The following is a 72,089-nucleotide window of genomic DNA, read 5'->3' on the forward strand; positions in this document are numbered from 1 at the left end:
ACTAAACACCACCGATCCATTCATCCCTTGTAGTAGCTCATCCACAGTGGGTATTGGATACCTCTCTCTGATGATGGCAAGGTTTGCCTGTCGCATGTCTAAACAGTCTTATTTCTGAGTTTGCCTTGGGCACGATGACCACTGGATTTACCCATGGTGTTGGTCCATCGACCGGTTCTATTATGTCTAGATCTAGGAGCTCTTTTATCTTGGCCTCCACAGGCGCCCGTAGGTTGAAGGGTATACGCCTGAGTGGCTGTGCTACTGGTGTCACCTCTGGGTCTATGTGTAGCTTTATCTGTTTTGTTTTCAGCTTCCCTACCCCCTGAAATACAGTCGGGTACTGCTGCTGAAGTGATTGGTTCATGTCTCTGACGGCTGATATGTTGGCACCTATTTTCAGTACACCTAGTTTCATGGCCAACTCTTTTCCTAGTAGTGGTTCTCCATCACCTCTGATTACTATGAATTCTGCTTGTTCACAGCGTTCTCCTATTTTTACTTTGCATGTGAACGCCCCTTTAATGGGTAGAGGTTGGTTAGATGAATAAGAAAATAGTTTCCTTTCCGGCTTTGGGACATATGAGTGGCACCTAATTTTCTCTGACTTTAAACCCTCCCAGGTCTTTTCGTCTATCACATTGCAAGTAGCCCCGGAGTCGACAAGCATCTTCAAGCTAACTCCTCCCACACTTATGTTGAGCCTATCTGACTTGTTTGTATCACTCAATACAAAGGCATAATCGTGTTCTTCTATCTCTATTTTATGCACTTTTTCCTTTCCTGTTGCACCTTTTGTTTTGCATTGCTTTGCGAAATGGTCTCTACCATTGCATTTGCGACACGTTTGGACGCGCGCGGGACAATTGGGGTCTTTCCCAAAGTGGTCTGAATGTCCACATCTAAAACACGTTTTGTCCGTTTTTCCTCTATCCGCGCCCGGTCTCCCTTGTCCTCTCTTCTGATATTTCCCTCCTTTCTGTGAGACACGACTCACAGTTGCCTCTGCTTTCCCCTCCCTCACAGACATCTCCGCCATTTGTTCTGCAATTTGTTCACACTGTGCTGCCAACTCGAGAGCGCGAGCAAGCACCAAACCACGCTCAAGGAGTCTACGGCGAGTATAACTTGACGTGCATTTGCTTACAATTGCATCTCTAATCTGATCGTCTGTGTCTCCACCAAAACAGCAGTCTTTTGCCGCACGTCTCAAGCGTGTAGCGAATTGTTGTACTGTCTCCCCTTGATTCTGAGAGATTTTCTGAAATGTCTGGCGGGCGAATGTAGCATTTACTTGAGGCACGAAATATCTGTTCAAAGCTGCAATAGCGGCATCATAATCAGTCACCTCTCCGGTGTAGTCCAAAGTTGAAAAGATGTCCTGTGTGTCTGGACCTGCGTGATGCAAAAGAAGTGCTCTCCGGCGCTGCTTCACTGCATCCTCGGTGTTATCATCGATGATCAGACCTTTCCCATCAGCAAACAGTTCAAATGACATTAGCCATCTTGTCCACCGCGGCCCCAAAGTCGCCGGGTCGGAGTAGCAATCAAACGCCGGTACGCATGCTGTCTTTTCCATGCTGCCGCGCTAGCTAGCTACAACTGTTAGCTACACTTCAGATCTAACTAAACGTTACGAACTTTAGCTCATCACTTAGCTTAGGCTCGGTACATCACTCGTCGCCATTGTTCTGATCCGTTATTCCCACCTATATGCTTATTTAGATGTCATTGATTATAAATGATTGGGCACACCGTTATTACACAATGCCTAACGTGGCTTGCTTTATTCCACCGTATTGCAAGACTGCCCGAACAATATTCCTCGCGCTTCTCCCCACGTCAACAGGTGACGTCACATACATACGGGTGCCCTTACATGCCAAACCGGTACATGACAGACCCCAAGTATTTAAACTCATATGCCTTCATCTCCTCTACTCCCTGCATCCTCACCATTCCACTGTCCTCCCTCTCATTCACGCATATGTATTCCGTATTCCATATATTATGATCTACTGGAAGATGTATTAAGATCATCTGGAAGAATCACCCTGATAAAACTAATGACCCAAAGCCAATTTTCTCCAGAAGCAAGTAATTCTCCCCCAGCAAAACATGGAGTTGAGACTAATCGTCTCTTAATTTACCGCCTAACCATGACCTCCATGCTTTTCAGCTGAGCAGGGCACGGTCTTCTGGGAAAGGCAAGGCGGAAGTGTGAAATGGCGTTCGGGAAATCTGAGCTTGCGAATTAATCAAGAGATGGACGAATGTAGAAAGTCATTGTGAATATGTTGGACTAGAAATTATCTTCCACAGCACCAAAGAACAATTAACATCTTCGGAAAAACAGCTGTTTATAAATAGGTTTTAATGGTTGCGCGGTTTCTCATAAATATTGGGCTGAAAAATAGCTGAAGAGTTCTGGGAAGCCTTTATAAATATCTATCAAAGGCTTTCTACCAGGGTGGCATACAATGTTTTCTGCAAATGAAAGAAATGTCAAATAGTTGGTGAATTTGAAATCTTACAATTCCACACAAAGCAAATGACATGAAATTAATGTAATGTCACGAAGATAAATGACGGTTTTTTCATAAAAGACTCAAGTCCACGAAAACACTGATAACAATTTATTGTGACATTTGGATCATATAAAATACCGCATATAAAAATACATTTGTAAACGTTTGAGACACTTTGGTACCGTAGCTTGTGACACAGTTTGTAATCTTCTGCCCTCTAAATTGTATAACAACAATAACAAGTAAGCATAACATTGTTTTTTGTAAATGGTAGTGTAAGAAATGAAAACAGTACCATGGTGAGTGAATATTAAACAATGCAAGTGACGTCGAAATGCAAATGTACACATACACAACTGAGACATGAGGATACTAACATACTAGCCCTTCATACCCTTTCCTCAGCAAGCAAAAATACCCGATAGCTGAAAGACAAATTCATTCACACCTGTTCAATACAAAGGTACAGTTTTGATGCATCTTGTGATAAGGCAGTGATATGCTGGAATATTTATTTCTAAGGTCAGTAAATGTCATCATAAAAGAACTTAGTGTCAGTATTAATTTTGCCTACATATCTAAATCAGGACCCCCCCTGATGACTGTTTTATCATTCTGTCTCTATACAAAGTACCTTTTGTGTTTTTGTTTTTTTTTGGATTTTCCCCCCTTTTTCTCCCCAATTGGACCTGTCCAATTACCCCACTCTTCCGAGCCGTACCGGTCAATGCTCCACCCCCTCTGCCGATCCGGGGAGGGCTGCAGACTACCACATGCTTCCTCCAATACATGTGGCATCGCCAGCCGCTTCTTTTCATCTGACAGTGAGAAGTTTCATCGGGGAGACGTAGCACATGGGAGGATCATGGTATTCCCCCAGCAGCCCCCCCAAACAGGTGCCCTGACCGGCCAAAGGAGGCGCTAGTGCACTGACCAGGACACATACCCACATCCAGCTTCCCACCCACAGACATGGCCAATTGTGTCTGTAGGGACGCCTGACCAAGCTGGATGTAACACAGGGATTCAAACCAGCCATCCCCCCGTATTGGTAGGAAATGGAATAGACCGCTATGCCACCCGGATGCCTACGTTTTGTGTTTTTAATGCAAATGTTTGTTTTCCTAAACCTAATAAAGTGCAAAACGGGTTCAAATCTATGTGAATTACTCCACACAAAACATTCAGTCTGTATGTGTAATTCAAATGAAAGCTAAACCTCAAACATAACAGTGCATCTAGAATTTTTCCATATTGTCATATTCCGAATATAATGCATAAAGGACAACGCTTGATGAAAATAACACTGAATGAAGAAACACTATGCTGAATGCAACTGCCGGCAACTTCGAATGTATGGAACTATCTATTTAAAACTGCAGACATCAACAGTTGTGGAAAGTTACAATATCTACAAAAAAGAAGGCGATAAGATGAAATTCATGTTTAAGCATTTCTACATAAAGCACTGATAAACAAAAATGATATAGTTTGCCTAAATCAGAGCAATTTTAAATCAAAGATCTCTAATCCCATAGGTTTCAACAAATTCAGCTAGTATTATGAGAGCAACATATTTACACAAGGTCTAGCCAAGAACAAATTGAGCTTTGACGCTGTATTCTCGATTTCTAGTGATGCTGTAGCGCCAGAAGTACTATCTGTAATACTCAAGCTCAAAAGAGGGGTATACACCATTAATGATGAGCGCTTACTGAAGTTTATAAAGCTGGCTACATTCTCTTTTTCTGTTGCACTCCCTCTGTGAGGAATTCTAAAAACCAGCAGGAATTATTTCCCAGAAATATGATCTATTTTCTCAGTCTTGCAACATCAGGCTACAGAAAGCTGTCCTCTATCTCAGGAGACCCGGAGGAGCCCAGAAGTGCATCTCTTTCGCTGGCTTCCTCCAGCCGGTCCTCCTCTGGAAGGGTCTCAGCTGTGTCCTCAGACATGGAGTCAGTCTCTTCCTCCAGAGCCAGAGAGCTGAGGGCAGCAGAGAAAAACATAAAAGTACTGCCTTTCTCTAACTGGAGACTCACACATGGACAGGCCATGGCTAATATTCATTAGACAGCCTGAAGTAGAAGCACGCACCTTGAGATTAATTCTACTTTTAACAACATTCGGTGTGAGACCAACAGCCCTTTACCCCCTACAGGCCCAGGCAAAAAAATAAAAGCTCAAGAAAAGCTAAAACAAAAACTGGTTCCACCCCAGGCCTTCAGCAGCTTCCCCCTTCCAAGTAGGCCATGTCACAATGAGTTAAAGACTATCATTTTGTAATGTAATGTAACACAACCACACTTGTGCCAAAGGGAAAAAGTAATGTTACTGAATTTTACAGTCAATCAATGATTGATGGTTTTTATATCCTAAACTTGTGTCAAGCGGGAAAAAACTGGAGCAGATCAGACAGTGACTACTATGGCTAACTGCAGCCACACACACACACACACACACACACACACACACACACACACACACACACACACACACACACACACACACACACACACACAAACACACACACACACACACACTGCTGCAACCCCAGGCAGCCTTGAAGTACCCCTCCACACTCCCCCTCTCTCTCCCCCTCTCTCTCTCTCGCTCCCTCTCTCTCTCTCAAATAAGTCTGTCAACAGTGACTTTCTTTGTTTACAGTGGACAACTAATCTTCATAGAATACCAGGCACTGGGTGTAAATAGTGTGGAAGTTCAGACCAACGCCATATCTTTTCAGTATAACATGTTTAGAGGACTGCAGAATTAACGTAAAACCTCACGTAGTCAGTCTACTTTTAAGATTGTATGCTGCTTCATGTTTGCAGTGCTCTGGGATATACTGCAGGCCCACTCCCGGGGGTTCACTAGGGGGCACTGTGAAACCCCGTTTGCAGGAGAAGCCAAGGATGTTTCAGACCTTTGAAACAACTACAACGTTACAACCGACCTGGCTTGACTGTTTAAATTTGCTGCAAACACACTTCCTCTGTAGCCACAGTAACATAATAGAGCTATTGTCTCAACTCAACATCTGGCTGAGTGGGTGTGGGTCAGCGAAAAAAAGCTGGTCTTGTTAAACAAATATGCCTCATCTTTCTTGCAAATGTTGTATTTAGCACACATCTGCAGGTCTTTTGGGTCAGCCTAGATGTTGGGCAGGCGTACCTTGTGGGGCTTTCTGATGGCATGTCTGCATCTGTGAGCACTTCCTCAGGCCTGGGGTCCGGGATGGGAATGATGTACTCGTTGTACGAAGTAATAACTTCCTCTCTTTCTTCTTCTTGTCTGAAGTCTTCATTGACAGGGTCATGGTTATATGGATCAGGGGGGATGGAGAGAGCAGAGGGGGAGGAAGGACCAAAGGCTGGGTTGACCATGGGAAAGGGAGAGGACATTCTGGGTTTGGTGCGGGCAACTGCCGGGTGGTCACTCTTCAGGAAGCTGTCATTGACCTGACTGTAGCTCTGTTGTCAAGAAAGAATATAGTTCAGCGATTATACTGTGCAAGCAATGTCCACACTCTAAATAACCATTTATTTATTTATTTATTTTTAGAACTCATTTGACTCAAACATGGATGGTCACACTGTACCGTAACACACCTGGTGACAGGCTATCAGTGGCGACAATATCATGAGAATAAACATAGATATATACCTTTTAGATACAGAATAGATACAGAATAGATATAATACCTTTTTATAGCTTTCCGTCAGCAGGTTCCCCATGGTGTGGACCAGAAAGGAGAACTCAGGTCTCTTTTCAAACTTCTCATCCCAACATTTTTTCATGATTTCATAACTGCAACACCGAACGTAATAACATTGATCAAAAAAAAGTTCTCCCTTTTTTTCATTATATTTCCCCACGATAAAATTTTATCCTAATCATATAATGTTAGTGAAAGACACCCCTCCCCCCCACCCCCACCACCTTTAGACCTCCATCAACATACATCCTGAGTGAACAGATTGGAAACATAAAATCCAGGCGTAGCTATATTTGGTCTAAGTGAAGATTAAAAACCACCACAGGATATCCAGCCAACAAAGTATGACAAACATGTGACTGAAAATAGGCACAATTGCACAGATATAATGGGGAAATTACCATAATTTAACCATGTTACGGACATCTTGAAGCACGAAGGACTACTTGTCACAAAATATGGCTATAGGACAGTCATGGATAGAGGATAAGCAATACTAGGTGCTTACTAACAAACAAAAAGCAAATAATATGAGAGGAGGGAATGAAGGCTGCAATCTACAAGCAATGGGAGGAGGAATTCAATTTTAATGTTTGCAAAAGCATTGTATTTTAAGGATTTATAAAAATCTACCTAAAGCTTATCTAGAGACAGTTTCAGTGCAAGGCATATTCTACAAATAGGTATAAGTGGAACTCATTCAAAGGCAAAGGTTAAAAAACAATAAGGATAGGATTTTAAATGATTTGAGAATTATTCAATGATTGCAGTTATTTGATGAATTGGTGATTATGACACTTACACCTCATCAGATGCATGATTGGGTTTGGCCATTCGGTAGCCTCTTTTCAAGGCACTGTAGAACAGCTCATTCATGGGCAGGTCAGGGTAGGGAGTTCCTCCTGCAAAAACAATTTGAAGATAACTTAAAATCTAACTATGCTATGAAACCTGAAGCATGCATAGCCTTAACAGTTCTTAAATTAAACATTTTTTAGGGAGTTGTTCCTTATCCGATGTGAGGGTTTAAGGACAGGATGTTGTATTGCTGCCAAGCGCACTGTGTCATGGTTGTGTTCCTGCCCCTGCTTTACTCACCTGTTCCCATTCCCTGATTGGCTTGCCATTTCTGCCCCTGCCCTGCCTTGCTCACCTGATCCCCATTCCCTGATTGGCTCCCCAGCAGTTATATTCCCCCAGGTTATGTTTAACTTTTGGTAGCTGGAGGCTTCATCCCTTGTCTCGAGCCTTCCTTGCTGCCTGTACCAACCTCTCCTGTTTTTTTGAAAGTTTGTTTACTTTATTAAAGCACAGTTCTAGCCCAGCCCGTCTCCACTGTCTGCATTTGGGCCCTCAATTCCTGCTCCCGGCCTGACACACTGAGGCAAATTTGGCATTTGTAATAATGAGCTATTCAAATAAAATTGACTTGACTTGAAATTGACAAAGTGGTTTGTCAGCTGACAATTTCTCTCCTAAACCAAATAAATAAATTACATTACAAATGTGGGGAAACGTCATTTGCCAAAATATATCGACTTTTGAAACACAAGTGGCTGTGTGCACGCAAAGAAAGCACCACAAGCCATGTCATCTATGAACACTGAGAGATACGAATAAGGACAGAAAATGGAACTGAGAGTAAATTGAAAGTCAAATGCAGACTGAGAACAAAACAAGAATCTTCCCCTAAAGACAAAGTAGGTATTGATGCTATTTCATTTTCTATCAAAATTCACTAAACAGTCTTACATTAAATAGAAGGTACCCGTGTTACCGTGGGGAGTGCAAAATATCTTGAGAGGTGGATTGAAGACAGTTTTAAAAGTGCTTATTTACAAAACTACCAGTGAGAAAAGCATCGGTTTCAAAACCTTGACAGTAGCTAACAATAGGAAGAGCTCATATGAGCCTTCAAAAAACCAAAAGGATTGGCAATCAGATACGCAGCTCGCAATAGTCTGAAAAGCCCCTGCTTGACGTCATTTTTTTCTTTACTATAGATAATTGCACTAAAGTATACCAATTACATGCATTAAACAGACTATATGGAATGAAGGAAATGTCAGTTCAGAGACATTTTTATTTATTTGTGTCCACACAACATACAGAGCTCCATTTAACTTAAATATTTCCCCCCGGATTTGAGCTTAAACAATGTTATCTTGCCTTAACTGCTTGTGTGTGTGTGTGTGTGTGTGTGTGTGTGTGTGTGTGTGTGTGTGTGTGTGTGTGTGTGTGTGTGTGTGTGTGTGTGTGTGTGTGTGTGTGGACTGACCCAAGGTAAAGATCTCCCAGAGGAGGATGCCATATGACCACACATCACTCAAAGTGGTGTAGAGGTTATGGAAGATACTTTCTGGTGCCATCCACTTCAGCGGCAGAAAGGTCTAAGAGAAAAAAACAAAAACAAAAACAGATAAACTCAGCAATGCATCATGAAATGAGAAGCGTTTTGAGAGGTGAGCTTGCTACCAGCTGTCGCACAAACCCCCATTTGACATTGACCCTGCCAGATCCACATTTTGTATCGTGTATCGTGTTTATTGAAACTGATCCATGTGTGATAAGTCTACCACTTACACTGCCCTTTGAGATGTAGTTGGAGTCATGCATGATGTCTCTTGCCAGGCCAAAGTCGCAGATTTTCACCAGTTTACCCTCACAGATCAACACGTTCCTGGCTGCAAGATCGCGATGGACGCACTGGGGTGGAATGAATTAAATTCAGATGCGATGAATTACATTAGATAATACATTTAGCAAAATGCATGCATGCTATACACAATATAAGGCTTGAATCAAACATATCCAACCAATTAGTATGTAATATCTTTCATATCGCACATTCTTAGAGGCGAGGAACTCCATGCCCTTTGCCACTTGGTAGCTAAAGCCCAGAAGATCATCGTAGCTGAGAATTGGGGAGTCACTGATGACCATAGCTGACTCCACCCTGACTCCACCTAGGCATGCCGACAAGATGGCAAGTCAAGTAAAGGCAGAAGAAAAGAGGAAAAGAGGATGATATAACAAATTGTTATTCCCCCCCCCCTTTTTCTTCCCAATTGTGTCCGGCCAATTACCCTACTCTTCCAAGCCATCCCGGTCACTGCTCCACCCCCTCTGCCAATCTAGGGAGGGTTGCAGACTACCACATGTCTCCTCTGATATATCTGGAGTCGCCAGCTGCTTCTTTGAACCTAAAAGTGAAGAGTTTCACCAGGGGGATGTAGCGTGTGGGAGGATCACGCTACCCCCCCCCCCCAAACAGGCGCCCTGACTGACCAGAGGAGGTGCTAGTGCAGTGACCAGGACACACCCACATCCAGCTTCCCACCCACAGACATGGTCAATTGTGTCTGTAGGGACACCTGACCAAGCCAGAGGTAATACCCCATGTTGGTAGGCAAAGGAATAGACCGCTATGCCACCCAGACACCCCACAAATAATTTTTTTACTGAGGTAAAGTATACTTGTTCTGGGGATCCCCCACCCCCTTCCCCCACCCCCTTTCTACTATACTGGTACTGCTGACTGCATGGGTTAAAATGAGAGCAAACAAACAAACAAAGGCCCATGTATCATAAAGTACGTTTTGTCAATATTCACTTCCCTGACTGCCTTCACTGACCTGTGCAATATCTCTTCAATATGCATTGCTGCATATTTTACCATTTAGAGTTTATTAATCAAAAAGACAAGTTTCAGGGGAGAAAAATGTCTTGTTGTAGGCCAGTGTCTCTTTCCAAGCTTAACATGCTTTCAGTTTATCTAGCAGACAGACAGATACTTTTCTGACCTACATTATATGGCGCTTTAACATAATGTGTTATTCTCTCATTTCCTTTGCACATGGTGTGGCCACCTTAATCACTGTTTTCTTTACCCAAGTTGGAAAATTCTGTATGATCTAACGTGACACTGAATACACAGCTAACCATAATGATACAGAAACACTAATACACGTGCTCACACAGACATTCCTAAACGCACACACGTGCAGTCGTGTGTGTGTGTGTGTGTGTGTGTGTGTGTGTGTGTGTGTGTGTGTGTGTGTGTGTGTGTGTGAGTGTGTGTGTGTGTGTGTGTGTGTGTGTGTGTGTGTGAGTGTGTGTGTGTGTGTGCAGAGCCTAAAACCTTGCTCCTGGTAGAGGTCCTGCTGGTAAGGAGACTCATAGGGGGATGGCTGGAGGTCTGCATATTTGATGGAGTCTTTCTGCTCCTGCATGGGTACGTAGACTGAGGGCTCATCTTTACTCATATCCATGTAGCCTCCATCGGACTCACTGCCGAAAGACACGTAGCTGAGGAAAGGGAGACAATTTAGAAAAACAGAATTCAGCCAAGGGAGCCAAGATCGACATTCCTTTCGTTGTGCCTTGACCGTGTCGAACTTCATGTGGAAAACGATGTCTATAACAGAGAGGTTTCACAAATGACACAGCCCTGTACCCAGCAGTACTTTGTACAGCTCTGAATGGCATAATCTGTGTGTTGTGCTCACCCTTTCCTTTGGCTGAGAGGGGTGCTCCCTCCAGAGATGCGGCAGCCCGAGTCCTCTTGGGTCTTCTCAGCGTAGTACTGCAGGAAGGTGTACTTGTTTCTGTGCAGGTAGTCCACCAGGTCACCATAGCGGCAGTACTCCGTCACCAGGTACAGAGGACCTGAACGGCAGAAGAGAAATTAACACTTTACACATCAAATCAGATATTTGGGATTTACCATACCCGGACTGAACCTTGCATGGCACGGACATTTTTTCTTTTTTTTTTTTTTGCTAACTTCGAGTGCAACTCTGACTGTGTATCTCTGGTGTACAGGGGACCACACAAAAGATGGGACACTCACCCTGTTTAGTGCAGGCACCTAGAAGGTTTACAATGTTGAGGTGAGGACCCAGGTGACTCATGATCTTCAACTCAGACATCAGAGCCTGCGTCTCACTCCTCCTGGCGGTGGCTGAAAGAGGAGAGAGCGGCAGACAGAGAGATAAAGAGAGAGACAAAGAGAAAGAGAGATAGAGTGCAAGAGAGAGAGCGAGATAGAGACAAACAGACACAGAGAGAGAAAGTGGGAGGGACAGAGAACGAGTGAGACAAAGACAAAGAGAGAGAGACAAAGAGAAAAAGAGGGAGAGAGAGAGAGCGAGAGTGAGCAAGAAAGAGATAAAGAGAAAGAGCGAGAGAGACAAAGAGGGAGAGAGAGAGAGAGAGAGAGAGAGAGAGAGAGAGAGAGAGAGAGAGAGAGAGAGAGAGAGAGAGAGAGAGAGAGAGAGAGAGATACTATGTGTGAAAGAAAACCAGTGGGGGGGATAGGAGTGAGAACAGGGGAACCACACATGGCAGCCAGACCAGGATACATTGCTGCCTTGCCAAACTACACAATGACATGTTGGCTGAAAGTACAGCCTGATTGGCAACCCAACTTAAAGCACACCAGGGTGCTGGATGAAATCTATGCTCCCATATCGTAAGAACATGTCAGCTGCGTCACAGTGTTTGACATCGATGCAGGGTTCTCTGTGCCGTTATCTCTCTGTTGTCGTACATGTTGAATACTAAATGAAATGGCTTTGTGCAGTGTCGTTACATGTTATGGCTTACATTTCAGCATTTTCACTGCCACTTTTATGCTAGACTGAGAATGACTGAGACCATGCGCAGTTGCCTCGACCACCCTGCCAAAGGCTCCTGATCCAAGAGTACGACCTGGAATACAAAGAAGAATTCAATAGAGGAGAGTTAGAATGAAACACTCACCACCCATTGCACCTAAATAAGAGGAAAGAAAACCTGATGGTAGTTAAAATGACAGATAGGCTGGAGTTTGGTTTGCACTATATACTGCACGCTTTTGACAATGGCAGATCATCTGTCAATGAATGGGGAATACATGAAACAACCTTAAACTAAGGGGGTCATTCAGTTAAATCATTAAGTGCATGGACAGTGAAACATCCATTACCACGCTATCACTCACCACCCCCTTTTCCCAGATGACTCACCCAGCACCAGGTTGTCTCGGGGCATTTCCCAGGCCAAGTCATAAGGCAGATGAATGGGGTCCACATAGATGTACTCATGACCATCCAGGCTCACCGACTCAATAACCTTCCATCTGATTTCATAGCGAGGCTTCTGAAAACACGCAACAAGCTCGTTCCTTCAAAATTGCACCAAAATTGGGTTTCTGTTTTGGGCTGTTGAGTAAGGGAAATTGGGAATATTCAGAGTCCAGTTCCCTAACTCTCACCTTCCTCCATACAGCGATGAGGATGATGATGGAAATAATGATGATGACAACCAGCGCTAGAACAGCAGCCAATACTGCCACCTGGGAGAATAGCGCTGCAACAGAAGAAAGAAATTGACCAGGATATTTACACTTTTTGAGAGTTTGCTGTTTGATTTCACATTCATAAGTGCACCACAAAACGTTGAATCAGTTCATCTGGACACAACGTTTATTTGGAGAAATGTTTCATCACCCATTTAAGTGACTTCTTCAGTCTCATTCATTGCATAGTTGCAACTATAACAGAAGTCACTTAGATGAGTGATGAAATGTTTCTCCCAATAAACATGTCCAGATGAACTGATTCAACTTTCTGTGATTTCCTTACCTGGATTACTGAGCATGCATCAATACATTCATAGTGCACATACTCCACTGCTGCTTATGATATTCAGTCAGAACATTTTACCCAAGTGTCAACATTCACACCCAAAATGAAGCTACTATTTCCAATAAAACTAAACAGATTAACTGGTTATGAGGTAAAAAAAAAAGTGCAAGTGTGAACAATAATGAGGATGTAAACAGAAATGGTATATGTATAGTAGGATGCTTTCAAAGTTAACAAGGAGATACTGTTCCCTGCAAGTGTGAGCCAAGTCAACAAAAACACTTCTGCTGGCCTGTCTCCATTCAGCAACCCCTGCTGATATTCAACATACACATCCAGTCCTGCATGCACAAGCGGCACAGCTTCTCATGACACTTACTGTGGGACACCAGTTTGACATCTCGTCTGTCAAAACCTCCCTGATTGCTGCTCTCACAACGGACTGTGACCTGCTGGGGCTTGTGGAAGGTCACTTGGCTCCGAACCTGGTTAATTTTACGGGTCGCATTGTAGCTAATGTTGGTGTGGATGCTGAGGGTTTCTGGGTCCAGTATGAGGGGCTGCCAAAGGGTGGTCCCGTTGCTACACCTTGGATGGGATATATAATCAGAGTACAGCTTTGTATCATTATGCCTGAATGCTGAATGCTGTCTTTTTTAACAGGTGTCACTTGCAGTTGGTCTGCACTGCGGTGCCAGATGCAGAGGACGTAACCCACTGGTCACACCTATTATAGGTTACAGTTGTGTAATAGGACTGATGCTTATTTATCTACAGCAGTATCAGTATGCAGGGTTTCAGAACGAGTGATGCATCGCTGTTGGCAGAAAGCAAAAACAAACTTTTGTATGGTCAGCCCCCTAGTGTTCAATGTGTGACAGATCACCATTAGTGATAAATTGGCAGACAGGACTCACTTGAGCATGCTGTCACAGCTGTACCACTGAATGACTGGGGATGGGACCCCTTCAGCTTCACAGGTCACCAAGTGTTTCTTCCCTGGGAGGTGGTGGTCAGTCAGGTCTTTAATCTGGGAGGGAACTACACACAAGGGGACAAAACAGCTATCAATCATTGGAGACATGGATAAACAATGAGCTCTGGCGAGATATTACAAGAGCAGTGGTGTTACACAATAGTCTCTTCCTGACGCCCCCACATGCATAGTTCATCCTGAACTTCAGTTTCTTTTAGAGTTTTGATTTTGATACGGGTAATGAGGACTGAGGACAAAACGAAATGAGGACGATTAGCCTTCGCAGCGCAAAAATTTAAACTTTATCAGAAAGGGCTTCCACCTTGAACCTCCAGGTCAAAGGTCACGTTCTTTGTGTCATCTCCGTTGGTGACAAGAATAGTGTAGAGGCCCTTCTGGTCCATCCTCACCCTCACCAAGGTCAGAATACTGACGTACCTAAGGGGGCAGAGGTAAGAAGGCGGTGGGTGTAATGAATTGAGGAGAAACATGGAGACATGGAATAAACAACGTGAAATACTATCTTCTAATGTTTTGCTCTGCAGAACGTTGACAAGAAATCTTATGTTTATGGTTCCTGTGGGGTGCTGACTGATGCTGGTTTGCTCTCTAGAGAGTATCACATTACTCTGTCTGCCCTTATCTTTTGTTGACTGACAGAGACTAGATGAGTCCAGAGGTTGTGAAACTAACCTCGGATCCATGCTGATTTCTGACTGCCATTCACTTAAGATCAACTGCACTGCTGTGTAAAGGTATGATAACAGTATGCTGGGGTCTTTGATTAGGTAATAAAAAAAACTACACTGCTATTTGAGAATTTTGAACCCCAGGCCAGTCCCACATCCCACCTGGTCTCATGCTCCTGCCTCATGGTGATGGTTTTCTCTCCTTTAATGGTGGCGCCATCTTTGCTCCAGTGGACCTGAGGTGATGGGTAAGCCTCAATCTCGACTCTTAGCTCCACATTTTCATGCAGTTGTGCAGAAACACTCGGCTTCTGAACAGGTCTCAGATCCACAAAGCCTCGTTCTGAGGAGGGAGAGGTGATACCGTCAACCAAACAACACCCTCTTGTTATATGACATGTCCAATGGAAATTGGAAAAAACTAAAATTAAACATCTTCCTTAACTCAGCTTTATTACTTTAATTCAATAAAACTTAATTTTGCTTTTGTCATCAATAGATAACAATCTATCTATTGATGACAAAAAGGGTCGGAATAATTATATTAGAGGGACAGCTCAAGTTGGACGGTTTGGAGACAAAGCAAGAGAGGCAAGATTTAGATGGCTTGGACATGTGTGGAGGAGAGATGCTGGGTCTCTTGGGAGAAGGATGCTGAATATGGAGCTGCCAGGGAAGAGGAAAAGAGGAAGGCCAAAGAGGAGGTTTATGGATGTGGTGAGGGAAGACATGCAGGTGGCTGGTGTGACAGAGGAAGATGCAGAGGACAGGAAGAGATGGAAACGGATGATCCGCTGTGGCGATCCCTAATGTGAGCAGCCAAAAGTAGTGGTAGTAGTCATCAATACATAACAATAACACATTTTTAGAATATAAAACTCAAAATCACTGTTACATAGTACAAAATAACATATAGAATAGTAGACTGAGGGGTGTCCAGGTAGTGTAGCAGTCTATTCCATTGCCTACCAACACGGGAATCGCCGGTTTGAATCCCCATGTTACCTCCGGCTTGGTCAGGTGTCCCTACAGACACAACTGGCTGTGTCTGCAGGTGTTCGGGGGGGGGGGGGGTAATAGCGCGATCCTGCCACGCGCTACGTCCTCCTCGGCGAAACGCCTCACTGTCAGGTGAAAAGAAACGGTTGGCGACTCCACATGTATTGGAGGAGGCATGTGGTAGTCTGCAGCCCTCTCCGGCTTCGTAGAGGGGGTGGAGCAGCGACCGGGATGACTCGGAAAATAGGGTAATTGGCCAGGTATAATTGGGGAGAAAAAGGAGGAAACTCCAAAAAAAAAAGACTAGTATACTAAGGAATAAAACGAGCAAAAGACCAACAAATGAGGACAGTTAGTATTGTTTTTGGCTTACAAAACCTTTGATCAAAATACAGATTCAGTGGATCAACAGCTGACTCACTGATTAGGTATTGGAGTCATTTAGATTACTTATGTAGACGTCAGCATAAGGTCAGTGTGTCGTCCTATTGCTGCACTCACAGGAATTTTTGTGTCCCAGACAGAGTTTGTATTTTCCACTGGGATGTCCAGAGCCATCCACAAAACTGTCCTAGCCCGTTTTTATGAAGCACGGCAGTTAAGGCATATTTGGTTTTGTGAGGTTTGCATAAACATAACACACCTCACTGGAAGCAGGATAAGCATTCACAGACACACACGTCTGCACCGAATAACTTGCATAGACGGAGAGAAGCTCAGGCATTTATCATGAATCCCACTTTTTGTTGAACTCTCAATTTAGTTGGTGGTAAGTTGTCCATTTGTTTTTGACGCTCAAGCTTAGCTTATGTCAACGGTTGAAGACATGAATCTCAGTTAAAGAAGCATATTTTGTTTGCCATGACTATCTGATCTCAGAACAATTCTCACAAACGTTTAAAGAGTTCACCAGGGTCAAGTCAGTGTTATTAAAGGTCTTTCCACATCTCAGTGCCATAGCAGAGGTCAATTTCACACCAAAGCCCCCCAAAAAATTCCAAAGCACCAGTTTATATTCATAGTAACATCGGCCTCAACAGAAATAAATCCAGTTAAACGTTCATTGCTCTCTTTCTAACTTGGACTTGCAAAGATTTATAAAAGGAGCATCGAGACAGAGAAACCCGGGAGAGCTTGATCAAAAATAAACTACATAATAATAATCTAACCAGAGTAGGTTTGTTTTCACTGTACGAGTGTGTGTGCGTGTGTGCGTGCGTGCGTGCGTGCGTGCGTGCGTGCGTGCGTGCGTGCGTGCGTGCGTGCGTGTGTGTGTGTGTGTGTGCATGTGCGTCCGTCTCACCAAGGACGGTGATGTTGATGTTGGCAGAGGCACTCTGGTCCTGGACGTCCTCATGGACATGACAGATGTAGTTGCCGCTGTGGGCCAGCGTGGCGCGGGGGAAGATCAGGCAGGAGCGCATGCTCATGGTGGACAGGACGTCTGTCAGTGGCTCAATCTTGCTCTCCTTGGACTAGAGGGGAGCAGGTAGGAGATGATATGGCTGTCACATTGGTAGCCCTTTACAGTAAGGCATTCTTTATGAAGGGTTTGTAAGTGGTTACTAATTACTTTATCAATGGTTAATAAATCATTTAATGATACGTTAGAAATCAGTCATGACACGTTAAAATGCATTAATAAGAAGACTTTTTGGGTTGCCAGGTTGGGAGACAACATGGGAAGAGCCTCCACAGACTTGGAAACCGTGTGATTAGACCAAGATAGCCAGACTTCACTCACCATTACCTCATTTTGACCCTAAACTCAATCGCTAACCAAGCCAATGTGAATGTAGTTGCCATCACTACTGAGCAAAAATCGACTTTTGTGAATGCATCTTTCATTTTCAAGTGAATCAGCAGTCCTTGTCGGTGATGTGGTTTCCAAGTGAATGCCAATAGAGAATTTCTCTTATTGATAAAATGTAGACTCCCAGCCTGACAACTCAACAAGGTTTTGTGTTGTAAAAGCTTGTTACGGATTTATGACACATTAATAAATTAGCTATTAACAACTAATAAAGCCATAATCTCTTTATAAAGTATGGCTTGTTGTAAAGTGGTACTGTTACATTTACCTATTACATTGAGTAGGATCCCAAATAGGGTTCAACTTGTGTTCACTGAAGTTTCAAGGAAATGATGTGTCACAGGGATGACTTTTTCGATTTAGGAAATTCCTAACTTTATCTGATAGCAAATACTGGGGAGTATTGAGAAAAAAAAATGACAGAGAGCAAATAATACACTGCAAAGATCATGAACTTCAAAACAAGTCACAAAATAGTCAAAACGTGTGCCTCGGTAGAGAGATATCAGTCTGAGCCTGATGATGAGTCACCAAGTCGCTTCCATATTATTCCAACACATCTGAGAGATAATTTTTTTTCAACATCTTCTCTACTTATCTACTGAGAACACCTCCGTCAGTATCCAAAACTAATCAGATTCCTTAATTTCCAAATTAGAAGTCGATGCTGATATCAGGACCACGTGTGGTGTGTAGGATTTCGACGGGGGATAGAAAAATGTAGGTGTGTCTATACATCTTGATGCAATTAGGGCTTGGTTATGAGGCCTTGGGGTGATTAGAACAAGCAGAGTTAAACAGGAAGCCTTGTTCGGTTCTCTTCCCACTCACTTCTTTATTGGGGTACTCCCAGGAGAAGAACACTAACTCCACTCCGTGGACTGTACAGTTGACCGTCAAAGGCTCCCCCTGCTTCAACACCGTCTTTGACGCATTAATGTAGGCGTCAATAGCATCGGGGACTGGGACGGGAAGAAAGGGAGTGAGGGTGAAGAGGAAGGGGTGGGGGGGTGCACTGTCAGTTAATTTGTTAAGTATGATTGAGACAGAATAACATTCCTTGGTCCACACTGTTGTTTAACAAGTGCTAAACTGTGCAGAAAACATTGTTACTACAGCAAGCGTGTCCCAACCCAGACACCTACCAACAATACTGAAGACGTAGAAGGCCTGGGACTCTTTCACCTCCCCGTTTAGCTCCCCACGGCACACATAGGTCCTGTCCTCCAGCAGTGCCTTGTACCCCTCGCTTGGGACATAGATCCCCTTAAGAGGCATATCAGTGTCCTTCTCATACAGGGTAATGTTGATGCCGGGGTTGGTGACCACACAGGGGATGGTGCCTACCTCGCTGGTCTTGGTTACCATACCATGGGCGCTCTCGATGAACCACATCTCAGGATCTGGCAACAGGATGGGACAAAGGGGGGAGAGCAGACTATCTTATTTTTGGATTACATGAGTTTGGTATCCATCCATCCAATATCCAAGCCGTTTATCCCAATCGGGGTCATGGATATGCTGAAGCCTATCCCAGCAGTCATTGGGCGGCAGGCAGGGAGACACACTGAACAGACTGCCAGTCCATCACAGGAGTTTGGTATTTTTGCCAGCATAATCAATCAAATCAAAGTCAGCTATTTATATTTTATGAATGGAATCTTCTACAAATCAATGCAAGCCAACAGTGTAAAGTAAAGCAGACCTTACCTGGTACAAAGACAGCCACCTCCTTGGTTTTTTCAGTGTGTATGTTTTCAATGCATTCATACACCCCCGTATGTTTCCAGCTTACATTGCTTAGGGTCAAAACACTGGACATGTCACTGGTCTTCACAGTTTGGGCGTTCTGACCCCAGGTAGGGTCTCTCTTCTGAGCATGCTCCATTTGGAAGTAAGGCACATCTTCCCTCTTAAACCCCCAGCTCACATTCCCTGAGCCGGAGCAGGTGAGAGTGAGCGAGGAGCCTGAAACCAGGATTATCTCCGGGTTGCTGGGTGTGATCTCCAGGCAGCATACTTGAGGACAGATTTGCAGCAGAGCTGCAGTTGACACAACAATGGAAAAGGTCAGAGTTGGAGGTCAAATTGACAGAGGCATGGGGTCAAAGGTTAAAATAACACTACAAGACAGATCCTGTTCTATCACGAAAGGATGAGTGATATGAGTTGTCTGGTATTAGTAAAAAGGGAAGTTAATGAGACCTTGTCATTGATAGATGTATTCAAAATGACAGAGGTCACTTGTCTTTTGCATCAAAGAAGAAGAGGCCAATTAGTTAACAAATAACTCTAAAGGGCAGTTCTGTGTCTTCATTCAAGATTCGGTATGCTTAACCTCACTTGAAGAGGTGTTTTAATCTTTATAGGACACTAACTAACACAAACTAAACATGGAGCGTTTTAGAAATAACTGTGTCATTGAATGTTCTTTTGTGACTGAAGACCTCACTGAAAGTGTTTAAGCATGAAATGCCCCACCAAAACTCAGCGTCACTCTTTTCGCTTCCTTGCATTACCACATGTGATCTTTTTACATATGTGTATTTTCATTCTTGTCGGTGTTTAGAGATTGGCTTCTCACCTGTGACTATTAATGTCAGATAGAGCGTGGACACCTTCACACTCCCCATGGTGGACATCTCCAAAGCGCCTTTGTTCTATAAACAGACAACAACACTGAACTGGATCATCTGTGTTGAGAGGGGTGGCATGGTGGCTTACTGGTTTGCAATGTGGCCTCGTAACAACAGGATCCTGTATTTTTTTATTTTTGTTCTGGATTTTCCTCCATTTTTCTCCCCAGTTGTACTTGGCCAATTACCCCACTCTTCCAAGCCATCCCTGTTGCTGCTCCTCCCCCTCTGCCAATCCGGGGAGGGCTGCAGACTACCACATGCCTCCTCCGATACAAGTGGAGTCGCCAGCCGCTTCCTTTCACCTGACAATGAAGAGTTTCACCAGGGGGACGTAGTGTGTGAGAGGATCACGCTATTCCCCCCAGTTCCCCCTCCCCCCTGAACTGGTGCCCCAACTGACCAGAGGAGGCGCTAGTGCAGCCAGCGACCAGGACACATACCCACATCCGGCTTCCCACTTGCAGACACAGCCTATTGTGTCTGGAGAGACGCCCGACCAAGCCGGAGGCAACACGGGGATTTGAACCGGCGATCCCCATGTTGGTAGGCAATGGAATAGACCACTACGCTATCCGGATGAGGATCCTGGATTTTAACTCAGCCCTACTATGTAAAATTTGCATTTTTGTATGGATTTCCTCCGAGTTCTCCTAATTCCTTCCGCAGGCCAAAGACATACACGTTAAGCGATCTGAAGAGTCTAAATTGTCAGTAGGTATAAATATGATGTGAGTGATTCTATGTCTTCTTGCCTATTCCCAAAGCCAATTAGGGTAGGGTACAGCCACCTGCTGTACCCTACCCGAATCCCAGCTTGGCTCTGGCACGTATAGAGAATGAATGAATGAATGAATGGGTTTGAATCACTTTTGTCATCAATCAAATCAAGAATAATAGAATGTGAAGTACTTGTCAGATCATCCTTTGCTATTTTTGCACATTCTCTTTGGTTGCAAAATTTGCTGAAAAGATAAGTATTTCTCACTTGTTTCCAAAACATTATTCAAAACCTTTACTTGTAGACATCCACTTGGAAAAACCATGGTTGACTGAAGGCTGAACATTCAGGATTCTGATCATGTCGTAAATGTTTTTCTGTTAGCCCAGCATCATGATGAATAAGACACTTGGCCTCGTTTGACCCATGGTTGAGTCATTCGGGAGTTTACATGATAAATCACAACTTACATCAGCACAATTTGTTTGCAACAGAGAAAATGAGATAAACTATATCCTGTTACTAAAAATAAAAATAAAAACGTAAAAAAACAAAAAACAAAAAATAATCTTGCTGCCTGACTTTGGTTATGCTACCTAGTCTCCTGACTGAGCTTTTTAGGTGCAGATTAGGTTTACTCAGGAGGTTTGTGATGCCTCGTTGCACCCGGACAGAGTAACAATGTCTAGCAGGTTGTCTTTGTGCTCGGTTCATCACCATTCTGTCCACTAACAAACGGGTCTCTGTGTGCTGCTTTGCGACACACTCGGGCCAACAATTCTGCTGCGCGCAAAGTATTCCTGTGTCTCGCTGTGCCATTAATTGGTTTTGCTGTAAACAAAAGCGAAAATGAGGACAAGTGGGACTCGAACCCAGTGATGGGGGAACTGTATTTCATGTTTTGACAGAAAATTGATGCAAATAAATTCGTGTTTATTCATGTATCAGACCAGTCTGACACAAGAACTCCAGAATGAAGTCAACGTCTGGATCATAGGTGACTTCATACTCATCTGCTACGCTGACCGCTATCACTCGTCAGGGGAGCGGCAAATAATTACTGATCCCTCTGTATAATAAAACAGGAGTGTGGAAGGAGAGATCCAGAATGAATAGGGAAGGGGTGGTTTGTTGTTATGTTTGGGGGTGGGGGTGATGGGGGAGGAAGGGGTGTAGCACATAGGCGTCTGGAAACAGTTAAGGATAGATCACAGGCCTGCTTGCAAGAGGGTGGGAAAAGGAGCGAGGGCGGAAGCGGGGTGCCTTGGGAAGAGAGCGGGTGGAGGAGAAAGAGAAAGAGGGATCATTCGATGGAGCCAGTGGAAAAATTGTGAAATCTATCTTGAGAGTATTTTGGCCCCCTCCTTAATAGTTTTATTTGATGATGCATTCCAATGGTGTAATTTCTATTTTAAGAAACTGCACCATACTTATTATCTTCAGAAGGTGGGCTATAGCTTGAACATTGTCCGGACACTTATTCAGCATGTGGTTTGAAATCAACCGAGAGGATTCTCATTAGGATGAAAGCTGATTAACCGAAAGTATTCAACAACGCCACAATGATATCTTCAGCTCAACTGATTATAAAACTTATTTTTTCACTTGATACACAGACAAAGATGTTCGTACACACAACAAACACACACACAAACACAGTCATACCGCCACACACTCCTGCCTACATGCCAGCAGACACACACACACACACACACACACACACACACACACACACACACACACACACACACACACACACACACACACACACACACACACAAACAAAGATAGCCTCCCCCTTGTTCGTCATTGGTGTCTGTGTACAGTTCACGTTCCCACAGTGTTTCTCTGAAACTTTCCCAGGACCGCTGATACACTGGGGACCGCACTGGTGACGATGGCGGGAGCAAGGGGGCCGTTGGAGGGTCACCTCATCCTCGAGGGGTCACAGCACAGTCAGAACGAGGCTGTCACGCGGGGAAGCTGTACATCAACATTTATGATTACGAGTCACCTCGGTGTCAAAGATTACAATTTTGCGTGACAACTGACAAATACGGTGACACCAGAGGCATGTTTCACTTGGCGGCACTAAAACGAAGCAACACGTCTCATTCTCGCCGTCAGTGCAGTTTCAGTAATTCGGCAATTTTAAAAAAATTTTTTATACAACTTCTAGTGTGGGAGTTATTGCACAGCGATGTGTTTTTACAGAACACACCTTTGCGATTCCTCACACCACACGACTGACTGACAGGAAACAGAAACGTTTGATGTTGAACAAGAATTTAGGTGTGTTCAAATCCTGTTTCATGTTAAAGCTCAGAGAGGAGGCGAAAGTGAGGGAAAAATAATGTTTGGGTAATGCAATATGATGAGGCTGTCTGTTGACCACTGGACAGCGGGGACTTTGAATAGCGGCCTTTGAGAAGGAGTCTGACCCTCAAAAATGGGATAGACCGTCTTGGATGAAAGGGCCACAGGGACGCAATGGACCATTTCAAAAAGAGTTCTGTTTTCATATTAGAAACCAAGCCAAGACAACATTTCACCGCTGGTCTACTTAAAAAAAACAAAACAAAAAAAAACTTTTTTTTGCCCCTCTTTTTCTCCCCAATTGTACCCGTCCAATTACCCCATTCTTCCAAGCCATCCCGGTCGCTGCTCCACCCAGACTACCACATGCCTCCTCTGATACATGTGGAGTCACCAGCTACTTCTTTTCATCTGACAGTGAGGAGTTTCACCAGGGGGATGTAGCACATGGGAGGATCACACTGTTCTCCCCAGTCCCCCCTCCCCCCTGAACAGGTGCCCCGACCGACCAGAGGAGGTGCTAGTGCAGCGACCAGGACACACACCCACATCCAGCTTCCCACCCGCAGACACGGCCAATTGTGTCTGTAGGGCTGCCCGACCAAGCCGGAGGTGACACGGGGATTCAAACTGGCGATGCCTGTGTTGGTAGGCAATGGAATAGACCGTCACACCAACCAGACACCTCTGAAATCATTTTTAAAAGCAGTGCAACCTCGGAAAAATCTGCTGGGACTTAACATGCTTCTTTTGGCAATCTAGGCCCTGGTCAAATCTTTGTGCAAGAAAAGAACAGACTATTTTATGCAGGAGTAAGAGGGTCAGAGGGTTGGCAGGACACTCCCCAACAATGAACCCCTGCAGAATCTGCCAAGAAGGTTTGGCAGCAGTTCAGTAACTCTACACTGCCAACTTCATAAAAACACTTAGTAGCAGTTTGATCCCGGGGGGACAGGACTATTCTCTGTTGGAACCACACAGTGACAAGACACAAATCAATACGATAATATCTGAGACAATGGGTTCATGTAATGCAGCCACCACCCTCCTAACCACGATAGCCATCATTTACATGTTTGTTTAACGGGGACAGGAAAAGGGCAATGGATGTCAAGATCAGGGTGAAGACTGTTCCACAGCTTTCAAGGAGGACTTACAATTTAGTCAATGGTAAGAAAACGTCCATGATGCAAACATTTGTATGTACTTGCTCTATATCAGCCAATCTGTGCTTCAGATACAAACAGACTACAATAATTTCCCTTTAAATAAGAACCGGATGGGTCAAATGCAACGGCCACATAGCAAAAAGGAAATACTTCTCTTGTGGTCAGTTTGCTATCGCATCACCATGTTTGAATGATGATGGCAGGAAGAGCACAGCTGGCTCTTCATAGTGAAAGAGTGACGAATCATTCCCGTTATACTCACAAGTTTTTAACTTGAAGAGTGCGTGTCCAACATAATCTAATGCTATAGAAAAATAAATAAATAATAGAAATCCGAAAGCCAGACTGTTTTTACTTCAGTTTTGTAAATTAATATTTTAGAGACTCTTCTCCAAAATGTCCCAAATAATGTTTTCAGGGTTGAGCCGTTGTTCATCAAAATCAACATCTGTCAGTGTTTTGAGATTTGATTCATTGCTAAGACACCACAGTTATGGCAGTTTGCTGGTTCCATTACTTATTGGACATATCGATTGCTTCAGGCTTCTCGCTGAAAAATATAACTGCTGTTTATCCCAGTAGGGCACTTCATTTTACAGATTAGCCATGGAGGTTGGAAAAAAAAAAAGGAGCTGGTGTTTATTTTTGGGATGTCCCAGTAATCACCATCGGGGATGAACCAAAATCCCTGAGCATGAGTTTTCCCATAGATGCTGGGAAACCGGTGGCTGATTGACCCTTCCCAGTGTTCATACTCAACCTCGCTACACCCCTAAGTGTCACCCGCTTACATGCAAGAACCCTCGAGCCAACCTCAGCAGGACGCACACAGCCCACGCACAGACCCGGGAAACAGCACGAGTATGTGTAAACTCACTTCCCTCGGCAGCCTGTATGATGGAAATGCCCCTCCTGGGATTATCTATATGCGATACGGCTGGCTGAATTTATATGTAAGCATCTGGCAACGATGAAGCGGCCCATGATGAGGTGGGAACCACTTTTCGAGCATTTGCAGCCAAGTGCTTGCCTTTCTGAGTGTTTCCAAAATGGAAATGTTGTTCTTTGCAAAAAAGAAAAATGGAAAAAAAAGAAAGAAAAAAAATGCATTTAATAACAAAAAGAAGGAAGATGTCCAAAAAGCCTCCCCGCAGTACAGCTGAAGAGCCCTGACTTCCTGTATGGGGAAACTTTCCGGCCTCGTGTGGGTGTGAGTCAGTGATGCATCAGTCCACCACCGCCACCAGCTACACACTTGGAGACATGGAGGGAATGACTATAGTATCAATCGCATGGAAGGATGCTCCATTGAAAGACGAGCGGGAGAAAGAAAGAATACAGCACCGAGATTAAAAGAAGGTAAACAAAGTCAAATAAATGTAGAGAAGAAAAAAGTTTCAAAAATTGCCCAGGGAAAAACCACACACGACAAAAGCAAACAACATTCGAGCGTACTAGAATGAGACCAGTGACAAAGGATGACAAACCAACTACACACCACAAGAAAACTGCAGACAACACCAGACAGTGGAAAAACAGCCAGAGGGCATCCAGACACAGAGCAAGAATAAGGAGAATACAATTTATGGTGCCGACCACATCAAGGAATTGAGTGGGGACGGCAGAAGGAGCACAATCACAGCCCAACATCAGAGACAATCGTTTACGTGATCTGCAGAACAAACATTTCCAATTTTGCGGTCATCTCTTTCCATCACACACAGCTCGAGGGCCGATAACAAGGCAAAAGTCACACTGCCTTTGCCAGTGGATATTTTACTTTATTAGGACATTTTTAAAAGGATATCACTTTAATAGGTACATCGCAGAATAAATGCACATGTCACATTAATCATCTTTGTTATATTTTTTTTTCCTGGATCCCTCTTCTTTAGAAGGAAGTCAGGGTCTCCGAATGTGCCTCTCTGGAGTGGGACTTTGGCATGCCATCTGGGAAAAAAATGACCCTGTGTCTTTGTTAAAACAAACCTCCATTTTTATCACTCCTCCCGAGCAGAAGAACCCCCCTGAGAGCAACCTTCTGGTCCCTGAGCAGCAGAGCCATGATGCACCGCTGCAACCCCAGGCGGCCTTGAAGTACCCCTACACACGCGTGCGCGCACACACGCACGCACGCACGCACACACACACACACACACACACACACACACACACACACACACACACACACACACACACACACACACACCCATCTGTACCAAATAGATATAGGTGTCAGAGCTGGAATTCTAATTGATGAACAACAGGCTTACGAGGAAAAAAAAAATAAGTGATCTCATTTGAGATTGCATGCATGTCATCAACACCCCTGCCTCAAAATCTGATTTATTATAAGCAGGAAATGCTCAAGTGTGCACTTGTGAGTGTGGGGTTTGGTCAGGGGGCCCCCATCTTTGCTTTATAATCAATCATCCATCGTTTGATTGGCAAAAGAAGGGAGAAGGGCTGCACACACAGTTATTCTCCCAGCTTATCTTCAACCGAGGTGTGGCAATAAATTGCGGCAACACAGAAGTCCTTTCGAATTATGTCTTCCCTGGAATTTTGCATGCACACTGAATTACTCTGTGTCCTCCTTCTAGACGGAAACATTGGACAGCAGAGGACACATTTCACTGCCATTGCTGTTGTATAAACAGTGCCCAAAAGCGCTAGACAAATAGAATATCTTTCACCATCACAAAGATGTATTTTTGGCAAAAGCACTTGACCCAGCTCTAAGGCCCCAAAGAGGTCTTCACTACTGTATAGCAAAAAAAAAAAAAATCCTTTGGACAACAGTGACCCGTCCAACCCATCTACTTGACTCCCATCCTCTGATAACTTACTTTGTCTCTCTTGTAGAAGCTACATGTAAGGCAGTGTCTGCAGGCACACGGGGACTTGCAAAGAGCTGTTGTCATTATCAGAAAATGTCTGTTCTCTTACTGTAACTTGAGACATCAAGGCTGGTGTTTGCGCCAGTAAAAGCTGTTGTTTCGACAAAAAGCCCTGTGTCTTGTTTTTACTTGTCTCAAAATTGGTGTGGCAGCTTCATTGATATCATGTGACTATGGGCGTTGGGAGTTCTTGCCTCAAAAACGAGGCATCTTTTGTCATGGAGAGCGACGGATATTTGGCTTGCTCCCTCTCAAATAGAGCCATAAATGTGGGTTACAGCGTTGGTGGGATGGGGTTGGGGGCGCCGGGATGCATGGGGCTTCTGGGTAAAACCAGTGATTGTAGACTAACGGCTTCAGATGTGGCTAGCGTTTGATATCAGTTTAATGATCTAATTTTGTGCACATTTGGGATCCTCAGTGACGGAAGAAGGGATTAAGATATAAAAGAGGACTATTTTACCAGAGTAGCTGCAACTTAATGTGTGATTAAACCCAGCAGAATTCTCTACTTTACTCAAGTAGGGTGCATTAAATATTCGGATAACCCATAGTTAGTGTCTAATTTATTGTCCGGTCCTAACTTCACAGAGTCAAGTGTGCACTGTATGCCTCCCGAAAAACTGCATTCAACCCAGAAAGGCACAGGCACCTTAAAAATAAGGCAAATAATAGAAAGAAAACAATCCTTGAGGGGGTTCAGGTGAACATCCGCTACTCAGAGGAACCAGAGAGGAACCAGATATAAAATCCCTAAAGGCTCAGACAGTCTCCCATTCCTGCAAGCCCGTCAGCTAAGCCCTCCCCATCTGGACAGCAAAAAACAGCAACTCCCCTCCCTCCTTCTTCCTGCACACCGCCTCACAAACACTTCAGGGTACAAGCCCCCCCCCCCCACACACCCCCACCCTGTCCCGTGAGAAATAGAGGACGCCTACACATCACTTCACCCCCCCCCCGCCTCCCCAAATAAAGAAAGAAAAAGAAACAGCTGAATACAATTAGGACAGACTGGCTTTAAATTCCACTCGTTTTCCATGGCGGCTTCCCAAAACACAACAGAGCGCATGAAAGGGAGAGAGCGAGAAAGGAGGGATAAGAGAGAGAGAGAGTGAGATTGAGAGAGAGAAAGGAAACTTGGGTGAGCGTGAATACGTTTTTTGTCAACTTCACCATCACAGAAGATTTCCTGTTAACTCATGTCATGTCCCGTCAGATGTTTGTCAAGGTGACGTGAAGGAAATGGCTGTCTCTCATAGTCCCCTAATGTCTCAGCGGTTTTCTTCTCCAATCTGCTGAGTCCATGCCCAATCACAGTCACAAATCAAACGATGCGCAAGAAATAGATCATAAAATAGGATAAAACCCAATCAGCTTTGAAGACGGGTAATATCAGAGACTGAGGCAGGGAAGCCATAGAGGAATTTTCAACTTTTATTTTCCACCCTGTGAAATATTCTTATCATCTTCAGGATGTTTTCTTTTGCTAGACAGTTCCCTTTGCCAATCTTAGCATGTTATAACTGGACTTGAGCCCATTGGGAACTCCAGAAAAAGAGCGATGTTTTTGATGGACACGACCGAGACGCGTTGACTCTTCCAGACCAATGTACCCCATTCACAGCCTGGGCCTCATCACATCTGGGTGTACATGATTTGATTCAAATTAGCATGTTCCAAATCGAAATGCAACGTCTTCTGCCCAATTAGTGTGTTACCCCTTTACGACCATACTATGCTTCTTAAACTTTTTGTTATTAATGTTATATTATTATTGCAAATAGTTCAAAGTGTTTTTTTTTGCTTGCTTGCTCTTGGGTCGGTCCAATAGGAGTCGTTGTATGGGTCCACTCTCCCAAGATGGGAGGCAGCTGCCTGTCAACCCCATGCGAGGGGGAGGAGGGGGAGAATGAGAGGAGAGCTAAAGAGTAAGGCGTACAGGACACTTCTAGCTCGGCCCTCCGTAATGCTCTTCATTAAAAGCGGTGTATCTATATATAACCCCAGTAAGAGTGTGAGTATAATGGTCAGCAATAAAAAAAGTAATGCTCCTCAGAAGGATAAAAGACTGCTGGCTGGGCAAAGGGAGAGAGTCTAACAGTATGAATGTTGAACTATTAATCATCATATGGTTCATGCATTGCTACCTTTATGGAGTTTTTTTTTTAGTCAACATATGTTCTATTCCCCAATTTTCTGCAGAACTAGAGTCACACTACGAAAATCTTTGTATTCCATTCATACCTAAAGAGCTTCGTGTTAGTCTTCAAGCCCCAGTTGCTGGATAACAGCTGTGCGTCAGGCTTTCATCAGATAAATCACAAGAGGATGGAATCAATGTGTTTCAAAACTCACTGGTTATTAGAGAGCCATACCATACTGACGTACCGGGAGAACATGAGGTTTCGGCTGTACAGTCAGAACCACGGCATGTTTTCTGCATGGTCATAATGTGAAGCATATTTTCCCAGAGCGGTTGGCATGCAGGACGCAGGGAGAGCCAGGAAACAGCTGATGACGAAGGATTAGACTGGGGCTGGGGGAACGGAGCCGACAGGGTAGGACTCCATCAAGGTCCGGGGGGGAAGGAGGCTAAGAGGGCCCTACTACACTACATACCAGCTCCCTGACACACAGGAGGGAAAAATCCCCTGTGTTAAGAAAGAAAAATAAAACCCTCTCAGTGTTTTATTTTTATCCAACCATGTACGATACATTTGTCAGAAAATTAACATATGCTACTGGTTGCGAGCTGGATGAAATGTATGGTGAAATGTTTAAATTAAAAAAAAAAGTACGGTATGAACGCACATGAAACAACCACACTAGAGGATGCGAAACCTGGCCCGAATTAACTACAGATCCATCTACAAGCAAGATAGCCATGGTGGATCTAAAGAACTCACTGTATGCCACGAAGCAAAGACGTATTGCAAAGCACATGCGACACTGTTTCCATCACATCTGTCTAGGAGATGTTGACTCTCATCCTCTCCATTCAAAACGGTCTTCTTTTTTTTTTATGAACAGATGACTGTGCTCAATATACAGCTAGCTAACCATCAAAACCAGAGGAGGGCTAGCATACAAGGCCCTGTGCAAACTGGGGAAGGCTTTCAGGTGCAGAACATCTGCTAGATAAGGGCAAAAGAAAAATGTCCTCCACACGTGTCCCCGTAAACAAACAACAACCAAAAAAAAAATTGACAACTCACTGTCTAGATGCAACTCATGCCATGTATGTTTCCCTGTAATGACTGCTAGGACGTGACTCACATAGTTGTATATGTCTGTCTTGCATTGCACAGACAACATTGACGCACAGGTTTAAAAGGGATTTGTTTTTACGAACCGTGACCTAGGCTATAACTCAGGGTTACATGAGCTCACATGTGTTCCTGTATGGTTATCGTTAACAACACATCCATCCGTGAGTAAAGTGGATGCTGGTGACAGTGACCGATACGGAGCTTGTTGCACTGTGAAACCACGACCTCTGGATGAGCTTCCTCATGTAGCTATGCAAAGAAGATTGATTCTGTAAGGGTCATTCAACAAGCAGACAAGACACTGATGGTTCACGGGTTAGGACCAGCCCAGGGTGACTAAAGAGGGCTGCACAAATAACCTCTTTAGTAGCGAAACACAATGTTGAGAGAATACAAACAGCTTGTTCTATAGAGATGTGTGTGTGTGTGGGTGTGTGTGTGTGTGTTGTGTCCAGGACGCCTTGTCAAACGTATTCTCTTGAGGAGAAGATAAACATTGTTAGAGTTGCCCTGCAGAGTCGTGCATGTGCAGGGATACCCCACCGGTGTGGGCTGATGTTGTGGGGCTATAAAGGAAAACCTCAACTCATCAACGTGCTGATGTTTGAACAGGTTGCTCACGCCCATTCACATTGTAATGGGCAATGTGTACACATTTCAAGTATGCGTGTTAACAAACACCACACACACACACACACACACACACACACACACACACACACACACACACACACACACACACACACACACACACACACACGTATGCACACACACATGGTCACCTGAATTCAGTTGTCAGGCAGCACTTAATACAACAAAAACAGCAACAACATTAGATTTATCTTTCAACGGTTTTATGCAAAAACATGTTCTGTTCGGTAGTGTTTTTAAGGCGTTGTGATAATAAGAGTTGATCAGCAGCTTTAAACGTATTGCCTTGTTCCAGTTCAAATCGAGGAAACCTCTAGGGCACTGCCCCAGGGCTCTGGGATTAAGGTGCACCCATTCTGTTGCAGAAAGCTATGAAACTGAATTAGTTACAGTAGGTTCTCTGTGCAGACTAAGTGAATTTTCATAGCCTTTGACAGTGCATCCTTACTTCTGCAAACAGCTGCCAAGAAGCTGGACCTCAAAGTTAAAAACCTTGAAACTGAAACAGAAAAAAAAATAAAGTGTAAGTGCGTTCAGATTCTTACCTTCAGCATTATCAGTATCACATCAATGTCTTGGCTCCTAAAGCATAGTCAGGTTTCCCAGCATGAGAGTGTGTGTCTTCCCTCTACCTCTCTCCTTTACCCTTTCACTGGGGCAACTTCGTGTGTACTTGCCGGTCTCCCCCTGAAATCAGAGGATCGGTCTCCAGCCAGTGGTCTCTGCAAAGGGGGATGCTGGCTGAGATGTAGGGACGCCTCAGATGTTCGGGGTCTGAGGGCTGGAAGGTTAACTTCTGGTGTCCTGGGAGTCTGCCAGAGGAGGTATCTCTGTGAACCCCGGCTGTTTGTTTAGTCAAATCACAGCACCGTGGGGGTCTCCCTCTCCTCTGTCTCACATAGCAGATAAAGCCCACTGCTCCTGAAAAGAGTTCTGTGAGTTCAAAAACAGGGAAAAAAGTTCTCCAGTGACGAGAGATTTATATGCATATACATACGTATACATATGTATATGCATATATGAGCAAGCTCAAAACATATGCATACACACACACGCACACACACACACTCCTGCACTGACGCTCTCAGAGCAGAGTGTCGGCGGTGAGGCTTTGCTGCAACTCTAACATACGAGGAGCCTGGAGACAGGAGGGAGGGAGAGGAGAAGGTGGAAGGGAGGGAGGGAGTAGTGAGGAGGAGGCAAAAAAAAAGTGAGAGAGGGAAGTTTCAAAGGGAGTGTGAATTCAAAAAGTGAAAGAGGACAGAAAAGAAAAAAGCAGAAAAGAAAAAAAAGACAAGGATCAAATTGTGTTTGTTGTCCGTCATTAGCGTCAGAGGCTCGAATGGCAGCGGCAATCTGGATGGTATCTAATCCAAGAAAAGAACAGAAAAGAAAAGAAAAGAAAAGAATAAAAAAAAAAGAAGAGAAAGAGTGAGAGACTGGGTGAGAGGTCCTGGAGGAAAACACTCTGGCAGGGCTCACGATGGCCCGCTTTGGAGACAAACATGAAAGTCTCTTTTTCAGGAAAAATAAAAGAAGAAGAAGTTCACCCTCCCTCACATCGCCACCCATTTCTCTTCCCCTTCTCTCTCTTTCCAAATCAGCTGTAAAATGGGAGGTGTGTGTGTGTGTGTGTGTGTGTGTGTAGGGGGGCACATAGGACACAAACAGGAGCCTTTCAAATTTTTTTTTCTCACACTCTGTCTCTCCTTTCCCCCCTTCACTGCCTCTTTTTCTATTTAATACAGATTTGAATAACACAACTTCCTCTCTAATGCCTCCTGTCTTTCTTTTTCTCTCGCTCTTCTCTCTGCTGCTGCCATCCACCCATCTATAGTCTGTCTGTCTGTCTGTCTGTCTGTCTGTCTGTCTGTCTGTCTGTCTGTCTGTCTCTCTCTCTCTCTCACACACACACACACACACACACACACACACACACACACACACACACACACACACACACACACACACACACACACACACCACAAAAGAGTGCCCATTTTCAATCTTGGCATGCTTCCTAATTTCGTCCTTTCCCAGGACACGAGTGGCTAGCTTGAAATTCATAACCTATCCCAGCAGCTGATGAGGGCCTTTTCTCTCTGCGAGGGGGACGTTGGGGCGGAGGGTGCTGAGGGACACAGACAGGGAGGGGGGCAAGGGGTAAATTGGACAGTAAGCATGTTCCTCTCCTCTAATTGCAATGAGGAAAATCTGAGGGCCCCGCTAGCAGTAATTAGAGAGCTGGTAAAGGCCTGCTTATTAGATAGGAGGGGAACGGCAGCACACAGGACAATATTCTGAAGAAAAGCCGTTCAACCATGACCCCACCATTATCCCTTGCTGCTACGCTTGTTTTGGTTTTTTTTTGCCACTATGTTTCTACAACTACTCACCCATGTCAATGCATTTCGCCCACTCATATCTCTTTATCTAACACTAACAATGGTATGCCGCTTTCTGATTGACATCTGGGAAAAGCAGCCACAAAAGTTACTGTAATAGTGCCATGCGCACATGCACATGTGGGCACACTCATGCACACTTTTCGCAGCATGCAAGCATCCAACAGCACACAGGCCCAAACGTGTGCGCGCGCACACACACACACACACACACACACACACACACACACACACACACACACACACACACGTACACACACACACACACACACACACACACACACACGCACACACACATTCCTTTATCAGTAATATGAAGAGGGGCTAGGATGCAAATGCTCTGTCTAAACATCCTCCAAAGCAACCCACTGCTCCCCTGGGACACGCTGTGTGGAAATATTTAATGTTTGAGCCCTGTGAAGCGCCAATTCAAGAATGAAGAGAAGGAGAGACAGAGACAGAGACAGAGACAGAGACAGAGACAGAGAGAGAGAGAGAGAGAGAGAGAGATGAGCCAGACGGGTACACATCTGGTATTTTGTTCATTATTTGTAATCACATTATGTTGCCAAAGATAAGAACAGTTGATGTTTTTGCAAAAGCAATGAATCTAAGAGCTGCAGAAAGAAAGAGAGAGAAGGGGGACAGAAATGGGTGTCTATTGGTCTATATTTGGCAACTGTCCTTTTGCCCACTCATGAAGCCTGACAGAGTAACAAACCATCTTAATGAACTGGTCTCCAAACCACTGCTCTACTACAATAGGCTATTCCAGTTTATTTGAGCAGAAAAGGGGTGTATGCTCTCTCTCTCTCTCTCTCTCTCTCTCTCTCTCTCTCTCTCTCTCTCTCTCTCTCTCTCTCTCTCTCTCTCTCTCTCTCTCTCTCTCTCTCTCTCTCTCTCTCTCTCTCTCTCTCTCTCTCTCTCTCTCGCTCTCTCGCACACACACACACACACACACACACGATTTGGCCAGTGCCCAGTTCCAGACATGTGCAGTGCGTTTGTGTTTGTGTTTTGCTGGGTCTTAGATGGAGCTAGAGCTTCTCTCTCTCTCTCTCTCTCTCTCTCTCTCTCTCTCTCTCTCTCTCTCTCTCTCTCTCTCTCTCTCTCTCTCTCTCTCTCTCTCTCTCTCTCTCTCTCTCTCTCTCTCTCTCTCTCTCTCTCTCTCTCTCTCACTCTCACCTCTCTCTCTCGCTCTGTCTGACAACCAGGGGCACCGACAGCCCATGAGGAAAGATAGAGGCAGGAAACACTGGGGGTGAGGACTGGTCCTTGAACTGACCCCGCCATTTCCAATGACAGATGGAGACAGACGAAGGCAGAGAATGGCTGACGTAGGATCAAATCGATTACAAGCCCTAGTCATAGGACAAGGTGAAGAGTTTGAGGCTCTACCATACTTAAATCATCCTATAGGCATAGATCTAACACTGAAGTATGCGAAATACTAGGATACTATTCAAAGCTCTGCTTCTGGTGATAGTAGCCTGTTCACCAGTCATGTCTTTTATCCTGAAAAGGCGTTCCCTTTACATGCTTGCTACTATTCAAAAGGAGCTGCTTTAAACAGACAACACAATGTTCAGTGATACTTGAGGATCTTAAGTATCACTCGATTTGATATCATGATACTTTTTGTGATTGGAGGACAGTGTAGCCCTTGTTTAACACCTCTTGCAGGCAGCTTGAAGATGAAAGCACTGGGTCTGCCTGGGGACCTATAGCAGCTCCTTACACAATTTCTGACACATGTGAGCACTTTGAAGTGGTCAAAAGGGGGATGCAGCCCTTTCATTAGTTCTCCTGAGCCACACTTCACTGTCTTGACAGCTGTAAGGAGGCATACAGGAACAATGTTTATGCTACAGTGTTTACGTAGGATCTTCATATTTTTTCGCCATGTATGATTCAACATAGCAACCTGCTCATTCAGATAAATACCAAAAGATTTATGGCAGTCAGGGAAAAGGTTATGTTTTCCCTTTTGGCACACAGCAAAAAAGGGAAGTTCCTTAAACTAAGACGCAGCTATTTTAAGCTTTCTGTGATTTGAATGTTTTCTGCAGATGTTTGAAGACTTTTTTTTTTTTTTAGGTGAGAGGGTTGGCAGATCTTTCATGGTGAGGTATATGTATATAGGGGTGAAGCAATATTCAAATTTTTTGCATAACTTATAATGTTCTCCAAACAAAATGATGTTATGTTGTATCATATCTAACTTTGATAATTTCCCATACAGTAAATAACAGTTATAACATTAGCAGTTGGTGAAAAAATATGAAACTTGAGCTCCAAGTGCTTACACCGCTTTAAAATTTACTTCCTCCCACAGTCTCTATCTTTCCTCCCATTTACACAGACAAACACACCATGTAAACCCTCTAAGCATGACTTCGACATGAATTCGTGGCATTGTTCGGTAGTTTATGAAATCCCCTATTACTTGCGTCACTATTGGCGAGCTACCTGTTAGACTGATGGCACTTGATATTCACTCTTGGCGATATTATTACTACTCAGTACACTAAGATGCCCATAGGTTGAGGGACGAATACAGTATCTCTGTTCATTTCTGACTCTATGGAAGGTGCTTTGAAAAAACGTGTCCGCTAAATGACAGAGTAAAAACTGTAAATGGGAACACAAATAACACACAAACAAAAAGAACAAAGGGAAGGGTCATGTCACAACATAGAATACATTTCCATTGCTATGCGGATGATACTCAGCTGTATGCGCCTATGAAGGCTGATGATCATACTCAAATGATTAATCTAGAAGCCTGCTTGGCTGCTGTGAAAAACTGGATGTCATCAAATTTCCTGTTTTTAAATCCAGATAAAACAGATGCTGGTCCTTGGCCCTGCTAGACACAGACACCAATTTGATCAAGTAACAATAACAATCAACAACTCTGTGATTTCACAGAGTGTGGCAGCCAAAAATATTGGTGTTACCTTTGATCCCAGCCTTTCCTTTGATAAGCACATTAAAGAAATCACCAAGGCTGCCTTTTTTCCCTTACATAGCTAAAATTCAGTCTTTCCTGTCCGTGGCTGATGCAGAGACTCTAATACATGCATTTGTTTCATCCAGACTTGATTACTGTAATGTTGTTTTCAGGTCTGCCACATGCTAGTACAAAAAGTCTTCACATGGTTCAAAATGCTGCAGCTAGAATCCTAACTAAAACTAGAACATTTGACCATATTACACCAATTGTGGTTTCCCTTCATTGGCTTCCTATCCATGTTAGATCAGACTTCAAGCTGCTTCTGCTGACTTATAAAATGCTAAATGGGCTTGCCCCATCATACCTGTCTGATCTCCTTAAACCGGACATTCCATCTCGAGTCCTTCACTCTCAAAATACAGGGCTCCTGTGTGTACCCAACGTTAAAAAGAAGTCAGTTGGTGGCAGGGCATTTTCCTATTGGGCCCCGTTCCTCTGGAATAACCTGCCTGCTGCTGTCAGACAATCAGAGTCTGTTGAGTCCTTTAAATCCAAACTTAAAACTCAACTTTTTGCCTAAACCTACAATTAGTTGCCTTTAAATGGAGTACTTCACAACCTGTACTGCATGACGGGTTGGTTTCTGTCTCAATGAATTTACCAAGCACTGTTCTTCCGATGAGATTGTATTGACTATTGCAAACTGTTCTCTTCTCTCACACGTATTTTCTCTCCCTCTGAATGATTTCTTCTCCTTTCACTTCTTCTGTGTGCGAATGGTGTGATGTGAGACTCCCTTGTGTGCACATGTAGTCTGTCCCAGGTCTCCATGATGATGGTGGTTGCCACCTGGACACTGCTTGGCATCCCCTTCATCACATTTTCTTTATGTATATATATATTTATTTTTATAATTCCATTATAATTCTGTTATCCTCATTCAATTTTGTATTCTGTAAATTGTGTAAATACAACATCCATTGCATGTTGTCCATATTGGGAGAGGGATCCCTCCTATGTTGCTCTCCCTGTGGTTTCTTCCTATTGTTTTTCTCCCTGTTAAAGGTTTTTTTTTTAGGGTGTTGTTCCTTATCCAATGCGAGAGTCTAAGGACAGGATATTGTTTTGCTATAAAGCCCACCGAGGCAAATGTGCAATGTGTGATAATGGGCTATACAATTAAAATTGTCTTGACTTTACAATGCAATACCTTCAACAATATGTTGGTGAAATGAGTGATTTAGTTACAGTTGTATTTTCAGAACATTAATATTGTTTACCATCATTATCATTGAGCCAAAAACAACCCAGCCACTTATGATGCACAAGCCAGTGCATTCTTAGTGTCAGTCCCAAGCTCGGGTAAATGGGGAGGGTTGCGTCAGGCAGGGCATCCAGCGTAAAACCTTTGCCAAATCAAATATGTGAATCATAAATCAGATTTCCATACCAGATTAGTTAAGGCCCGGGTCACCAACGACTGCCACCGGTATTGTTGAACAGCAGGGTGCCGGTAGAAATTATGCTACTGTTGGGCGAATGAGGAAAGGGGGAAGGTATGTCCAGAGGCAGCGGGAGAGGAGGAAGGGGAGGAGTGTGGAGGTGAGAGTCGGAATTTGGAATGTTGGTGCTATGACTGGTAAAGAGGGAGAGCTGGCTGATATAATGGAGAGAAGGAAAGTAGATATACTGTGTGCAAGAGACCAGGTGCAAGGGGAGTAAGGCCAGGAGCTTCAGAGGTGGGTTCAAACTCTTTCTACAATGGTGCAGATAGGAGGAGAAATGGGATAGTGGTAATGCTGAAGGAAGAGTATTCAAGCGTGTGTTGGAGGTGAAGAGAGTGTCGGACAGAGTGATGAGTATGAAGCTGGAAATCGGAGGTATGATGATGAATGTTATCAGCACATATGTCCCTCAAGTTGGGTGTGAGATGGAAGAGAAAGTAGAATTCTGGAGTGAGTTGGATGAAGTGATGGAGAGTGTACCCAAGGAAGAGAGAGTGGTGATTGGAGTGAATTTCAATTGGCATGTTGGGGAAAGGAACAGAGGTGATGAGGAGGTGATGGGCAGGTATGGTGTCAAAGAGAGGAATGTGGAAGGACAGATGGTGGTGAGTTTTGCAAAAATGATGGAAATGGCTGTGGTGAATACATATTTCAAGAAGAGGGAGGAACACAGGGTGATGTATAAGAGTGGAGGAAAGTGCAAACAGGTGGACTATATCTTATGCAGGAGGTGTGATCTGAAAGGGATTGTAGACTGCAAGGTGGTGACAGGGAAGAATGTAGCTAGGCAGTAATGGATGTTAGTCTGTAGGATGACTTTGGAGATCAAGAAGAGGAAGAGTGTGAAGGCAGAGTCAAGGATCAAATGGTGGAAGTTGAAGAAGGAAGACTGTTGTGTGGAGTTCAGGGAGGAGTTAAGACAGGCACTGGGTGCTAGTGAAGAGTTGCCAGATGGCTGGGCAACTACTGCAGAAATAGTGAGGGAGACTGCTGGAAAAGTACTTGGTGTGTCATCTGGACAGAGGAAGGAAGCCAATGAGACAAGTACAGCAAAGTATACAGAGAAAGAGGTTGGTAAAGAAGTGGGACCATCAGAGAGATGAAGAAAGTAGACAGGAGTACAATTTCATTTTTAACATGTGCCTGCACATTGTTTTTAATGACAATAAAATTGAATTGAATTGAATTGAATTGAAATGCAGCATAAAATGAAGAGAGAGGTGGTGAAGGCAAAGGAAGAGGTGTATGGTGAGTTATATGAGAGGCTGGATACAAAGGACGGAGAAAAGGACTTGTACTGATTGGCTAGAGAGAGGGATTGAGCTGGGAAGGATGTGCAGCAGGTTAGGGTGATCAAGGATAGAGATGGAAATGTGCTGACAAGTGAGGAGAGTGTGTTGAGAAGGTGGAGGGAGTACTTTGAGGGGCTGATGAATGAAGAAAATGAGAGCGCGAGAAGGATGGATGATGTGGGGATAGTGAATCAGGAAGTGCGGTGTATTAGTAAGAAGGAAGTGAGGGCAGCTATGAAGAGGATGGAGAGCAGAAAGGCAGTTGGTCCAGAGGACATACCTGTGGGGGCATGGAAATGTTTGGGAGAGATGGCAATGTAGTTTTTAACTAGATTGTTTAACACAATCTTGGAAAGTGAGAGGATGCCCAAGGAGTGGAGAAGAAGCATACTGGTGCCCATTTTCAAGAATAAGGGTGATGTGCAGAGCTGCAGTAACTACAGACGTATAAAGTTGATCAGCCACAGCATGGAGATATGGGAAAGAGTAGTGGAAGCTAGATTAAAAGGAGAGGTGACAATTAGCGAGCAGCAGTATGGTTTCATGCCACAAAAGAGCACCACAGATGTAATATTTGCTTTGAGAATGTTGATGGAGACGTATAGAGAAGGCCAGAAGGAGTTACATTGTGTCTTTGTGGATTTAGAGAAAGCATATGACAGGGTGCCGAGAGAGGACGTGTGGTATTGTATGAGGAAGTCAGGAGTTGCAGGGAAGTATGTAGGAGTGGTGCAGGATATGTATGAGGGAAGTGTGACAATGGTGAGGTGTGTGGTTGGAATGACAGATGGGTTCAAGGTGGAGGTGGGATTACATCAACGATTGGCTCTGAGCCTTTTCTTGTTTACAATGGTGATGGACAGGTTGACGGATGAGATCAGACAGGACTCTTTGTGGAATATGATGTTCGCGGATGACATTGTGATCTGTAGCAAGAGTAGGGAGGAGGTTGAGGAGAGCCTGGAGAGGTGGAGGTATGCATTGGAGAGAAGAGGAATGACGGTCAGTAGGAGCAAGACGGAATACATATGTGTGAATGAGAGGGAGGACAGCGGAATGGTGAGGATGCAAGAAGTAGAGATGATGAAGGCAGATGAGTTTAAATACTTGGGGTCAACCGTTCAAAGTAACGGGGAGTGCAGAAGAGAGGTGAAGAAGAGAGTGCAGGCAGGGTGGAGTGGGTGGAGAAGAATGTCAGGAGTGATTTGTGACTGAAGGGTCCCAGCAAGAGTTAAGAGAAGGTTTACAAGATGGTAGCGAGACCAGCTATGTTATATGGTTTGGAGACAGTGGCACTGACAAAAAGGCAGGAGACGGAGCTAAAGGTGGCAGAGTTGAAGATGCTAAGATTTTCATTGAGAGTGACGAAGATGGACAAGATTAGGAACAAGTATATTAGAGGGACAGCTCAGTTTGGACAGTTTGGAGACAAAGCAAGAGAGGTTTGGACATGTGTGGAGCAAAGATACTGGATATATCAGGAGAAGGATGCTGAATTTGGGGATGCAAGGCAAGACAAAGGCCAAAGAGGAGGCTTATGGATGTGGTGAGAGAGGACATGCAGGTGGCTGGTGTGACAGAGGAAGATGCAGAGGACAGGAAGAGATGGAAACAGATGATCCGCTGTGGCGACCCCTAATGGGAGCAGCCGAAAGTAGTAGTAGTAGTAGTAGTAGTAGTAGTAATAGTAGTAGTAATAGATCATCGAGCCAAAAACATGACATTACACCAGCCGGAGTTATAGTCATACATGTTTTTTTTCCCCCTTGAATAAATGTGTGCGTGTGTGTGTGTGTGTGTGTGTGTGTGTGTGTGTGTGTGTGTGTGTGTCCCCATAGGGACAGATAAACAGGAAATCCCCTGCCTTGTTGGGGCATTTTATAGGTCCCCATAAGGAAAGGGGTCTATTTCAGAGTTAGGACTCAATTTATGGTTAGGGGTTTAGGGTTTAATTTAGCATTAGGATTAGGTTAAATTCGGGGTAAAGGAATGAATGTTGTCAGTGAGGGGTCCCCACAAGTATAGAGAAACAAACGTGTGTGTGTGTGTGTGTGTGTGTGTGTGTGTGTGTGTGTGTGTGTGTGTGTGTGTGTGTGTGTGTGTGTGAACACAAAAAGTTAATTATCTATAGAGAGAGCAAACGCTAGTAGGAGTGCTACTTCACGAATGCAGGTATCAGAGAACAGGTGCTCTTTGGATCCAAGGACATATCCCTGCTAAGCCTATTCATTAAAGGCTTTGTAGTTTGTGCAAAGCAGAGTGCTTTGGTATTTGTTGGTCCTGACTTATCGTTAACTGTCATGCTGAGAGAAAGTTGTAAACCATGTCCATCCCCATGATTGTCTCTGAAGCACTTTCAAACATATGTTATTTTAATTGTATTTCTTAAAACTCACAGGTTTCCTCTTTTTGGCTGGACTCATGATGGTGCACTTAATTGCCTTAAAGTTTAAGCATGCAATTACTGTCCTTCCCCTCCGTTTAGTACTGGCTTGACACTAAAAGCAAGTTAGTAATTGATGTGTAAGCTGAGATATTGACTTTAATCATTTATGAATGGTTATGTTTCCTGTTCTCAGACCGAGTTAGAAAGGTTACCTCTGCTTTCTGTCGAGCAGAGGATGTGACATTGCAAGTCGGACGTGAAATCACAACTGGTTTACAAGTTGGTCAAATGCCACCAGCAACTGGGGAAAGTTAGATGAACTCAGTTGCTGCATAACTATCACATATGTTTATCAAACAATGGATTATGTGATCCAGGGTGCCAGATGGGTAGCAGGATATCCACAATAAACACATTTTGTTTGAAGACAGGGAATTATAAGCACATTTATTTTATCTTTTGTGATTAAATATGGGTTTAACATTTATTTTGATAGTTTGTGGGTCAGTCGAAGCAATGCAACAATTTAATCATATTACAAAATATCACTAAAACAATGTTGATGTTGACATGTTTTTTTTGTTTTTTTGTTGCTTCATTTGACCGTTAGTAGGCCGTGCTTAAGGAGTGAACAGGGAATAATAATGTATCGATGAACAACAGCTTATAGAGCGTTTTATTTTTAATCATCTCGCTTTTTGAGAGGTAATGAGAATTTACCTTGTATTTCACTGCACAAAATATTTGGTGGCGGTGTGAGGGTTACGTACACCCACGGGGATCACTGAGAGCCCCCTTCCTTGGCTATTTGCTACCTCCATGCGGACACTGGGGGTAATTTCGCACCTTGCTGTTCCAGCGTCACCCCACACTCACACTCACACTCACACACGCACATAGCCTGTGTGCGCGCGCACATGTGCACGTACACACGCCTATTATACATAAACCCTTTTAACGTCTCAAGATCCCAAGATCCCGCCTCTGTTGCTCTCCCTGAGGTTTCTTCCTTTTCCCCCTCCCTGTTAAAGAGTTTTTCTTTTTTCAGGGAGTTGTTCCTTATCCGTTGTGAGGGTCTAATGATAGGATGTTGTGTTGCTGTAAAGCCCCTTGAGGCAAATTTGCAACGTGTGATATTGGGCTATACAAATAAAATTGACTTGACGCCCTTACACCCAAAGCAAGCAGGGCACAGTCTCCCGTCAGCGCGAATCAGGGTCAGTGAACTCACGTCGCCAGCTGCAGGTAGATCTCAGGTGAAACGTGACGTCACGGTGATACTTTTGAACTCGCAGAGCTGTAAATCTATAAAGGTGTGTTGCCTCCTTCGCCGGGTAGCCCGACAATAACTACTCTAGCAGATAGGCTCGCCCGTAGATGAGAAAATGAAACTGTCCGTCCGAGGCAAAAAGCCGTGACGCGCCAGAAAGGAGTTGTTGTTCGCCGAGATCCACCCGAGCGAGTGTTTTTGCGATAGGGACCACCAGCATGTACCCTAACTCACACCCGGCTCAGACGCTGAGCAGTCCGTACATGACGCCGGCGTTTGGAGATTTCACCGGTTATCATCATGTCGCGGGATTTGGGGACCATAATGGCGCGTGGACCCCCCAGTACGCAACTCAGCGGGATGAATGGTCGGTGTACGGTCACAGTATCGCGGGTTCGAGTCCCGGTGCCGGACATGTCGCTTTCAGCTCCCCGGATTTGTTCGGTATGCCTTCCGCCTCTGGAGGGGGATCACATCCTATCACCTCATACAACTTAACTCCGGGGCAGGACTCGTCAAACTCCAAGGGAGAGAAATCATATGAGTCCATAAGACACAGTGGGCATCCATCAGTTTCAGGTAGTGCTCCACTTCTTGGAAGACACTATTTAAACACTTTATGCAGGGCCCAAAGGCCCAACGTCTGAAAACATGACCTAATAGTACTGGGCGATATGGAAAATGACATCACAATGATGGAGAATTTTGCACAATACTGATCATGACATCTGCTTATGTATGCATATTCTCAATTACATATGCAAATGTTGTCTATCATATTTTGATTCCATTTGATGTTCATTACAGAACTGTTCGGTCATGTAAAGTAAAGCATCAAATCAAAACGACTTGTCAAACAATACTCCCTCAAATATTTCAGACCTCGTTTTTTGAGACGTTTTAGGTGATAGACACTCATCGTCATTGATTTAGACAGCAAAATTAGTTTCATCATCATACCATTGGTTATTCCAATTATGGGATTGTAGTGGGGGTCTTGTGTCTTGTACTATGTCTGACATCAAAACAACTTTGCAGCACTTTTTGCAATTGTTAGACAATCCAAGTTCAAGTTCAAGTTTCGCTTTATTATCATATACATATAAAGATACTATTTACCTTTCAATGCAATGAAATGCATATGCCCTGGCTCTCTCAGCCCTTGAAGCTATACATAAGGAAGTAATAATAACAAAAAACAATAAATAAATAATCAGAAATCTCACAAAATAATAAATCAATGAAGTTTATGTAAGGTGCTTACTGTTTGTTACTCTGACCACCTGGTCTTTGAGGCGGCTGGCCCGCTGATAAAATCTGAATCTATACCGAAAAAAAAATATATAAATACTGGATCTATTACAGTGACTTTTAAATTGTATGAAAACAATGCAAGCATGTTATAGGGCCAGTGACATGATTGCTGATTAGAAACCAAGATGTCCACTGAACAGACAGAAAAGGTATAATGATTAAAGTTTAGCCATTACTCCACCACTGTCACTCATATCATGGGCCAGTCACTGTCTTCATTTGGACCCTGGAAGAGGGTCTGGCATCGCTCAGTTTAGGACCACTGGTCACCTCTTGCAGCACGCAAAGCTGTTTTTTGCATGCTATGTTATATCACAGAAAAGAAAAAGCCAATTGCTGATTTTTTTTCTTTTCTAATTCGTCTCATCCAAACGATTTAACTGGCTCTTCCCTCTGCAAAGATAGGTGATGAAATTATTGATAGTTGTAGATGATTATATTCATAGATCATTATATTCATAGCAGAATCATGTGATCAACTGCTTCTGTCAAAGTAAGGCGGCTTGAATTCAGTGCAAGCCAAAAGTGATGGCCAAAATGCCATTATATATATATATATTTAATTTTGTTTTACTCATATCTGAATCAATGAATTTGATTGTAAATGCTTGGTAATCCACTCTGGTTAATGGTTGACCGCTGTTACATTGTGACTTCTAATGTACAGTATGCCAAGCACTTGAAATGAGTTGATTATGTTGGATGGGTACAGTAAAATTTTGCAATGAAAGTTGTATATTTTAGGTCAGCCTTCGGTATGACATAGCTATTTAATAATGTTAATGATAAGCCTATACTGTGACAATGTAATACCAATGTGATGTCTAACTTGTTTCAGGATCTCTCTCTTTACAGTTTACACTTTACAAGTTATACTTTACATTTGGCCAATTGGGTAACTATACCCCACTTGGTATACATGGCTGACAAATGAAGCTCTAAGGCCATGCAGAATATGAGAGCAAAATATGAGCAAATGTCTTTTTTGCTGTTACGGATTTTCCAAACCTGAAGTATTTATAAAAAGAGCCCATGGTGCAGCCCTACTTCCTCTATCAATCACATGACAAAGGAATCCATATTCCATGGCAAATGTCAGCTCTTGAGTAGCTGTACATATGACAAGTAACATTAAACACATTTCCACGGACACATTCAAGAACAGTTTCAACATATTACACAAAAGAGAGACAGACCACACACTCATCCATCAATCTCTGGCTCTTAACCTCTCCCTTCCGCCTGTATGGTGTATAATGTCTATGTAAAGCTAACAGTGGAGGCTGTGGAGTAAGCAGTGTTGTTCCCCACCCACTCCGTCCACTGGGTGGGTGCTGAGGGGTGACACACATGTTAGATAACAATGACAACACAGGAAGTCTGGGAAAAAAAACTTAAGCAGAACTAAATCTCCCCTACAGGAGTTTGTATTTGTGTTTGATTATATATATATATATATATATATATATATATATATATATATATATGTGTGTGTGTGTGTGTATGTGTATGTATATATATGTATGTATATACATGTATGTATATACATGTATGTATGTATGTGCTATGTATGTATGTATGTGTATATATATGTGTATGTATGTACTACGTATGTATGTATGTGTATATAGATGTGTATGTATGTATGTGTATGTGTATATACACTAGTATATGTATGTGCACGTGTATGTGCATGCGCATGTGTATGTGCACGTGCATGTGTGTCCATGAGTGTGTCTTACACTGCCTCAATCGATGTGCTGTCAAATTGTTTAGCCAAGACTTCTCTGAAGGATCAATACCACCCCAACACACCTTCCCGTGTGTGTGCGTGCGTGCGTGCGCACGCACACATGTACCTCAATGAATAGCTGCCTATGCAAATACCTATGTAAACATGGCTCGTAGTGATAAGGAGAACCACTGTTGCAATGCCACGGGGAGTCTTTGCATTAGTTATGTTTAAGATGATTAATAGGTTAGATGAGGCGTTAACTGGCGCCTGAACTTGAACATGGCACCAGGCAAATCCAAATTAGCAGTCTATTAAGCCACCGGTAACACTGCACATGACTCACTGAAGTGCAAATTGTTCCAGCTAGTTTTAATATTTGCGGTGTAGACCTAACCCGAGAATGGATAACTACCGCTATCACTCACTCACTAACTCATACAATCAATCCCTCCTTTATATCCTTGGATGTGACGCAGGAGAGAAGACTCGCACTAAAGACAAGTACAGAGTGGTGTACACTGACCACCAGCGCTTGGAGCTGGAGAGGGAGTTCCAGTATAGCCGCTACATCGCCAGCGGCAGGAAGGCTGAGCTGTCCCTGGAGGTGGGCCTCTCAGAGAGACAGGTGAGAGAAAGGCAAGTGGACTTTAAAGGGACTTGTTTTTGAAAACCGATTCTTGTCTAAAGGATATATATTGTCAGGATGTCTGGGTAGCGGAGCGGTTTATTCCATTGCCAACCAACATGGGGATCGCCGGTTCGAATCCCCGTGTTACCCCCGGCTTGGTCGGACATCCCTACAGACACAATCGGCTGTGTCTGCGGGCGGGAAGCCGGATGTGGGTATGTGTCCTGGTCGCTGCACTAGCGCCTCCTCTGGTCGGTCGGGGCACCTGTCGGGGGGGAGGGGGAACTGGGGCGAATAGCGTGATCCTCCCACGTGCTACAGTCCCCAGGTGAAACTCCTCACTGTCAGGTGAAAAGAAGTGGCTGACGTCTCCACATGTATCGGAGGAGGCATGTGGTAGTCTGCAGCCCTCGCCGGATCAGCAAAGGGGGCGGAGCAGCAACTGGGACGGTTCGGAAGAGTGGGGTAATTAGGCGGATACAACTGGGGAGAAAAAAGGGGGCAAAAAATCCAAGAAAAAAAAAGGCTGTATATTGGTAGGTCACTCAGTATGGCCAACTTAGTTGACGTCCGTTCTTTGTTCAAAAGCAACCAGGCTTTTGAACAAAGAACATTAAAAGACACTAAACCTGGTGCCAGACTGATGGTACTGACCTGTGATCATCAGTTAAAAAAAAAACACACACAGCACCTTACATACATCACACACTATTATTGTTGCTACTTTTTTGTTCTGTTTTGTTGTTGTTCAGTTACTATTGTTGCTGCAGTGCTGAGGAGCCGAAACTCAAGAATTTTTCTCTCCTATACTTTTATAATGAGACGTAACACATAAAGAATCTTGAACCCTAGTTGGTGAGAAAATTGCCATTATTTGTCCCCTGTGTGGATTGTTGTTCATCCAAAAACTGGTAGTAATCTGTGTTGTGTTGTGATCAGTCGCAAAATTCACAAGTATTAATTGTGCGACAATAACTCAAAACACAAATATACCAGGCACATGTTAGACAGTCAAGGAAGAACAACCAGTGGGTTGTTCTGCCTTGACTGTCTAACACGTGCCTGGTACATTTGAGCCTCGTGGCAATCAGGACACTTTTACAAGTGGTAGCAAGTCTTAAGGGTCAAATGCCAAGCTACAATACAACAAATGGAGACCCAACGCACTCCGACAGAGTAGCTGTGGTTTATTCTTAGTTGTATGTAGATGCCTTAAAAACACCTCATGTCGTGTTTGTCTGTGGTCCAGGTCAAGATATGGTTTCAGAACAGACGTGCCAAAGAGAGGAAGTTAAACAGGAAGAAGTTACAGCTTTCTCAACAGGCCTCCACGACTACTACCACCTCTCCTGTGCTGACTGGCTGCACCAACGCCATCATGCAAACCAGCAACATTTTGTCAGATACAATATCAATAGCAGTCAAACAGGAATTCTAAAGGAATGGCTGCATATAGCACTGGAATAAAAAAGATGTACATATCGTTTATTTTTCACAAGGTTAATGAACAGAGATAATTTGCATCAACATGATGCTGTGATGAAAAACATCCTATCTATTATAATGAGAAACACTGCGCAGCTGTTGCACTACCAATCTCACACTACACCTTTAGCACAGGGTATTAGGGTGCTCATACCCAGGACAGTTTGGCCCGCCGGAGTCCGATACATATATTTAGTCAAGTGTGAAAGCCATTTCTGAACTGAGATTCAAAACAGAAAAGTGGTCTTGAGTGAATTAAAAGCAGTGGTCTGGGTCCCAGTTCATGTGCACCGCAGTACAGCTTTTAGTTGGTGCGAAAACAATCTATTTAAAGTTGAGGAAGTGAACTGCCATAAGATATTTTTGTTGCGTTGAACTGTTGCACATTTCCCTCAACATGAGCAAGAAGGAACGGTTGTGGTCAGCAGAGGAAATCAAAAGTGTTTTTCTACATTTGTAGGCCTTCTGTGAGAATGGTGCAGCCTGACTGCACACCGTGCACCCAGGTGGAACTATCATTCATTGTACTCCAAAAATGAATGACTAAATAAATAAATATTGTGTGGTGGCACCAATTAAACGTGAACACAACCAAGAAAATTACTCCCCCCCTTTAGTCAGGTGGCTTAGGACCAGATTTGAGAAGGATGGGGACATGCCGGACAAAAGCACCAAATTTTTTCCACATGCTCTCCATCACCATAGCTTTCAATTTTTGATGGGAGCCATTTCATCAAGATGGCGGATGGCCGCCATGTAAAATCTTTAAGTGCCAATATCTCAGAGCTCCCAAGCCACTTAGAAGGTCAATCTTGGTGTCAAAATATAAATTTTCTGGGTCAATTAATGCATTAAAGCTATTGAGAATATCACTAGATGATTATTTGTGCCAAGATCAAATAAATATGTTCATTCTGACAATGTATTTATATAATTTTCAACTCAGTTCCTAAACGGTCAGACATACATCAATATAGGTCAAATACATGTACACTGAAAAACTGACAACATGCATGAATTGAATTGAACTTTATTATCTTCACTAAGATAATATATAATATTCTAAGATAAAGTATATTCAAATTATGTCACATTTACAACTGCAAAGATCTGTGCAATTCCAGTGTGCCTTCTTGCATGAGCACCTTGCACCACAACCACTTGTGCTTTGACAATGCATTTGACTAGTTCACTGCAGGCTTTTGACGCTATCGGTAGAATGCTCCACACAGGAAGCCAGACCTGGCTGTCTCCATCCAGTGTCCATCCCCATCCTTCTGGACTGGGTGTCGGCTGCTGGGCCAGTTCAGATGTCGCCCAGATCCCAGACTGGTAAGCAACTCGCTTCACGTGCTGCAGCAGTGAATCTTGCGTTGGTGGAATGCGTTGCATCGTTCTGTTCTTCTGGCAGAACAACTCTCTCCGTGCTTCATTGACAGATTCCAAACCACTTGTCTTGTCGTAAAGGACAACTGTGTAGTGCTCCAGAAGTCGAAAGTGTTGGGCATCTATGGTCATGGGAGTGTGCGGATTCGCTGCCATGTAGTTGAAGGCCTGCATGAACTTTACTTACCTTATTGTCTACTGGAATGCTCACGCTGTGTGTTACAAAAATTTGTTGTGCATAATGTATATAATTGTGTAGCTATATTGCCAGAATGAACTAAATCATCTAATATCAGAAAAACACATTTGTTGACCCAGAAAATTTATATTTTGACATCAGGATTGACCTTATAAGTAGCTTAGAAGCTGAGATATTGGCACTTATCTTGAAATCTAAGATTGGCCGCCATCCGCCATCTTGATGAAGTGGCTCCCATCAAAAATTGAAAGCTATGGTGATGGAGAACATGTGGAAAAATTTTGGTGCTTTTGGCCGCCGTGTCCCCATCATTTTGCTAAGCCGCCTGACTACTTCATGTTCATGATGTCTGTGAATGTTCTCATTCATCCAGGTCATGGTTATCCAAAGGAGTTGAATCAAGTGCAGCTGGACTTGGTATATATCCGTGAAGACGTTTCGCCTCTCATCCAAGAGGCTTCCTCAGTTTGTGCCTTTCTGACTAGACCAAGCTAGTCTGACTGGCTGGCGATGAGACTCAGATATTTAGCCTCTAGGAGTCGTTGTCAGAGCTATTGATATGCGTGGCTCTTTGTGTCCCGATGTTTAACAATGCCCATCGCTAACAGAGCCATAGATATGAGTGGCTCTTTTGTGTACCGATGCTTGGCCGGGCCCGTCGCCATCGGAGCTATTGATTTGCATTTGTTTAGCAGCGACGGTAGTTAGGGGTGTTAGTTTCGACTTCATTGTTCAGTGGTCATGAGAGTGGTTGGAGCCGTTAGTGACCGACTGTTGTTCTTGGAGGCTAGGCTTCTTGAGTCTCCTGGGTAGAGATGAAAGGACGGCATTGTAAGTGGGAGATAGGTGGTGTCGCAGACCTCCTCCTCTTTTGAGGAGTGGTTTTTCCAGTTTCGCATAGATGGCTTCCTTCACCCCTCTTTCAAACCATCTATCTTCTCTGTCCAAAATGTGTACGTTGCTGTCCTCGAAGGAGTGTGTCTTCTCCTTCAGGTGTAGATAGACTGCTGAGTCTTTTCCTGAGGAGTTTGGTCTTCTGCCTTGGGCCATCCGTTTGTGTAGTGGTTGTTTTGTTTCTCCTATGTATAGGTCAGTGCATTACACCAGATTGCTTTTCAGGGTGTGTGGTACACGGTCTTTGGGATGAACCAGTCTTTGTCGGAGTGTGTTGCTGGGTTTGAAGTATACCGGGATGCGGTGTTTGTTGAAAATCCTCCTGAGTTTCTTGGAGACCCCAGAAACATACGGGATGACTATGTTATTCCTTCTGTTCCCTTTCTCCTCGTCGCTCACCTTGTTGGTCTTTTTGGAACGTGTTGCAGTTTTCACAAAGGTCCAACTGGGGTAGCCGCAGGTTTTTAAAGCTCCCCTCAGGTGTTTGTGTTCTTCTTGTTGGGCCTGAGTGCTGCTGGGCACACAAAATCCAAACAAAAGAGGTGCAAGCGTTTACCAAACACATCAACTCAGTGGACAAGAACATTAACTTCACAAGGGAAGACGTAAAGAACAGCAGTTTGCCCTTCTTGGACTGTGACGTCCAAATTGAGGAAGACAGCAGCCTCCACATTGGGGTTTACAGGAAACCTACAGACACAGACCAATATCTACTTTTCGACTCACACCACCCTCTGGAACACAAACTGAGCGTCATCAGAACTTTGCAACACAGAGCTGACAATGTGCCCAACAGCACTCACACCCCCAACGACCGTCTCTGCTAAACAAATGCAAATCAATAGCTCCGATGGCGACGGGCCCGGCTGGACATTAAAGCACAGGAGAGCCACGCATATCGATAGCTCCGATAACGACGGGCGCGGCCAAACATCGGTACACAAAAGAGCCACTCATATCTATGGCTCTGTTAGCGACGGGCGTTGTTAAACATCGGAACACAAAGAGCCACGCATATCAATAGCTCTGACAACGACTCCTAGAGGATACATTCTGAGTCTCATCACCAGCCAGTCAGACTAGCTTGGTCTAGTCAGAAAGGCACGAACTGAGGAAGCCTCTTGGATGAGAGGCGAAACGTCTTCACTGATATATACCAAGTCCAGTTGCACTTGATTCAACATGTTCATGATGTTATGTCACTGGTAGTCTACAATGGACATCGATGATGTGCAGTATTGCACAAATGTGCTATAGTTCAGTCTAGAGTTTTCATTGTTTGGAACCAAGCAAGAATGAAGAAACCAACAAGCGCTTTGATATGCAATCTCTGGTTTGGACTCAAGCCATCGTCCCAATTGTGAAAATGACCTTAGTGTGTTAACAAGGGTTACTGCTAGCACCGAATAGTGACACAAGAGCGAAGATGACAAATCGGTGATAAACTACATCCAATATTTAGAGTAGATTTCGAAGTGGGCAAGATAATGTGCCTTGTTTGAAAATCACTGAGTGAAATTCATAATTTTTCCTAACTCTTTTCATGTTACACCATCGGAGATTTTCGTTTCTGACTTAACCAGAAACCACAGTTAGCAAGGAGGGCCTGAGAGCAAAAATATTAAAAAAGAACCAAATATTAAGAGAGAGAAAAAATGTATCATAGGTTGCACACTTGGACAAAGAGGGACTTCCAGGCGTGCATGGGTTTTCACTCTTTTTAATCTGATAATTCAGAGACACAGACACATCAGTCACTCAATCATTTCACTGCAGGCGATCTGTTTACTGACGCACACATTCACTTTCAATATCGAACTTTAACTGTAAACCACTCGTTATCTTAACAACGCGCAGATAATCTCACATTTGTCACATCCTGCCATTTACATAACTCATATTTTGACTACACACAGTTTGGTTACACGGCTCTTAGCCGTTTGCTAATATGAGGTGAAGCACCGTCTCCGACATCATGGGCGTTAATAAACTTACAAACAGTGATATAAACTTCATACTGTCTTATTAACACCCCACAACCCTTATGAACTCCATATATGCTGTGTTGCTTCTCTTAAGCCTGTTTTCGTCACTTTTGCTCACCTGATAATTCAGAGACAGACACATCGGTCACTCGGTCATTTCACTGCAGGCGATCTGTTTACTGATGCACCCCGCCTTTATCTGAGGACCCCTGAGGACCCCTAGCTGCCCTAAAGTGCCTGTATTAACTCCTCACATGTAACCCACATTCATATAGCCAAATATTAAATTTGTGATAAATAGTCCAAAAATAAACAAACCAATTAATGTGACCAACAATGCAAACTAATGAAAATGGGGTGCCCCGTGTCCATAACAGTTCCAATATTACCCCGGGCCCCACACTCTCCCCTGCAAAATGAATGTCATCTCGACATTATAAATCTCCCAGAGCCTCATGTTCTCAACAGGTAAGTTATAGTGGTAGCTTATGGGAGTCAGTCTTTAGGGATACGCTCTGTACAACAACAGTCTTTGACCTGACATGCATCTCCCTCTTTATGTCATGGGTCAGCAACAGACACCACTGGCCAGGTGATAGCTGAAGTGCTACTCCGCTCTTTAGGCGGGCTATGTATCTCTGACTGAAAGATTTTGATCCTTTTTCTACCCCATAACTCATTACACAGACCCACATGTACTGTTATATGCCTCACACATGTTTGGGTATCTTCTATGTGTTAGCGGTCTGAACTCTGGTATTTTACTTTTTAAACAAACAAAAATCACTTACTATACTTCATGAATTTTCAATTTTTTCTCCAATCTTAGATACTATTATGAACTCTCTTTTAAATAGTCACAACAATGAACTCAACCTGTAACTATGAACTTGTGTCTTCTACTGTAAACATCATTTGTGTCTGTGTGTAACTGATGGTTGACCTAATGTGTTGTATGTGAGTGTCTTGGGTGAGGTTTCTGAGCATGGAGAGGAGTGTTCGATTAAATCTCTCTGCTTGACCGTTTCCTGCTGCATGGTAAGGTGTCGTGCGTGAGTCTTGACTGCTGCAGTATTCTTCCATCTTGGAAAACAGCTTATTCTCGAACTCTTTGCCTTGATCATGGTGCAACTTGGCAGGAAATCCAAACTTGAGCACAAAGTCTCCAAAGATCTTTTCAGCAGCAGTCTTCACTGACTTATTGGTGCATGCGTATGCCTGGGTGAAGCGCGTGAAGTGATCTATTACAACTAGGATGTACTCATATCCTCCTCTACAGCTCTCCAGGTGCAGGAAATCTATTGACACCATCTCAAAGGGGTATGTGGTCACCACATTAACCAACGGTGCTCTAGTCGGCCTGTTTGGGCGCTTCCGTTTCAGGCAGCTACACATCTTGGTCACATAATGGTCCACATCCCTCTGCATATGTGGCCAATAGAATCGGTCACGGATCAAACTGAGCGTGCACTCCACTCCGAGGTGCCCAATTTCCTCATGCAGCTCCCTGTAGATTAGCTGGTGGAATGTTTTCGGCAGCACCAATTGGTATAGCTCTGCTGACTTTCTGTACAGGATACCATCTTCATTGACATACAGCTTGTTTCTGTCCCTTATTAACACAGAGATGTCATCATGCCGGTCTCTTCCCCCCAGACGAGGCCACTGCCCTGTCGTGACATACTCTCACACCTTGCCAATAACTGGATCCTCTTCTTGTGCTCTCTTTAGGCCCTCTGTGGAGATTTCTGCCACCGGGGATGTTATTCGCTCTTGTTCTGCATCAGTACATGCTGCAGTGATGGTGATTGGACACAACCAAGGCTCATGCTCGTGGGAATCAAGTAGGAGTGCCTGTGTGACAGTTGTTATTAACTCTGGCTCCATTTCCTGTGAACATGTGTGCATGTACTTCTCCATGTTGAGTGGCATACGTGACAAACCATCTGCGTCTCCATTCACTTTCCCGGGCCGATACTTGATTGAGAAATGGAAGTCCGCTAGCTCAGCAATCCACCAGTGTGTTGTGGCATTCAGTTTCGCTGTGGTTAGGACATAAGTTAAAGGATTATTGTCGGTATAGACAGTGAAGGAGGGTGCATAATACAGGTACTCACGAAACCTTTCACAAATTGCCCACTTCATTGCTAAAAACTCCAACTTGCCCGAATTGAGGCTGGTAATTCTTTTCAGGAGCAGTTAGTGTTCTCGACCCATAACCAATGACAACCAGCTTGCCTTGTTGTCTCTGGTACAGTACTGCACCAAGCCCCTCTTGACAGGCATCGCCATGCAGCACAAATGTCTTCTCAAAGTCGGGATAACCCAGGAGTGGTGGATGCAGCAGGTACTCTAGAAGCTGGCAGAGCACTTTCTGGTGTTGTTCTGTCCAAGTGATCGGCTGGCTAGAGGAGAGCTGGTCTGATTTCTTGCGTTTCCCTCTGCTCTTACTTGTACTTGACCTTTGGGCTCCACGCTCTGATGCCTTTTCCATGGATAACCACCTGTACAGTGGCTGAGCGGTGCGTGAGAAATTTGGGATATATTGCCGATAATATCAGAGGAAACCCATCATCTTTCTCAGGTCTCCCACAGTCCCAGGTTTGCGGTCTTTGAGCGCTTGTACTGGTGCTATCTCAGTAGGATCCATGCAGTAGCCATCTTTGGATACAATTTTTCCCAGGAACTTCACTTTATCTTTAAACACATCACACTTCTTTGCTGTTCATTTTACTCCATGAGCTTGATAGCGGCGTAACACCTCTCTCATATCACACAAATGATCATCAAAAGTCTTACTGTGGATAAGATTGTCATCCAGATACGGCTGTGATGTCTCATCTCGCAAACCTGTGAGGCACTCCTCCATACTGCGCTGGAACTCACCTGGAGCCGAGGACAGGCCAAATGGGATCCTTACCCACTCGTACAAGCCCCAGGGTGTTACGAAGGCTGTCAGTGGTCTGCTGCTCTCCTCCATGAACCCCTGATGGTAGGCCTTGCCCTGGTCCAGTACTGAGAACCATGCACTGCCGCTCAAGCTGTTCAATAGCTCTTGGACTCGAAGGATGGGGTGGCGGTCAGGAATGGATTTCTGATTCAGCTCACGATAATCCACGCAGAGACGCAAACTCCCATCCTTCTTGCGTACGCAGACTATAGGTGAAGAGTATGGGGACTGGGATTTTTGAATCCATCCTCTGTTCAGTAGGTCTTCCAAATACTGTTTCACCTCTTTGTGGAGTGGCTTGGGCACCGAGGTATAGGTGCGCCTCACTGGAGTTGTGTCACTCAGTCTGATCTTTAATTGCAGAGATGGAATGCAGCCCACATCGTTCTCATTTTTCGAAAATGCTGTACACTCCTCTCTGAGCATCTGTCTCACCTTTACCTGCTGGTCTGGTGTCAGGTGATCAATGGGCACTGGAGGGTCCCATGAATCAAATGAGCCTGTGTCCAGCTGTCCATTTTCCTCTTTGTGCTTTCCAGCGGCGCTGGCTGTGTCTACTGTGTTTTTACTCCCACTGGATGTTTTGGCTGTGTTCTCACTCATTGTAGCTGGTCTTACATCCATTGGGTAAATAGCCTTGACTTGCTGTAGTTGTCCCAGTACTGTGCGAGGGGTGAGAATAATGTCATGGTGGCTCTCATTGGTGACAAGGATAGCTACCTTAGACCAGTTTCCCTTCTGCAGGCAGATGATGGTTTCCAGGATATTCAACAACTCCGGCCACTTTGGCACCTCCTCTGGTTTAAAAAGGACTTCCTGCTTTGTGGACAGGGGACCCATCCTCACACTGCATTTCACCTCCTTAGTCTGCCCTGCAGGGATCACTGTCTTTAATCTTCCCACCTTAACTACACCCTCTTCGTCATTCTGGTCGCTGCTCTGCACTATGTTTATCAACACATTTGCTTTTTTACAATCAATGGAAAAAGCGTCTCGTACTACAGCAGGTGTGACTTCTGGATGCTGCTCCATTCCATTCATCACCAGATGCTCAATAACATTGTAGCTGATGATTGGTGGCTCTGCTACTCCCGGTTCATTATAGACAAGCACTGGCACGATTAGCTGTGGTTGTAGACTCCGATTTGATCCAAGCTTGAACTTTATCTCAGCCCAACCAGCAAAGGGTATAACTGTCTGATTTGCTGCTTTGCCAACAAGGGTCTCGTTCTCACTCAGGAGTTCATCCAGGCTCCGTAGCTGTATGTGTGGGAAGCTGGATTTCCTCCATCTGTCATTAATAATTGTGACTTGCGAGCCTGTGTCCCATAATGCTTGTGTTGCTACACCCTCGAATGAACAATCCACTATACACATTTTCCCAATAAGGGCTTTCAGCTTGGCCTGGCGGTGTAATGAGAGATGACTGGCATAGGTGGCACCCACAATCTGTTCAGCCTTCCCATTTTCCTCTAACTCCACCTCCAGCTGCCTGATTCTCTCACACAGAAGCTCATTCACCTTGTCATCTGGTTCAGCCTGGCATGTAGTGAATGGGTTTGTTGCTGCAACAGTCTGAATTGTGGCTTGCATGCTGTCTGGTTTACCTGTCAGCCTCTTTCGTCCTCTACAGCCCCTTGAGAAGTGCCCTGCTTGTCCATACTTAAAGCAGTGTTCACACTGGTCACCTGTTCCCTCCTCCTGACATGCTCTACATCCTCTCTTGACAGTCATTCCCACTTAGTGGGTGGGCCCTTGGGGGTTTATAATGCTTTTCCTTATTTCAGCCATTTCTTCTCTTAGCAGCCTGACCATTTCATAAAGTTCTGAGTCTCTTGAACTAGCGTCAGCCGGTGCCTTACGACTCTTTGGCTTCACAACTTCAGCTGACTGTTCTTGAACCCCCACTCTGGTCTCATCTGCACTCTGGTCCTGCCGACTGGTCCGCGTCTCTGTCTGTATTTCGTTTACTTTTGTGACTTTGCTGCTTGTGTTTTTCCTTTGCTTGGATTGTCGCTCTGATTCAACACTAGCTGTTTCATTCATTCTTTCTATGAGTATGTCATCTGTCACTTTATGATCATCGAGATAGGGCTTCATCTGAAACTTGATATGGTCACTTAACAGCCCAGTACCCCCTGACCTCAAGAATTTCTTCTGGATGAGCTCGGGACTGTACTGTTCATCTGACCCAACATCTCTTAAAGCAAGCAGCAGTCTCTCTTTTATCTCGGTGGCTCTAAAGAGGAAGTTTTGAGGTAACTTATGGCTGTCTTGTGTTATATTTTTAGCCTGTGATACAGATTTGTTGAACTGTCCTCTCTGAAATGTCCCTTTAATATGGCCTTCAACTGGGGGAGGGTCAGATCACTTTTTATCTCAAGCATGTCACGAAGACTCAAACCTGGAATGATTGACTTGATCACAGCTTCCATGACTTCAGCCTCACTGTGTCCTCTTGTCAGGCCTCTGTCTATCTGATGCATCAGGTTTGTATATGAGAGTTTGTCCTTTTGTCCCTGCTCCCCAATCTGACCACAGATCTTGAAATCTCTCCTTATTGTCACTTCCGGAAGCCGGTTCACAGCTGTTGGCATTACATTTTGTGGAGCTGAAGCTTGACTTGAAGGTGCATTGTTCAGTCTTTCACTCAGCCGCCTCAATTCATCCTGTAAGACTTGACTGCTTAGCTGGAGCTGTGACTATTTTTCAGCTAAACTCATCTCTTCAGCTGTTTTCTGGCTGGTTTATGCTGTGCCCTCTGTATTATCTTCATCAATATTGCCAGTATTTCCTATCATCTGGTTCACCAGCTTCAACATTGTCCTTAGATGATGTGCTGCAACATCCTGTTCTTCATCATCCATCACACTGTCCATAGATTTTGTAATTAGTCTGATTAACGCTCGCCTCGTCATGACATCTCCACTCGGGTTTTTTGCCTCAGCACACACCTCTTTGAGCTGGTCCCGTTGTAAAAGCCATAGTCTCTCGGACAAAGTCTCTGCCAACTCCTCCAGATCCATGATGTAGCCGCGCTCCTGACGCTGCACGTGCCCGCTGTCAATCAAAGGCGCGTCCTTCTCACATTACGCGACGTTAATCATCCCAGCGGTGCCTCCAATATTTGTTGCACACTTGGACAAAGAGGGACTTCCAGGCGTGCATGGGTTTTCACTCTTTTTAATCTGATAATTCAGAGACACAGACACATCAGTCACTCAATCATTTCACTGCAGGCGATCTGTTTACTGACGCACGCATTCACTTTCAATATCGAACTTTAACTGTAAACCACTCGTTATCTTAATAACGCTCAGATAATCTCACATTTGTCACATCCTGCCATTTACACAACTCATATTTTGACTACACACAGTTTGGTTATACGGCTCTTAGCCGTTTGCTAATATGAGGTGAAGCACCGTCTCCGACATCATGGGCGTTAATAAACTTACAAACAATGATATAAATTTTATACTGTCTTATTAACACCCCACAACCCTTATGAACTCCATATATGCTGTGTTGCCTCTCTTAAGCCTGTTTTCGTCACTTTTGCTCACCTGATAATTCAGAGACAGACACATCGGTCACTCGGTCATTTCACTGCAGGCGATCTGTTTACTGACCCACCCCGCCTTTACCTGAGGACCCCTGAGGACCCCTAGCTGCCCTAAAGTGCCTGTATTAACTCCTCGCATGTAACCCACATTCATATAGCCAAATATTAAATTTGTGATAAATAGTCCAAAAATAAACAAACCAATTAATGTGACCAACAATGCAAACTAATGAAAATGGGGTGCCCCGTGTCCATAACAGTTCCAATATTACCCCAGGCCCCACACATACCCAGATCCGGCAGCGTTCCTGTTGGAAATGAAACCAGATGACTGACTGTGTGTGTACAGTGCTTTACACTGTACTGCTAAACCCTCGCACTTTGCTTTTGATTATAAGTGAATATTTTGTGCTGCCTTTCTTGTTCCTGTAGCATTGTTGTAGTGTGGATATGCAAACACATGTAAAGTAGTGTTAACACACTGGAGAGAGACCGGGGACCAAAGTGACATATAAGTGAAAAGTATAGTCCTACTCTAAGCCCTGATGTACCATTGCTCTTAATGATGTACAAATTTTATAAGGAAAGTACTTAAGGTCTCAAATACTGTGGAAACTACTGACTTTTAGCCATCATTGTGGTGGGCCATGTGAAAAAAGCAGAGGAGAAACTAACCCAATTAGCAATAGAGACAGCCAAAGAACAAAAAAAAAAGTTGTGGTCAAAATAAAACATGGGAAAATATTCTGTAACTATGTGTCCTTTCTGCTTTTGTAATAGGTGTAAAGTGTTGAAATGATAGAATACCCTTCTTTTGGCTCTTGAGAATGACTTGCCTTTGTTTTTCACAGTTTTGCCATAGCCTTGGCTGCTGAAGTTTATCATGGTTCCTGTTTTTTTAGCCGTTTCTGAAATCTTGTCAGCTTCTTGTTGTTTTGACAAGCTCAGTCATCATATTAATTAACACTGGGATGGCTGAACTTGCCATCTAATCTGCATTGTGGGACTGGTCACGAACCAAACAATAAAACTATAGACTAGACATGGTGGGGCTTGCTGCAGTCACCAAAAGCCTATTTACTTAGACACTTTGCTAAAGTGCGGGTTTTGGGAATAGTTTTGGTAAGATGCAAAATATACAAAAAATGATAAATAGGTTCTCCTGACCTCTATGGACTTCCTGTGTAAGTCCTTCATTTTCAGTTTTGTCCATGTTTCCCTCCTAGCTTTCCGACTGGCTTTCACAATAAAGAAAATTCATTAGAAAATGCCGCGGACTGCCTATTTTCGTTTAACAGATAACACTAATTATAGTCCATTCATCCATCCAGCCATCCATTCACTGTCCATACCCGCTTAAGCCAATTCAGGGCTGCAGGGCTAATAGTAATTCATAAACGCAAATATCATATATGTCAAAAAAGTAGGAGGACCATGACACTCTTTCCCTTAGGTTACAAATGCATTTATTATAGTATTATGATTCTACTGAATATTAGATAAAACTCGCATTTGGGCCACATGCCTTTATCAGGGAGGAACTCCCAAATATATAATTCACAAAGTATGTATTGGCATTTGGATCCGAACTGATAGGCAACAGGCTTAAGAAAGTTGTTCTCTCTGGGAAAATGCAGGTATTTTGAAAGACTTATTTGAAGGGGACAGAATTGTGATTATGATAATAATAATAATAATATCAATAATAATAATAATAATAATAATAATAAAAAAAATCCAACCATTATCCAAACCGCTTATCCTTACTCAAGATTGCGGGGATGCTGGAGCCTATCCCCCCCATTATCTCCCCAATTGTACTTGGCCGATTACCCCACTCTTCCGAGACATTGCGGTCACCGCTCCACCCTCTCTGCCGATCCGGGGAAGCCTGCAGACTACTACAAGTCTCATCCGATACATGTGGAGTCACCAACCGCTTCTTTTCACCTGACAGTGAGGAGTTTCACCAGGGGGAGGATCACGCTATTCCCCCCAGTTCCGCCTCCCCCCGAACAGGTGCCCCGACCTACCAGAGGAGGCACTAGTGCAGCGACCAGGACACATAACCACATCCGGTTTCCCACCCACAGACACTGCCAATTGTGTCTGTAGGGATGCCCGACCAAGCCGGAGGTGACATGGGGATTCGAACTGGCAATCCCTGTGTTACCCAGATGCCCCCATCTATGGATCTTAATGGTTGGGGGGGCATATACCAGGTCAATAAATCAGAAATGTACGTAGGAGCTAAATCATTTCTATGTCCGCTTCGACAAGAACAATACCGACCCAGCTGCAAAAATCCCCAGCCATCCAGAAAACCAGGTGCTCACTCTATCAATTGCAGAGGTCAGAGAATCACTGCGCAGAGCGAACACATGGAAGGCCACCAGACAGATGACATACCGGGTTGGGTCCTCTGGGAATGTGCTGACCAGCTGGCTGAGGTTTCACAACTATATTTAACCTCTCACTGTCCCAATCCCTAGTCCCGGAATGCTTTAAGACCACCTCTATCATTCATGTCCCCAAGAAATCAACACCCACATGTCTGAATGACTAACAACCCATAGCAATCACCCCAATTACCATGAAGTGCTTTGAGAGACTGATCAAAGACACTATCCCCCCACATTTGACCCACTTCAGTTCAACTACTGACCCAAAAGGTCTACGGAGGATGCCGTTGCTACTGCCCTGCAGTTTGCTCTGACCCACCTTGAACTTAACAACACATACATCCAGATACTGTTCATAGATTAGAGCTCTGCTAACCACTAAACTCCTCTCCCCTGGCCTCAACCCCTCCCTCTGTAACTGGACCGTGGACTTCCTGACCAACAGACATCAGTCTGTTGGGTTAGGTGACCTCACCTCCTCCACCCTGATGCTCAGTACAGGTGCCCCTCAAGGGTGTGTTCTGAGCCCCCTCCTTTTCTCCCTCTTTACCCACAACTGCCTGCCAACCCATCCTCCAAATGTAATAATTAAGTTTGGGGACGACACCACAGTCATTGGCTGTATCTCCAACAATGATGAGATGGCCTACAGGGATGCGATTCAGCATCTCATATCATGGTGTACTACCAACAATCTGGTTCTCAATGTGCAGAAGACGAAGGAGCTTATTGTGGACTTCAGGACCCCCCATACACATCAACGAGGTGGAAGTGGAGCGTGTCTCCAGCTTTAAATTCCTTGGAGCCCACATCAGCGAAGAACTTTCCTGGACATTAAACACCCAGACCCTTGTGAAAAAGGCCCAACAATGCCTACATTTCCTGAGGAGGCTGGGGAGTACCCATCTATCCCCCAAAATTCTCACCAACTTCTACCACTGCAACATAGAGAACATCCTGACCAGCTGCATCTCAGTGTGGTATGGCAACTGCACATCAGTAGACCAGAAAGCTCTGCAGCAGGTTGTCAAGTCAGCCCAGCATATCATCAGAACCCAGCTCCCTGCCATAAAAAACATTTATCACAAACACTGCCTTCGAAGGGGTCTGAGCATCAGCAGAGATCCCACCCACCCCAACCATGGACTGTTCTCCCCCCTGCTTTCTGGGAGGCACTACAGGAACCTCAGAGCCCACACTCCCAGGCTCAAAAACAACTTTTTTCCTCAAGCTGTTGCCCACCTGAACCTGGGTACCCACTGAATGTCTGTGGATATTTTTAAATGTTTTTGTATTCGTGCTCTTTTTTAACTTAATTTTAGCTTTTGGTCTTCATCTGTGTATACCTTATACTGTGTTTGCTGTGTTTGTCAATATCTGTCTTGCACTGTTTGGTGAAGTCGCAGCCCTTATTTATTATGTATTAAATCATCTTATGTATTAAATCTTCCTGAAAACAATAAATCCTATTGTTAAGGATACTCACTATGTTACTATGCTACTGCCTGAAGAACATGTGCATCATCATGCGTCCAAACAGCATCATCCATTAAACCGAGGCCCTGACTCACTGTGGTCATTAAAGATCCCATGGCACTTATCACAAAGAGTAAGGGGGGGGGGGGTCCTCGGTGTCCTGCCAAAATTCCCAACCTAGCTCTCTCCATCTGGCCACCTAAGCATCCCCCTGTGTAATTGGCCCAGTGATTCCTCCCTCTCAAGCTGATGTGTGGTGAGCGTTCTGGCGCAAAATGGCTGCCGTGCATCACCCAGCTGGGTGCCACACATTAGTGGTGGTTGAAGTGAGTTAGCCCCTTCAATGGGTGTCTTGAAAAGCGCTATATAAATATTATTATTATTATTATTATTATTATTATCATTATCACCATTTCATTTTTAACATGCGCCTTCACATTGTTTTTAATGACAATAAATTGAATTGGAGCAAGACCATCTAAAGCCTTACAAGTGAGCTATAAAATTTTAAAAGCAATTCGAAATATAACAGGGAGCCAGTGTAGGGAGGCAAGCACAGGAGTGATATGGTCATGCCTCTGTGTCCTGTTAATGAAAAAAATAAAATAACAGTAGTACAAAAGAAGGAGCAACAACATCTAAATACAGTATGTAAAATCAAATAGGAACATCAAATAAAACAAAACATTTCTCCCCTGTTGTCCGCTCTGTTCCTCTCATGTTTTCTTGAGGTTTATTTTTAGGGTTTTCTTTCATTTTCATCAAAGTTACCTCATCAAGCTTGTAAGCCCCAAAGTGCCTGAGAGTTATCTCAAATGGGCGTTGGCATTTCACATTACAGTATCTTCACAATAGCTTACAATACATTCAACATTACAATATCTTCGCATTACAATATATTTTTGTTGACATTCTAGTTGGACAAGATTTCTCTTTTCATCAAAGTTATATCATCAAGCTTGTATTTCTCCCCTATATTTGTCCTCTCTGTTCCTCTCATGTTTACTTGAGGTTTATTTTTAGGGTCTTCTTTTGTTTTCATTCATTTCAAATTTCGTTTTCATTCATTTCAAATTTTTATTAATTTCATTTTTTTCACAAGGCATTGTTAGTGCTTCTCCAAACAGAGAGTGATGATTGACAAGCAGACGTGACGTGACAGTGAGTGTGATTACTCTGAACCCTGACTTAACCTTTTAGAAGTGCTGCCTTCGTGTCTTGGCTGCAGCAAACGCTGTCACCAGATCTTCCAGGTCCAAAGATCTTCTGACCTCCTGTTCTATAGAGATTTGAGCCAGCCCTGAAAGCCTTTCCTGGCTCATGGCGGAACTCAGATAAGCCTTTATAAGCTTCAGGCTTGAGAGGCTTCTCTCACCAGATGCGAAAGTGACAGGAAGTGTTAACAGCAGCCGCAGGGCAATACTGAGATTCCCATAAAGATCTAGAAGGTCTTCCTTGTATATGTAGTCCAACACCTCTCTTGGGGAGGAGGCACACTCATCAGGGGATGTGTGGATAGCAGCCCTAATCTCCATCACCATCTCCTCTCCATCAATGTCATCCATAGTTTTTTTCCAGATTCAGGCACTGCTTCTAAAGCCTTACAGACTTCAATGCCTCTGTCATTTCTTCTTTGGAGAAAACCATAGAGGTTGTAAATTTCCTTCATCTTTGAGAACCTGGTAGTGACGCTGCTGAGGGCGGTGTCCACCAGTGGAAGAAAAAACTCCCGATTGAAGTAAGAGGTCATTTGGTGCAGACAATGTTTCTTCTCTGCCCTCATATAGAAACTGCCTTGTTTTTCTTCTTGTTCTCTTTTTGGGAAGCTTCGTGTCAATCCCTAGACTCTCTGCAATTTCTCTTGCTTCTGTCTGGCAGGAAGCAAGCCCACTGTCACTGAACTCTGTAAGGTAACTCGTGACTACTCTAAGTTCCGTTCTTAGTGTTTGAAAGGAAACAGTGGGGCTTTGCAATATTTTGCTACCATGGTTGATCTGGTACAAAACGTTGTACCAGATCACCATGCATAGCAGAAACTGCCAGGTCATTAACTCACCCTGTATGCCCTCGGCGGAGGACATTACCTCGGAGTCCTTACACATTAGCTATATTATCATGCATCTTTCTTTTTCTTGCATTTTGTACCCAGATGTCAACTAAATATTTAACAAATGAATCGCTGGTTAACTTTTACAAATGTTTTGTAAGCTAAACTAATGTTGAGAGCTGTGAGCTAATGTTAGCTGGATAATGTTAGTTAGCTAGTGCTAGCTATCTATCGATAACATATGTAATAGTTTGCTAGTAGGTTGCATATCACTCAGATGCTCATGGTGTATCTATTCAGCATAATCATATCCACTTACCACTGCCTTGATGTCGCATTTCCTCCGCCTCTCGATTTTTCTGTCTTTCTGGTTACCACTGAGGTATGTTTGTTTCATGCTGACGACGGTTACGTTGTAAGTAGCTAGCCACAGTTGCAGGTAGCAAGCTGACTCTCACAACTAGAAGCGGCCCCGCATAGGGGGTTTCCGTTTTCAGCGACGGCGCACTAGTGCCGTTATGCTTTATGGAATGTCCCTTTACTTTATGACTTTGCAGTTGTCACTGCAAAATGCGACAATATGAGCGGCCAATGGGGGTGGTCTGCCTTTCTGAGACGTTTAAGGGGGTTTATAACTGTCATTGCAAAATGTGCCAATATGTGGCCACCGGGGGCCCCTTTTCCCACTTATATTTTGGGACCCCAAGCAATTGCCTAGTTTGCCTGTCCTGACGGGACGCCTCTGCTCATGACAGCACAGCCACAGTCAGAGATAGGCACAAATACATCAAAAACGATCTTGTTAAAAATTACAAATACTTGCTCATCAAATGTATCAAAATAAAATACAAAATACCGGTATGAAAAATGTATTTAATCAAAGTGCAAGTTATTTGTAATTTGAAAATACAAAAATGCATCTTATACAAACTGATATCACGTTTTAGTCATTTAGTAGCCTCAATATGGGTCTGACTTTAACTCACCTACACTGAAAAGATGAGCTCTGCTTATTTCCCCACATCATAGATTTGAAGTGGCCAATCAGGATATCTTGGAGGTGGGAAGCTGTGAATTCAGGGGTGCTTGCTGGGTGGTTTCTGTCAGTCAAAGCAACCATTGACTGACTGAGTGAACAGCCAGTTGAAATGCAACTGGGGGAACTGAACAATTAGGCCACAGTGATGCACTACTTCTTTCAGAAGACAATAAAATTGGGCATTTAGCAGATGCTTTTTTCAAGAAGGATAAAAAAGTGCAGTGGAGTAAGTAAATTTCTGAGATCTCCAACTTTACAAGCAACCAACTGAACAAGTGAAAAAGACACAGAACAGTAATAAAGAGAATTCCACCTACAAACGCAGGGTGTCTTCCATTGCTGGTTGGTCAAGTCAGTCATTTGGGCATGAGGAACACAAATGAAATATGCTAGTTCACAATAACTGTGTGGTGCTAGACCTGACAGAACCTGTCACGGGATTCACTTGCATTTAGCCAAAGACTGTTGCTAATTGTTGTACAGTTTTTTCCCCCTACAGTTTAAACCTGGGGATGAAAATGTGTATTATTTGAGAATAAAATGACGTATTAAATAATGCATATACGTATTTCAAATACATAAATACAAGCTCTTAAAGTATTTTGTTACAAATTACATCTTATTTTTTCTGTCCAGCAAAATACAAATTACAAAATACTCAAAAGTAATTAAATATGTATTTTAAATACATTTAATTGAAATACTGCCCATCTCTGGCCACAGTAAACGCTGTTATTCAGCAGGTACAAGGTGCCAAAACACATGAACGGTTGATGTCTGAACTGAGCTTCTGAGTATAATGCTCATTCTCAAGTGTAGCCTGAGGATTGTTACAACAAACATCTGTAGAGGTAAATATAATATGAGAAGAGCAGTTACACAAATTGTGCAAAGAGAAAAAAACTACAACTTATACTACTACTCTGCTACTACCAGTACTTTTTCACCGTTTTATAATAAAGACAGTTAAGTGGCGTAATCATTGGCACCAACAACAAGATTTGGTCTTGGAGTGGTATACCTTGGCTAAAGTACTTGTGATCCTGGTAACAAATTCACTCGCATGACCTTTTCTGGTAAAACATGAATCTTTCATTATGGTTCAATCTTATCTTTCAAAGTTAAACAATACTAATCTTACTAATCCCTTAGTCTGTATGAAATACTTATGAGCCACACAATGTAGTACATTATGTGAGGAATTGAAGCAGAATGATTACTGCAGTTTTTTTGTTTGTTTTTGTTTTTTTGTGGACTGCATGATAGCCATAATATTCTTTTTATTAAGTAATGTTGTGCTAATTGTTTCATTTGATGGAAAACTACTGGGGTTTTTTTGACCTGAAAACTTTATGTCTGCCCCATGTTATCAATTATTTGCTTAGGAGAGCGTATCAGGGTATATCAAAGAATTCTTTCAACATGAAAGTTCAATTGAAAACATCCCAGAGGCTGGTTTAAGCACAGTTCAACTATGGTGGACCATAAACATTTTTTATGGTCCTGTGAATCATCTGAATAATAGTTGATGGTTGCTAACCTTTAACCCATGCCTATCAAAGCGAACTGTCATATGACTTCAGTATTTGATTGACTCCCACAGCCAATAATCTACCAAATAAACTGGGACAAATTTAAGCAACAAACTAAGTTCAAAGCATCTCATTTGGATCCAGCAGGTCCAAATGAAGATCCAGAAGATCCAAATAAGATCAGAAAGACAATGCCTAAAATTGCACATTCAACAGAAAGCGACACTGTTCTTACCACTTTTAAAGGTCTGGGAAACTGAATTCAAGTAATGGTTCTGTTCCTCATAAGTGACAGCCGAATTTCTGATTGACATTTCTTGCAAGTTTTTCCACACAATTATAACTATGAATTTGTATTGAACACAATTAGATTATCATGACCTGCTCAGTGACGGTGTATCCATAAAAAGATTCCTTGTGGCTCAGTTCCATGCTATAGAACGAAAAAATCCCGTACAGCCATAACTTCAACAGCATACAGCCTTATTTGTATGACGAACCAGAGAAACCTAAAGTTCCAGATGACATTCTGTCCAATCCACGCTCTGGCCAACAGGCTTCTAAGTGGTGAGTCAACTTTTTATTTATTTATTTTCCTTTTTCTCCCCAATTGTACTTGACCAATTACTTCACTCTTCCGAGCCATCCCGGTCGCTGCTCTAACCCCCTCTGCCGATCCGGGGAGGGCTGCAGACTACCACATGCCTCCTCCAGTACATGTGGAGTCACCAACTGCTTCTTTTATCTGACAGTGAGGAGTTTCGCCAGGGGGACACAGTGCATGGGAGGATCACACTATTCCCCCCAGTCCCCCCCTCCCCCAAACAGGCACCCCGACCGATCAAAGGAGTGCTAGTGCAGCGACCAGGACACATCCCCACATCTGGCTTCCCACCCCCAGACACAGGTGGGAAGCCGTGTCACCAGTGAAAAGTAAATTTGTCGAATCCAAAAAAAAAGAAAAATTATAAGATAAAATGGTATGCCATACTGTAGCTGTAGGTGCCATACAGTACATGTACACGTAAAACTACTTGGATGTTGGTGATAATTTTCCTGTAACAACAGTAATATGATAAGAGGCATTTTGTCACCTATTTTATTTGTCAATTTCTTGTGCACTTGCAGTCATATGTTTTTTCCACTAAGATGCATATTCGCAAGTGTCAGTCAGGGCCTACAGATTTTGAAAATGCATGTAAAGATCTGACATTGGTCAGACCTAGTTTGGTTTTTGGGCAAAGCCTATTTTCACTGGTTGACTTTGCTTAAATCCTCCTTGTGAAAATGTGCACTTGATTCAGATTTTCATCCCGGTGGTTATTGTCACGTGCAAATGTATGTGGCTCACAATCAATTAACTCCATTTCTTATGAATATCTTTATTTTTAGGGAATGCAAATAGGTTTTTTTTTACCCCCCCCCCTTTTTTTTTTCTCCCCAATTTTACTTGGCCAACTACCCCACTCTTCTGAGCCATCCCGGTCGCGGCTCGACCCTCTCTGCCGATCCAGGGAAGGCTGCAGACTACCACATGCCTCCTCCGACACGTGGAGACACCAACCGCTTCTTTTCACCTGACAGTGAGGAGTTTCACCAGGGGGATGTGGCGCATGGGAGGATCACGCTATTCCCCCCAGTTACCCCTCCACCCCAAACAGGTGCGCCGACCAATCAGAGGAGGCGACGCGCTAATGCAGCAACCAGGACACATGCCCACATCTGGCTTCCCACCCGCAGACATGGCCAATTGTGTCTATAGGGACACCCGACCAAGCCAGAGGTAACATGGAGATTCGAACCGGGGATCCCCGTGTTGGTAGGCAACGGAATAGACCGCCACACCACCCAGACACCCTGCAAATGGGTTCTTGTGTGCAGGCAGGGAAGGTCCAACATTTGGGCACCATTTTCATGGGCCTGCTCAGGACAACAGCAGGCCTGAAGAGAGAAGATGTGGTGATAAAGACAGCAATACCCCATGGACCGAAAATATGGCGAGAAAAATAGAGGGCCAATTTTGGCACCAAGAACATCAGCGACATGTCATTTTCAAATAATTTTGGAGCAAGCAACGATATATTGAAACAACTCATAAGTAAAGGATTTACAGATTTCAGTTCAGCAGATTTAAAGAGACAATTTATTTATTTATTTATTTATTTATTTTAGGATCCCCCATTAGTTCTTAGTACAGTAACAACTATACTTCCTGGGGTTTGTCTACACAATAGACGAGACAAGACAACACATTCACACATCACATTATGGACAACCCACAATATTAACAAAACAGAATAAAAATAAGCGAAAATAAGTATTCTCTCAAATTTATGTCACCTTGAAAGTAAATGATTAAAGCAAATAATAAAGAAGCATCCCATGAAAAAGCTATAGGTTTATATAAATATATATAACTGCCCAAACTAGTGCACAGTGAAGCATTACCTAAGTTAGCACCACAAATATAATTAACCTTCACATACAAATTATCATATGCAGCCTAAGCTGATTTCTTTTTGAATAACTGCTGTCCTTAATCTCATTTTAAAACTGATTTTACTAGTAATCTGGGTTAGTGTTATAATAGTTTGTGCCAGTGTGACATAGCCCTATTGGTTTTATTTTATTTATTTTTATTTTATTTTATTTATTATTAATTTTTATTTATTTTAATCACTGGTTTTGGGTAAAGGTAACATGAAGTGTCCCATGAAGGTATGTGTGGTGTCGTAATAATGTCTGTCATTGGTGTGTGTTAGCTGTGAATATAAGTATGTGGGTTTTCTTAAGGCACAAATGTTTCTTATATACTGGACCATATACTGGACATGTAAGAATGTGTATATGAATCCATGTGAAAATGTACTTTACATGATCCTCCAAATTAAAAAAAAAAGAAATCATTCTTTATAAAATGTGCAAGCAAAAATCTATACTATGTATGATGAACAATGTTATATGTGAACTTAGATTCTGTATTGTACAATCAAAGTAATGTGTCGACATATCCGAGTCAAAAATTAAAAATAAGAGTTATAAGCCATATCATAATCTTCATATGCTGTCAGGACCATCCATAAGGGGGGAAAAAGGGGAACGCTTTCTGGGACCCAGCCACTGGGGCTGGGGGGGGGGGCATGGAGGCCAGCAATAATTATCCATCAATCCATTAGCTGAACCGCTCATCCTGCTCTCAGGGTCACGGGAATGCTGGAGCCTATCCCAGCAATCATTGGGCAGCAGGACGGAAGACACCCTGGACAGGCCACCAGGCCGACACAGACACACATTCACACTTGGGGACAATTTAGTATGGCTAATTCACCTGACCTACATGTCTTTGGACTATGGGAGGAAACCGGAGCACCCAGAGGAAACCCATGCAGACATGGGGAGAAAATACAAACTCCACACTGAAGACAACCCTCAAGGTTAGACTACCCCTGGACTCAAACCCAGGACCTTCTTGCTGTGAGGCGACTGCACTAATCACTGCACCACCATGCCACCCAGCAATAATCATGTTCATCCTAAATATAGGCAATGATAATAAATCAATCAATCAAGTTGCATTTTATATAGTGGCAATACTATCCATTGAGTGTTTAGTGGCTAAACAGATGGACTTTAAAGACATTATAAAAGACTTTGCATCAAGTTAGACAAGGGAGATGGGTGTATATAAAAGGCAAATATGAAGCCGTAAGGTAAGAAAATGCATTTTCTATTAAGACATGTGTGGTGTAAGTGTAGCAGACCTTTACTGACTTTGGTGTGTTTAAGTGTGTCAAAGAGTTTATTATGGTGTGTGTGTGTGTGAGAGAGTGTATCGGTACCTTTATTGCCCGTTACTGAGTAAGTCTCTCTCTGTTTACATGTATGCGTGTAGTAGGAGAGAGAGTGTGCACATGCGTTGATAGGAGTAAAGTAGATTTATGTTGTTTTGTCTTTTTTGGGGGGCGGGGGGCATTCACTTGACCTTTTCAGGGGCTTAGATATTTCTGTGGGCGGGCCTGTACGCAATCAGTGCAGATGAATTAGACACCAATAAACTCGAAAATTAAGTTATCTTTAAAGAAAATGAGAAAAAAACTGATTTCTGTCCTTAGTTAAAGGGGATATTTTCCTTTTCAGTTAGAATAAATGAAAAACAAAAAAACAAAATAAAGTGCACGTAAATGAAAAAAAGAGAGAAAAATGCAAATATGCACAACCAAATGAAATACCTGCCCCTTTTGGGATGTGCCCAAAACCGAATGCACTATTTGGAAACACACAAAGAGTAACTTAAAAACAATAAACAAATGGTCCCAAATTGTGAATTTTTTTATAAGCAACTGTAACGGGGGCAGTCCTATGGTGTCCTATGCTGTTCAGCCTGCTGCACGCCCGTCACTCTCATCATTAGCTCTGCGTTGTGTTCTATTTTCGGTGGGGTCCCAGGTGTTGTGGGGGGCCCTCAGTCTCTCATCATCATCATCATCATCATCATGATCAAGGAAGGAGGGGGGACACACAGGACTCTATTTGGCTCACCTTGCCATTTATTTTGGTTTCAAACCCTTGGACAAACGTCCAGTCCTCCAGCGGGAGCGGTGTTTCTTACGGACGTGGGGGTCGA

General features: G+C 43.6%; 2 protein-coding genes across 4 annotated transcripts; one reads left to right on the forward strand and one right to left on the reverse strand.

The window, feature by feature from the left end:
- Positions 1-2,619: 2,619 nt before the first annotated feature.
- Positions 2,620-32,527, reverse strand: pdgfrb (platelet-derived growth factor receptor, beta polypeptide). 2 transcript variants are annotated; one of them, XM_056295585.1, is made up of 23 exons: positions 31,560-32,527; positions 19,937-20,012; positions 19,063-19,395; positions 18,498-18,755; positions 18,184-18,314; positions 16,843-17,014; positions 14,703-14,883; positions 14,174-14,289; positions 13,793-13,916; positions 13,255-13,463; positions 12,503-12,597; positions 12,255-12,387; positions 11,854-11,958; positions 11,099-11,209; positions 10,755-10,914; positions 10,388-10,554; positions 9,094-9,212; positions 8,830-8,952; positions 8,525-8,636; positions 7,049-7,148; positions 6,233-6,338; positions 5,703-6,001; positions 2,620-4,514 (listed from the first exon to the last, which is right to left on the reverse strand). In XM_056295585.1, the coding sequence occupies exons 1-23, from the start codon at positions 31,566-31,568 to the stop codon at positions 4,367-4,369; spliced, it is 3,387 nt and encodes a 1,128-aa protein (XP_056151560.1). In that variant the 5' UTR covers positions 31,569-32,527; the 3' UTR covers positions 2,620-4,366. The 2 variants fall into 2 exon arrangements, with proteins under 2 accessions (XP_056151560.1, XP_056151568.1); XM_056295593.1 differs by lacking the exon at positions 31,560-32,527 and adding an exon at positions 26,184-26,217.
- Positions 32,528-42,911: 10,384 nt separating this feature from the next.
- On the forward strand, positions 42,912-47,971 carry cdx1a (caudal type homeobox 1a). 2 transcript variants are annotated; one of them, XM_056294644.1, is made up of 3 exons: positions 42,912-43,407; positions 46,354-46,502; positions 47,755-47,971. In XM_056294644.1, exons 1-3 carry the CDS (start codon positions 43,047-43,049, stop codon positions 47,941-47,943), a joined length of 699 nt encoding a protein of 232 aa, XP_056150619.1. In that variant the 5' UTR covers positions 42,912-43,046; the 3' UTR covers positions 47,944-47,971. The 2 variants fall into 2 exon arrangements, with proteins under 2 accessions (XP_056150619.1, XP_056150627.1); XM_056294652.1 differs by having other exon boundaries at positions 46,354-46,513; positions 47,755-47,891.
- The last annotated feature ends 24,118 nt before the right edge of the window (positions 47,972-72,089 follow it).

The sequence above is a fragment of the Lampris incognitus genome, chromosome 1 (assembly GCF_029633865.1).
Source record: "Lampris incognitus isolate fLamInc1 chromosome 1, fLamInc1.hap2, whole genome shotgun sequence".
Taxonomy (NCBI): Eukaryota; Metazoa; Chordata; class Actinopteri; order Lampriformes; family Lampridae; genus Lampris; species Lampris incognitus.

Bases quoted from the DNA above. Each gene is read 5' to 3' on its own strand.
- pdgfrb (XM_056295585.1), bottom strand. The intron at 13,464-13,792 runs GTGAGTCCTGTC...ATCCCATCCAAG, and splicing joins AGCTGTGACAGCATGCTCAA to GTGTAGCAACGGGACCACCC. The intron at 12,388-12,502 runs GTGAGAGTTAGG...GCGTGTTTTCAG, and splicing joins TCATCGCTGTATGGAGGAAG to AAGCCTCGCTATGAAATCAG.
- cdx1a (XM_056294644.1), top strand. From the start codon at position 43,047: ATGTACCCTAACTCACACCCGGCTCAGACGCTGAGCAGTCCGTACATG. The intron at 43,408-46,353 runs GTAGTGCTCCAC...GATGTGACGCAG, and splicing joins TGGGCATCCATCAGTTTCAG to GAGAGAAGACTCGCACTAAA. The intron at 46,503-47,754 runs GTGAGAGAAAGG...TCTGTGGTCCAG, and splicing joins TGGGCCTCTCAGAGAGACAG to GTCAAGATATGGTTTCAGAA.